At 47.6% G+C, this 72089-nt stretch overlaps 1 protein-coding gene and 2 pseudogenes across 1 annotated transcript; 1 reads left to right on the top strand and 2 right to left on the bottom strand.

The window, feature by feature from the left end:
- Positions 1–1280: 1280 nt before the first annotated feature.
- LOC100070707 (cytochrome P450 4F3) lies at positions 1281–17301 on the bottom strand. Its single transcript, XM_070246534.1, is given in 13 exon segments — positions 1281–1536; positions 1924–2006; positions 2186–2250; positions 2349–2482; positions 6570–6699; positions 6868–6934; positions 7938–8208; positions 9014–9135; positions 10963–11090; positions 11181–11234; positions 12578–12722; positions 16587–16785; positions 17243–17301. Coding segments are annotated over 12 exon segments (1575 nt in total). The 5' UTR covers position 16785; positions 17243–17301; the 3' UTR covers positions 1281–1358.
- OR2Z13P (olfactory receptor family 2 subfamily Z member 13, pseudogene) lies at positions 38215–39157 on the top strand (annotated as a pseudogene).
- Positions 54468–65348, bottom strand: LOC138919902 (cytochrome P450 4F11-like; annotated as a pseudogene).
- Between the last annotated feature and the right edge of the window lie 6741 nt (positions 65349–72089).

Here is a 72089-nt window from a genome sequence, read left to right as displayed (position 1 = left end):
TCGAGATGAGCTGGAGAGGAGGTTCGAGGGCCCAGCAGGGGCTCAGCAGTGCAGAGTCTCCTTGGTTGTGGAAGGAGATAACATTCCTTCATAGCAGGACATCGCTTCAAGATGCTGACTGAGGTTCCTCTCGTTCTCCTGCCTCCTTGCACTCCCAGGTGCCCCACGACCTCAGAAGCAGTTGTTCCTATAGGTGTGGTCCACATGGGGGGAACTGATGCAGTGAGCACAAATGCTAGAATTCTCGCCTTTGAGCCCCACACACACTCTTCAAACTCAACACAGAAACTGCAGTCTTGAAAGACAACATGCTTTAAGAGCCAGGCTTTCTGAGAGGAACGGTAGTAATGGCCACACTTATTGAGCACTTATTGTGCACCAGGCACAGCTCTAAGTCCTTCACGTGGAGTCCTTGAGACAACCCTGAGGTAGGCACTGTGGTTGTCTCCTTTATATAGTTGAGGAAACTGAGGCACAGAGAGAGGAGTTGATGTGCCCAAGTCACACAGCAGAGCCCAGCAACCTTCCCCACAGCACGAGATCTTGGGAGATGATTTTGGTTTCCAGTGGTCCAGCTTTGAATTTCAAGTCATGGGATGGCTCAAGCTGGGCCAGAGTGGCCTGTGATGGGAATGAAGGAGGAACCTGGGGGAAAAGGGTGAGGATGAGCCCTCCCCTGACACTGTGAGAGTGCCAGGCATATGGTGGGGACTCAGCCAGTATCAGCTGGCCAGGCTGCCTGGGCAGCAACAGGGGTCCCAGAGAGGGAAAGAGAAGGGTCTTCCTCAAGGCGGAACAGGGGGTCACCATTGGGCCCGACTGGGAGGAGCAGACAGAGGACTGGCGCTGTTAGCAAGAACAGAAAGGGACCTCAGAGACCTGGGGAGGCTGCCGGGGTGTGGCCTGCGGGCCCCCCTCCCCTGTGTCCTAGGTTGGCTGCAGATCTCTGTCCTGAGAGGCACTTGCAGCCCGGAGGAATGAATCTGCCATGATGGGGTCTCCTCCCTGGCTCAGAGACTCAAATGTGCCCCTTACGTCCATCCACCACCCTTGCCCCCTCCTGCTCAGACACCTCCCACAGCTCCCTACTGCCCACAGGATGAAGTCCCTCGTTGGTTTCTAGAAGAACCCTCGAGTGGCGTGGGGCCCTGTGGTCAGCGGGAGAGGCAGGCAGGGTTTTGGACTCAGAGACGCCTGCCCGCCTCCACCCACCACGTCCCCTCCCCATCCTCCGCAGCCACCACTGCCCCCTGCTGACTCCCGATAGGCTGGGGCAGAGGTGACAGCACAGATTTATTCCTGGGAATCTGCACAGTGAGGTGTGGGGTCGGGGTGGTCCCGGGCCAGGAGGCCGCGGGTCACTGGGGGCCCGCGCTCAGCAGCTCCACCCGCAGCCACAGTCCGCCCTCGGCACGCAAGATCAGCTCCGGCTTCCGGCGCGGCTCCTCCCCGGCCGGCAGGACGCGGAAGCGCAGCAGCGTGAGCGCCAGGACCACCTTCATCTCCGTCATGGCGAACGTCTGCCCGATGCAGTTCCTGCGGGCAAGAGGGGCTCGATGGCTCCCGGACCCTCAACCCCGCACCATCGCACCGGAACCTGTCCCGGGACCCGCATCCCCGCCTGCAGGCAGAGAGAAGCCTGGACCCCCACGAGGTCTTGCACATCCCCCGAGCCTGGCTCACACTGCAGCCCGAGCTCAGACCAACAGACAGGGGGCAGGGGCTCTGAGCACACCGCGGACCCCAGGCCCCAGACCATTACCCATAACCTCTGGGGCGGGGGTGGGGGGGAGTGGAGGAGACATGGAACTCTGACCATCTTCACTTTTCCCGTTTTCCTGCCGTCACAGTCATGTTTGGATCACAATCCCAGACCCCCGCCCCCATCAACACATCCCCACCTCAGATGCCTTCCGTCCTCACCTGGGCCCCGCTGAGAAGGGAATAAAAGCCAGAGGTGACCTCTCCATGGTGTCTTCTGGGTCAAAGCGAAAGGGATCATAGACCTGGGGGCGAGGCCAAGTCAGGGCTGCTGGGTGGGGTCTCCCAGGACCTCCAGCCTTGGAGAGCCAGACGTGTGTCTGATGTGGGGAGGTGATGTCTGATTTGCCAGGTGAGAACCCTGCGCCCTCCCCTGGGTCCCCTTAGGCTAGCGGACAAGGATGAGGGTGGGGGGAGGCAGCACCTCAGCATCTGGCCACACGGATGGGTTGTGGTGGGTCCCGAAAATACTGATGACGCAGGTAACACCTGTGGGAGAGGAGGGGCCGGTTAGGAAGAGGTCCCCCCCCTGGCATACGGGCCCCTCTTCTTGCCCAGGATGCTCCTCCCCTTGACGTTGAGGGCACCTTTGGGGATGACCCGGCCATCTGGGAGCACAATGTCCTGGGTGCAGCATCAGGAAATGCCCACGGCGGGGGGGTGCAACCGCAGACTCTCCTTGATGCACATGGTCAGGAAGGGCAACTGGGCCAGGTCGTCCCTAAGGAAACCCCCCAACAATTATCCAGAGAGCCAAGACAGAGACCCCCCAGCCCTCCTCCTGCCCAGGTGGACCCTCTCTCCCTACAACAAAATGTATTCCAGATGGATCACACATCTCCAAACTCATTAAGTTGTGCACATTAAATGTGTACAGCTTTTTGTATATTACCCATACCTCAGTACAGTGGTTTGAAAATAAAAGAAAGAAAAGCAATATTACACAGTGCCAGACAGAGAAAATTTAGTCAGATATTTTTAAAAGCTTTTCTGAGCAAAACACAACACCCAAATGCCAACCATAAAAAGGTTTACCAATTGGCATAAAAAAATATATTCTCTACAGCAAGAGATCAAAATCAAAGGTAGATAAGTGAGAAAACAAGCAAAAGAAACAGAGCTAATGTTTTCCTCTTATTTATCATCATACTAGAGATACGAGCTAATGCAATTAGACAAGGGAAGAAACGGATGTAATGCGGTTTAAAATGTGGGGGTAATTGTGTCATTTTTGGCAGAGAGTGATTTTATGCTTAGAAAACAGAAGAGAATCCACTGGAAAATTTTATAAACAGTGAAAATCCAGAAAGGGGGCTGAATTCTATTTCTTTAGCCCCTTTTTTGTTGGATAGTGATTTGAATTTTTAATAGCTGATACAGTTAACCGGTTCTCCATTTGGAAAACTACAAAACACCATCGCTATGGCCCAACACCACTCATTGCCCTCCTCACAGTTTCCTGAGGTTGTTATTTTTTTATGTATCCTTCCAGAGTTACGATTTTTCCATCTTAAAAAATTATATAGTCAGGTTGTAAACTATCATAATCTCAATAAATAGTTAAAGATAATTATATAGTAGCATGCTATATATGATACACTGCTCTGTATCTTTTTCATTTAACAATATATCAATCTCTTCCTGTCTATTTCCTGGGATTTGTGTCAAAAATACGGCCTTCCTGGGCCAGCCCCGGGGCATAGCGGTTAAGTCCAGCCTCCTCTACTTTGGCAGCCCCAGGACGGAGGCCAGGATCCCTGGCGGGGACCTACACTACTTGTCAAGCCATGCTGTGACAGCACACCACATACAAAATAGATGAAGACTGGCACAGAGGTTATCTCAGGGCTAATCTTCCTCAAGCAAAAAAAGAGGAAGATTGGCAAGAGATGTTAGCTCAGAGCGAATCTTACTCACCAGAAATAAAAAATAGCACCTGCCCCACCCTGGAACTATAAAATAATTTTCCATGGTTTCCTCTGGAGCTTTTAGACTCTTTTAGTATTTATTTTAAACCTTTGATTCATCTGTATTTTATCTTGTTATGAGATGTGAGAAGCAGGTTGAATTAACTGTTTTCCGGGTAGCTTCCCTGTTGTTGCAAGAGCTTTAATTAAAAGATCTTGATTTTCCCTATTGATACACGACTCCCTCTTTGGCATTTACTCTGGTCAGTAGGCACAAAATTTGTACGCATAAATGATTGGCTTTTCTATGTAGAAATAACAACCAGTTGGAAAAGATAATAAAAGAAAAGATGATAATAACAATAATATAAAATCTGGATTAGACTTAGTGAGAAAAGTGAAATCTGTATATTCCAAATGAACTTATGAACTTCTCTCAATCCAAATAGAAGATATGATTCAATGTAGCAACAAAAGATTCTAAGGGTTAAATTAACAAAGTATGCAAAAAATCTCTATGCAAAAATGTCAGACTCTATTAAGGGACTAAAGATATTCTGAATATCCAGAAATGGTTATCCATTCCACACTCTGGGGTAGTGTGTGTTAATATTGTGCAATAATCCGTTTTCCACAGGTCAATCATACGTTCAAGTCAACCACTAGAATATATCCAATTGAAATGAAAATCCACCTGACCTTTTCAGAAACTTGGTAAACTTACTCTAAAGAAGAATAAAAGGTCATGAAGAGCTGGGTCAATTTAAAATTGAAAGATTAAAGAGGAGGAACTCTACCAGATATTAAGGTCTATCACAAACAGGCAGTACTGAAAAAAAACAGTGTGGCACCTCCTCAAGGACGGGAAAATAGACCCATGGAACAGAATAGAGAGCTCAGAGACAGACACGTGAATAAGTGAAAACTTAACGTGTGGTAAAGGAAGCCCACAGAACCCTAGGGTATGGATGGAGGGAACGGCCGCAAAAGAAAGTTCTGACAAATTTGACTTTATGAAAATTAGCCAAAAGTAATCAAACAGATGTAAGGTACAGCATGGTGAGTTTAGGTAACAATAATGTATTATGTACTTGAAAGCTGCTAAGAGGGTAGATCTTAAAAGTTCTCATCACAAGAAACAAAAGTTTGTAACTGTGTGTGGTGATGGATGTTAACCAAACTTAACGGTTTTGAGGATAACCCTATCTTCTCTGTAATGTCTCATTTAGTGCAATAAGAACTTGTTCTCATCGTGGTTTATGTCGTTCAAAACTACTTTTCCAAAACTCATTCTTCAAGAAAAATAAAGAGCTCAAAGGTGTATTTTTAATGTGCAGACCTGAACTCCCACCTGGACAGAGACAGAAAGAGAGGAGGAATATAAATGTGGGCATAAGGATAGATGTCTTCTAAAAGGAGGAACAGGAAATCATTGACAGGAGTTGTTGCTAGGGTGCAGATTAAGAAGGAAGTTCATTTTTATTATAAACTCTTTTGCACTCTTCTTTTTTACCAAGTGCATAATTTTGGTTAAGTCTTGGATTAAAAAGAATAAAAGTATTTCTCCACCTCACAGGACCGCCGTGCTGAGCAAGACTTGGAGTGAACACTTCCTCCGAAACGCCTGTCCAGTCCAACATCTCCTCACCATCCACCAGCCCCTGGCCTGGCTCAGGCCTCGGATCTCCTCCCTGGGCCCGATCCTACAGCTTGTCCTCTCCAGTAGGCCCCCCTAGCCCTAGAAATCTCTCTCTGCTACCCAGATCTCACCTGTCCTCCTCCTGCTCAAACACTTTCCTTGGTTCCCTGTTGCCTTTGAGTTAAAACTGGAGCCCTTAACATTTCACTAAAGTCTTCCACAACCAGCCTCTCCTGCCATCTCCCAGCCTCATCATTTCACCATGAGTCAGTCTCTCTCGCTCTTTCTCCCTCCCTTCCCATCTCCTTCCCTTCCTTTGTCCCTCCATCCCCCACTCTCTCTCTCCCTCTCTTTCTCCCTCCTTCCCTCTCCTTTCTCTCTCTCTCCTTCCCCCTCCTCCCTTCCCTCCCTCTCTCCTCCTCTTTGTCTCTCTTTATCTTTCCCTCTCTGCTACCTTCCCTCCCACTCTCCCTCTGCCTGTGCCCTTCTCCTTCCCATCACTTTTGCCCACGCTATCTTCTTGAGAGAACCGCACACAACTACACCCAAATGTCTACTGATCAGCATTCAAGGTCTCAGCTGAGAACTCTCTCCACCCTCAGTCTTGCCTGTCCTGCTCTGAACACAGGCCCTGCCCATGTGGACTGGGAGTGTCCTGACCTGGGACGATCCCCCTCCAGGCTGGGAGCTCCTGGAAGGCACAGGCCAGGTCTGGGTGCTTCCCGGGTCTCCAGGACACAGGATAGGGCTGGGAAGAGTTGGGGATGGCACAGAATGGGGGATGGGCAGGCAGTGTGGCAGTGTTTGCTGAATGGGGACTGGAGGGATGAAGGTGCAGGTGTTCGTGGGCAAGAGTTGAGTGACGTCAATCCTCAGGTGTCCCCTGTGAACCCTGGACTGAAAAATATGATAGGAGTTAGGACCCCAGCAAGCATCCAGGCGGTGCAGATGTTTGAAAGAATGTGATTTCAGAGAGAAAAGTAAGGGAGAAGAAGGGAGGTTCACTCTCTGAACAGGTCCTAAGGGGCATGATCTGCCCTCACACATTGTCACTAATTCTCTCAACCACCCAGATCTTCTACTCAGAAGGCTTTTCCCTGTCCTTAACGACCCAGCATGGGTACCAGACCCCACCTCTTGGCTCTGCTCCTATTTCCACTAAGCAAAAATCACAGAATGGACGATAAGACCTTCCCACTGCCAGCTGGGGAGCAGAGCCAAGGAGAGGGTTTCAGGAACAGACCATGTGCACCTGCACTCACCACTCAATCTCTTTAGGCTCGCGGTCCCTCAGGAGCTCTCGCACCTCCTGCCGGCAGCGCTCCTGGTGCTCTGGGTGCCTCGCGAGGTTGTACAGGACCCAGGAGAGGCCGCTGGCTGTGGTGTCATGTCCTGAGAGGCAGCCAGACAGGTTTGGGTCTCTGGACGGCTTCAGCACCAGAAGGTGGACAGCGCCCTGACACTAAGGCCCTCAGGGAGGATGGGGGACTATGGGGTGGTCCAGGGCCCACCAACCAAATCCCTGGGATAGAGAGACCCCTGCCCCTTCTGTATTCTCACCCGCAAACATAAAGGTGTCAACTTCAGCTCGGATGTCCTCATCTGACAGTTCCTTCCCATCTTCATCCTGGAGAGCAAGCAAGACCCCCAAAATCACCAGTTCCTAGGGGCCCTGAGACAATCTCTGAAGCTCCATCATCATCCCAGGAACCCAAGCCAACCCTGCACTCCTGGACCTTCCTTGGTGCCTATCGCCAGAGGCCCCAACCCACAGGCCTCCTCCTTGGCATCCTTGCCTCCTCTCTTGTCCCTGGTGGGAGGAATCAATGATCCATGAACATTTCCATGGTTCTACATGATGAGGACTTTCTGAGAAAAATTTATTGGCAACCTGGGCTGCAGGATTATTGACTGGCAACTTGCCTTGGAAGTTAGTGGTTGAGCATCACTCCAGAGCCATTTGCTCACATCTAGGACGGTAGATCCAGAGATTCCTTATCTCCCCTAGAGATAACCCTACAGAATCTACAGAATTTGCCTTCTCACTGAAGATCTGCTTCTATTCCAGAAAATTCTCCTTCTCCTCCTCTCCTTGTCTCTCTCACCATAAGGAAGAAAGGACAGATGAGTCAGCTGTCCTAAGTTCCAAGGTTCATACTGTGGGGACACCTCTCTCATGATGCAAGCATGGCTGCATGCACAGGCAAAAGCATCATGTCACCCTCAGAGGAACTTGGGAATGGGGAACCAGAGCCACACTTCTGCTCTGGCTACTGTTACTGCTGTGAGCAATAAGTGGGCCACTCTGATCCAGGGTTCTGAGGTATATATAGATGTAGTCTAATATATATATATTAGACTCAATAAGTTAGTCATATGTATATCTATACATGATTAACTTATTAAGTAAAGTCCCAGGCCCTGCCCAGCATCAGTTTCAGACTTAGCAGTCCCCCGGAGCCTGCATTCCACACAGTCATCTCTAAAACATACCCCTGACCCATCCCTCCCTTCCTCAAGCACCTTCCATGGCTCTCCACTGCCCTCTGGATCAGGTCCAAGTTCTCCCATCTGACATTTGAAATCAAGGTGCATCGTCCCTCTCAAATTCAGATCCCAGAGAAGCCCACCTTGGCCAGCAGGAGCACATCGATGAAGTCCAAAGTCTTGACCTTAGCCTTGGCCTTGAGGAGGTCATCAAGACCCTGGTCGGGGAGGGTGCGGCGCCGCTCCTGGATGATGGAATCTGTGAAGTCGTGCACCAGGCGGCAGACCCTACGGAAGCGCTGTCCCTCAGAGGTGAGGTGGTACAGGGAGTCCATGTACAGGAAGATCTGCTCATCCCGCTTTCTCACAAGGGCACTGAGCTCCAAGACACCAGAAATGTATTCACTAGGCTTCCTGCAGGATGCACGCATGAAGGGAGGCAACAACTTAGCTCACCTGAAGCCCCGGAAGCACCTCCCACTAGAAGGCAGGTCCAACCTCCCATGGGGAAACTGAGTCTCCAGGAACAGATGGACCCACAGATGGATGGTGGGGAGGATCCAGGAGACATGACCCTCCAGAGTTTCTTCTCTCCCTTCTTCCTATCCTGTCTCTGTGAGCTGCCTCCATGTGCCAGGTGCCCAGGGCACAGCTGAGACATCACGCTTCTTTCCTCTCTCTCCTACCAGTATCTGCCCTTCTCCTTCCAAAGCTGTCCACACAGCTCAGACTTTGTCCTCTCCCAACTGACAGTGGACCTAGCCCCTCCTGAGTCTCCATGCAACAATGTCAACACCACCTGTATCTACATGACAGTCAGTCTTCTCTAGAGTCAGACATCCAAGCTCAGCTTTGACCACAACCCTCATCTGCTCAAACACCTTCCATGGTTCCCTGGAAAGCTCAGTATCAAGTTCATATTCCCCTGCTTGGCTTTTGAATGTCAGTAAGACCTACCCCTGCATACACCTCCAACCTAACTACCCAGGTGTCTCCTCATTGTTGCAAACTCTCTGCTCTTCCTAGCCTCCTGGCCTGTATCAAACATTTCTACCTACCCAAAAGGATTGCTCTGTCTCTTTCCCCTTCCCTGAACTTTGGTGTCCAGCTCAGACCCTTCTCCTCCAGGAAGGCCCTTCTGATTGTCGTGGTCAGTCCTCCCTCCATCTATTCCCTTGCATCTATGGCCCATGTTCCCAGGCCCTGGGTAAGGACTCACTCCTGGCAGTTGCTGTCGAAACTGAAGAATCATTTCTGCAGACTGTCGAGGGTCATGAGGCTGATGTGCTCAAACATGTCCAGATGGGCACTGCCCTCCAAGGCCAGGCGCTTCCACTTGGCCTGGACAGAGAAGCAGCAGATCCTGGGCTGGGACTGGCCTCCCCTGAGCCCCACCCCAACCCAACACCAGGATGGGCTCCCCAGACCCAGCCTCTTGGTCCCAGGCACCTGTCCTATGGAGGACCAGGCATGAGCAGGAGTGGACGCTGTTACTGTGAGGGCATGAAGACCTCACGGCTGGGAGTCAGGAGACCTGCATTCCAGTCCTGGCTCTGCCTGCTACACTCTGTGCGCCCTAGGCCAGCTCACTGCCTTCCTCTGGGCTCCACTTGTCAAATCCTCAGTGACAGGTCTGATAACCTGCTTTGTTGTCAGACAAACCAGGTTGGAATCCCAGCTCCACTTGTTAGCTCACTTGCCGTCTGTGTGAACTCGAGCAACTCCCTAACCTCTCTCAGCGTCAGTTTCACCATCTGCAATGGGGAAAAAGAATCTCCACCTCACAGGGACGTGAAAATTAAATTAGACAACACGTCATGGAATTTCCATGTACCTTCTGGCATATAGAAAGTGTTCAATAAATGCTAGCTTTCATCATCCTACTGTTATAAATCTGCTATGAGACTGTCCCCTATGTTGGTAGCGGTAGTCCTCCATGGGCTCTGAGCACCCTGCACATTCTTGCTGGGTATGCCAAAAACATGTTCTTTACCTGGGCCAGTTCTCAGAGCTGTGTTTGCAGCAAACAACATGGAGGGAAGAGGAAATGTCTCCCCCTGGGCACATATCAGGCTTTCTTCCAATTGCTATGAAACTCATGCAGTCCCTAAACCTAGTGCTCCTCCTGTCCATTGCAACATACTGCATGAGCAGGCATCCGTGGAAGCCCACCTGTGTTGTCCTCATGGGATTTGGGGACTTGGATAAAGAATGCAAACCAAAAATAGGCACGTGCCACTCGCCGAGCCATGAGTAATAAACTGTCCTTTGTCTCTGGTTCAGGAGTCTCATGTCTTCTGGCAGGATCCACAAAACACTAATGAGCTTACTTGTTAGCTTGCAAGTGTGGAAAAGTCCCAGGCACTTCACAAAACCCCCACCTCCAATGCTTCACCTCCCTACATCCACCCTTTGCAATGTGCCTGTGAACTTCCGTGAGGAGAAGCCGCACATTTCACCACCCTTTCATTCTGTGCTGGTCTTTTAACTTGCTTTGGCCAATGTGGTAAAAATGACGAGTGATCTTCCAAAACCTAGAGCTCAAGAGGCATTGAAGCTTCCTCTCAGCCTCTTGGAACCCGGCCTCTGCCATGTGAACAGCCTGAAATGACTTCTGGAGGGAGGGAACCACACGAGAGGATTGTCCCAACTGAGAGCATCGTAGACCAGCCTGCAGCCAACCAAGCCCCAAACACGTGAGAGGACTCAGCTCAGAACAGCAAAGCACCTGACCCACAGCTGATCACAGATACGTGAGTGACCCCATCCACGTCCAGAAGAACCAGCTCACTGAATCGTAGACTTATTAGCAATAATAAAACTTTATATATTGAAAAGTGGCTTGTTACTCCATATTCAGTACTCAACATGCAATATTCATCACTATCATCAACAGTGTCTCAGGATTCCAAGGCTTCTGAGAGGGAAACATAGAAACTAGCACATGAGCACCTACTATGTGCCAGGGATGTGGGTCTATTACGTCATCTTGATCACCCTGCCAAGTGAGGCTTATTATCCCCAGTTTACAGCTGAGGAAACTGAGGCTCACAAAGGAGAAGCAATGGCCCCAAAGCTACCCAGAAGAGCCAGAATTCCAGACAAGATGTCTCTGAGCGCCCATTGCCCCCGAGGCTCCAGGTAGGACCTTGGGTTCAAGAGACTCACATGCATGATGTTCACACTGTCATTGAAAATCCTCACGTAGGACTTCAGGATGTTGAAGTGGAAGGCGGGTGTCAGCATGCGGCGGTGCCTGCTCCAATTGTCACCGCCACTCAGCAGGAGCCCATCCCCTGGTAGGGGCAGCCACAGAGAGTGAGCAAGGGAGGGCCTTCCCCTGCCCCCCAAGGTTGTCCCCAATCCCCTCACACGCAATTACTTACCCAGCCAGGGCTTCAGGAAACTGTAGAAGACCATGTCCTTAGGCGCCATGGCAGCTGACAGGAGAGATAAGCCATCAGGTGCCATGGAGCGGGGGAGGGGAGGGACTCATGAGGCACGGTGGGGCCCCAGCCAGGGGTCTGCACTCCCCCTCCATGCCCAACATAGCAGGAGTTGGGGCAAGGGCAGAGGAATCTAGGAGAAGGGGCGAGGTCAAGGGGGCAAAGACCAGGCAACAGCACAGACTATAGCAAAGGCAGAGCCCACAGACACACCCCTACGTGCTTAGATGCATCCCAACATGGCACAACATGCCCCAGCATGGCTCAGCGTGGCTTCTACAGGGTCCAACATGTTCTAAACACCCGAGCACAGCCAAGAACTCTACAAAATGCCTTCACAGGGACCTGGGACACCATGTCTGCCCAGCTGTCACATCTCCTGGGACATCTGACATGGGCTCACCATGCACTAACATGTCCTGACATGAAACAACATGCATGACATACCCTGACATCACACAACGTGCTCTAAAATGGACCGAAAGATAACCTCAGCATATCCTACAGACAGGACTTACATGTAGTCCCATCAATGTCACAGACGTGGACCAGACATGACCCAGAAATATGCTAAGACCTGCCTCAGACAAGACTCGCATAAGGTCTCAGGCATTTCTCAGAAGGACCCAGGTCCCAGAGCTCAGACAAACCCCAAATTTGGCCCAGAAATGACCAGCAGGAGAACCAGACGCACTCAAGAGGCATCAGACAAAACCCAGAGAGATTCCAACACGCCTCGAATGTCCTTGGCCACAGGCGAGCCCCAGTCATGACTGAGACCATCCCCATTTGATCCGAGGAGCAAACATATACCAGCTGTAACCAAATATAATATATACCAGGTGTAGCCAAGTGTAACTTACACCACTGTTACCAAAGGTATCATATACCAGCCTAACTAAGTGTAACATATGCCAGCTATAACCAAATGTAACATATGCCATCTGTAACCAAGTGTAACATATGTCAGTTGTAACCAAAGGTATCATACACCAGTTGTAACCAAGTGTAACATACGAGCTGTAACCAAATATAACACATGCGAGCTATAACCAAGTGTAAAATGTATCAGCTGTAATAAGTGAAACATATACAAGCTGTAACTAGGATCCAGGTAGAAACACAACTGTGACCAGACGTGGCCATACAGCAGACAGCACACAGATACAGCCTCAGCGTGAGCAGACATGACCACGTGTCCGGCAGGTGGGGATCCAGGTAAGACAAAAGCAGTCATCTCCAGAACAGGCCCTCCTGTCTGCACCGGGTCACCTGCCCAGCTGGGGGCGGCTCAGAGACCTCAGCAGCAGGCAAGCTGTGGCCAGCGGGGTGTCTACCTGGAGCAAAGAGCACTGGCTTGATGAAGGTGGGGTGAAAGATGCAGATGACTGCATGCCAGGGCCCCACCCACCAGCAGCACACGTCCCCATAGGTCCTCGCCATGTCCTGTGTGTACAGAAGACCTTCCTCTGAGCTCCGAATCTGGAGAGGAACAAAGAGGAACTGAACCACCCTTCCAGGTGGCCAGAGGGAAGGACCTGCAGAGCAGAGACCCAGACCTGAGCCCCGTGAATCCCACCCAGGAGCTCATCCTCCTCCGGGGGTCCCTCCCCATACCTTCCATACACGACAACTGAGGTCCCTCAGTTACAGGGACACAAAAACGGTCCTTCCCCATTTGAATCCCGAGTCCATGTTCACCTGACTTCTCTCCTATCCCCATTTTCCGGATAAGGAGACTGAGGCTCTGAATGATATGAACTCACTTGCACACAGACTTCCAGGTCGTAAGTTGTGTGCCTGAGACCTGAGCCCAGGTCTGTCTGAATCCAGGGCCTGAGTTCTTACCCATCGAACTGCCTTGAACCCCAGAACAATAGCTCTGAGAACCCTATGCCTGCCGATCCAGGCAATCGGAGTCACAGTGACTGGATGAGGAACTGGTCCTGTGACCTAAGCAGGCAAACTAAAGCAAGTCCTACAGCTCTTCCTGGAACTGTTGGGAACGATCTCGTGTTTCCATGGGAGCTGAGCTTCTGGGACTCATCTTGACCAGCGTGAGACTGAAGCCATCACAGAGGGACACAGAACCAACAAACGAAGACCGACTCCCAATGACACTGTCTGAGACCTGGATCCAGGCACGCCTGAAGACAAGATCCCTGGCCTGAACAGTCAGTTGATTCCCTTTCTTTGCTTAGACCATACAGGGTAGACGTTCCACCACTCACAGCTGAAAGAGACCCTGGCAGCCAGAGAGAGCCAGGGACCTGCCTAGAGTCGCCCAGCATTTTGGTGTTGGAGCCACGGTCCCTGTCGGCTGCTGCCTGTTCCCCACTTCAGCCTGGTCCGTCTGGAAGTCAGAATGGCAGAGGGACAACAGAAGGGAGCCTGGCTGAGATGGGGTCTGCTTGGGGCGATTCCTGGGTCCTAGAGCAGGAGGGTCATGAGCTTGAAGAGGACTAGCCACGGGAGGGAGTAGAAGGAATCAACCCATCAGAGTTGGACGTCATGAAAATAGCAGCCCAGATCCTGCACCAGCCTCAAGCCCTCATGCTCTGGCCTGGGGGTGAGCAGGGCTGAGGCCAGGCCTAACAGGGGGCCTCAAATCCCAGCTTGCCCACTGCAGCCCTCTGCTTTAAAAAATTTCTGCTCATTGTTTCAGACCCAGTTCCAGCAGCCCCTCCTCCAGGAAGCCTTCCAGCCTGGCCCAGCAGAGACCTTGCTTCTCTTCTGGGCTGCCTCATTCATCTCCCTCCAGCCCATTCCTCACCACTCGAGATCGGGGATCACTCTGTCTAGATCTGTCTTCTAAGAGTGAAGATCCCCCAGGACAGTGACTTGCATTGAAGCCTCCTGGGGCCCCAGGGGTGCCCAGGACAGCAGGGCAGGGGGCAAACAGCAGTGGAGGGAGGATTGGTAAGATGGGGGTTGGTGAAAACAGGAAGGAAAGAGAAAGACGACTGAGAGGAGAGGGGAAGAGGGCCGAGGGCCGGGGTCCTGCAGGGGATGCACAGAAGCTTGCAGGGAGCAGCTAGAAGCCCTCGGTTGTGCCACGGCACCACCACCACAAGCTCTGCATGGGTACCTGAGGCGCTGAGGACAGTCCGGACCATGTCGGGGTGACAAAGAGTGACAAGGGGTATGACTGGGCCCAGCCAGGTCACAAATCCCTTGGGGTAGTTGGCCACCAGCTGAGTAACGACTCTCATGCCTTGCTCAGTGGGGGTGACCTGCAAGCAAGGAGGGGCCGTCACTTCCCAGAAACAGCCATGGCATGTCCCCCCTGCAGCCTCTGCTGTAGATGCTCTGTCCAGATTCTGCAGGGATGGGGGAATCTATGCTTCCTCCTGCTCCTTTCCTCTTAGGGCAGGAGGGTCCCTGAGGCCTCTCCAAGTCCCAAGGGAGCAACCAGGGCACAGGGAGAAGACACGCTCTGCACACAGATGCCAACCTTGGCTCCAGAAGATGGATTTCCCTCATCCTGGGAGGGGTTGCAGCCCTGGGGCGCCCACAGGGGGAGGCACTCAAGAGGGAGGTTTGTGAGCAGGAGGGTGGACTCAGGACTAGACCCAGGTGCTCATTCTCACATCCTTTTCAAGTCCTGACATGTCCAGGGGGTCTCTGGTTCCCCCAATGGTGATGGGTTTGCAGACAAAGGATGTACCAGGCCAGGCAGACCCCAGGGAATACACGTGAACTCTGAATATCAATCAGAGGGCAGCTCCCACCCCTTCTGATGGCAAGGCTCTGTGCATACAGCCTCCTGTCTGTCTCTCCATCTCTCACACTGCATCCTGTCTGTCTCTCTGTCTCTCCCAGTGGTTCCTGTCTGTCTCTTTATCTCTCACAGTGGGTCCTGTCTGTCTCTCTGTCTCTCACACTGCGTCCTGTCTGTCTCTATCTCTCACAGTGCGTCCTGTCTGTCTCTTTTGAACAGTGGACAGACACATAAATAGTGTCCTTTACAAGTGAAAAAACTGAGACTATATACTCTAAAATGGGAACAAGTGGAGGGTTGGCTCCTGGTAAAGTATCCTCTCCAGTCCTTTGGAATTTCCAAGCCTGACAACTACCCCTGGTGCTCCAGGCAGTTGAACTTTTCACCTCTGACCCCTCCCTGCTCCCAAGGATGCTGAGAAAAACACTCAAAGCACTTCAACGAATTGACTCAGAGAGGAATAATCACTCAGCCAAGGTAACACAGTGAGAGGGGCTGGAGGTGGGAAGAGTGTCCATGACCAGCCCCGACAGCTTAGCCCTCAGAGAAGGAGCCAGACTTGCAGGAACCACAGCATTCCCGCTGCCCCCAGGGCCCTCTGAGAACATCCCAAGACACAGAATCCCAGGAATGCCTCACGATGAGCTTCGGAACATCGCCGTTCTGAACTTTGTCACTAGAACAGTAAAATCACAGGAAGTGCTCCCCTGAGCTGTGGCTCTTGCCCCGGGAAGGGAAGGAAAGCTGTGCTCATCCCTCGCTGGTCTGGAGGACAGGAGGAGTAGGCGGTCAGCTCTGTGGCCGTGACGGAGAGGGGCGAAGGCACGTTCTCCACCCAGGTCATCAACACTTCCTGTGAGTGCCCGCTGTCCACCCGCCCCTGGGCTGACCCTGTCATGTCTTCTGCCAGAGCTGCCATCAAGGTGGAGAGATAGATAATAAGTAGTTGGATGATTAATGTTTAATTAAGCATGAGCAGGACCAAGTGAAAGGTCAAGGCCTGGGTGTGGGCAGACAGTGGAACAGGCCTCTGAAAGGGAAGTGAGTGGCCTAGTTCCTCCAGGTTGGACAACGGGGCCCATTGGGACATCTTGGGGGGAAGAGTCAGATGAGAGGAAGGGGTCCCAGGAAGCGGTGGGGAGCTGTGCCCGGTGGGTGGGGTGGGGAGGCCATAGCTAATTCCTGTGGGGAAACTGCAGCCCAGCATGAGCAGACTCAAGGAATTGGGCCAGGCAAAGCCGACCCTGGACAGTGCCCCCAAGGCCATCTTAAGCTCAGCGGTGGAGACTAGGAATGCCAGGGGGTCTCGCTCTGTGCAGCCTGCGCTGTGAGCCCCTCAGAGCTGTGGCAATGGATCCAGAGCAGGCTTGGGGTGGGGACAAGGATGTGGGAGCCACTCAGAGCTGTGGCAAAGGATCCAGAGCAGGCTTGGGGTGGGGACAAGGACGTGGGAAAAGCCTGGGATGGCAGAGCAGAGGAACGAGTGAGTGAGCAAGGAGGGGCTGCCTGAGCCTCCCTCTCACTTCCGCTCTCCTAGATCCCAGCCCAACCCCGAGCCCCATTCCTGACCCCTCGGGAAGTCCACCCACCCTGATGCCCCAGACCCCTCCTGCTGCCACACTCACAAGGCCCAAGTGACTCCAAAACCAGTTCCGTTTGGGGGGCAGCGGGAAGCATCGCAGGCGGCAGCAGTTGTCATAGAAGGTGTAGGTCCATGCCAGGACGCGGGCCAGGAGCCAGGAGGCCCCGGCGAGCAGGAGGAGCAGCCACGGGGAGGCTGCCAAAGGCCCGAGTCCCAGCCAGGACAGGCTCAGCTGTGGCATCCTGCAGGGCACACAGGGTGGAGGATGAGCTCCTGGGGCCCAGGAAAAGTGAGTATTGGTGAGCTCTAGGCAGAGACAGACAGCTGACAAAGAGGGCAAGGACCAAGGGTGTGAGGGACAGGACAGGGAGGGGCAGGAATAGTGAGGGCTGGGGCCAGGGCAGGGAGGGCTCAGAGAAGGGGTCAGACAGGGGAGGGGGTCCATGGAAATCCAGAGGGAGAGAGAGAGACAAACAGAAAGACAGACAGAGACACAGAGACAGAGAGACGGAGAGAAGAGATAAAGAGAAGAGAGACGAAGGAGGAAAGGCACAAACTGAATCAGTGGCAGGTTGCCAGAGGCTCCAATTACAGGAAACCACCATCCCAGGCCTGCTTGCTCCCTGGAGCCACCCCTGCAGTGGGCAGCGCCCTCCCCACCCCAGGCCAGCACCTCCAGCCCTGGACCCCAGACCGCACCTCCTGTCTGCAGCTGCACACAGCCTTCTCTCCGCTGCTCCTGGGAAGTCTCGGCCCCTGGGCCCGGACCTGTGGAGGCTGGCAGGGCCAGGCTGGGCCAGCCAATCCCCATGCGTCTGCTTACCTCCTCCCCACATGGCTGCCAGCCCAGATGGAGGTGGGGGAGGGGAGCCAGTGTTGTCAAGAGAGGCCTATGAACCAGCTCAGGGTCACACAGTGTGGATGCTGGCTCCTCAGGATTCAGCACCTTTCTTGTGGTGTGGAGGGAGAAAGTTGGGGGGCGGGCAAAGGTGACTCTGGACCCCAAGTTTCCAGCTGCCCCTGGCCTTCCCAGTGCAGGGTGTGGGAGGTGAAAAGTTTCAATTGGGAGTTCAGGTGCCAGGTGAGCAAGGCCAGGCCAAGCCTTGTCCTCACACATCTCCTGGGCTCTTGTCCACGTGACGGGCCAGGAGGGCATCATGCACTGTTTCTTGGTGCAGAAGCAGGAAGCTCAGAGACAGGAAGCCTCTGGCCCCAGGACAGCACAGCCTGGCAGGAGTTCAAGACCTGCCTCCAGGCAGCCCAGGGCCTGGGTTGAGACATGAGTGCTGGGAGCAGGAACAAAGACACCAGCCTCGTGGGGATCACCCACACCAGACTCTTGGGTAAGGAGTCCCATCAGGCGAGGGCATGTGGAGGAGTGGGAGGTGAGGCTGCAGGGGGCCATGAAAGCACTGGGTGCAGACAGCGGAGGGCAGAGCTGAGAGAGCCTGGGTGGAGTCCTGCCCGTCCTCACTCTGACCATGGGCTGTGCCGGCCCTCTCTGGGCTCAGGGTTCCATCCAGGAAACGGGATGTCAGATGAGGGCCTGAGGGGGGCAGAGGAGGGTTCCACAGGAAGGTGAGAAGGATCAGGACCCCCAAAAAGACAGAATGAAGGGAAAGGGCCGCTAACTAGTCCTTGTGCTGCTGTGTGCCAATACTCCACATAAAGTAGACCTATTCTGTGCAGAGGATGGTATGTAAAGAGTGCCTACTATGTGCTGGGTACCTCACAAAACATCCCTACAGCAAGTCAGGATCTCTACATAAAGCACGCCTACTGTATGGCAGGGATGCTATATAAAGGGCATGTACTGTGTGCCAAGTACTCTCTACAAAGTGTGCCTACTGTGTGCCAAGTGCTCTACATAAATCCTGTCAACAGTATTCCAGGTGTTCAAGATAAAGCATGCCTACTGTGTGCCCAAGACTCTCCATAGGGCATGCCTACTAAGTGCCAGGTGCTCTAGATAAAGCACATCCATTACATGCTGGGCATTCTACATAAGCATGCCTACTGTGTGTTGGGTGCTCTGTGTAAAGTATGCCTACTGTATGTGTCAGGTACTCTACATACAGTAAACGTATTCTGCCCAAACCACTTTACATAAAACATGGCTACTGTGTGCCGGGTACTCTAAAACATGTGTACACACTATGAGCCCATCACTCTACATAAATCCTGTCTACTGCATGCCAGGTGTTCTACATAAAGCATGCCTACTGAGTACCAGGTATATTACATTAAGTGTGCCTACTGTGTGCTGGGTACTCTACATAAAGCATCCCTACTGTGTACAGGGTACCATATGTGAAATGCCCCTCCTGTGTGTCAGGTGATCTACATAAGGTAAACCTACTGTGTGCCAGATGTCCTGCCAGCAGGATAAAGCATCACCCTCCCCTCAATCTCTGGGCCAGCACCCTGGGATCAGGCAGAGAGACACAGGCAATGCATCTCCAGGAGGAAAGATGCCTATTTAACTGAAGAGTGAATGGAGGCACAGGGGGGCAAGCCTCGAGCCCAAGTTGCAGGGCTGGTCATGCTCCCAAGCCCAAGCCTTTCCCTCTGCCGTGCTGCTCCACTCCCACTCATAAGGGACAATGCCCTATTAACCCACGGACATTTGTGATGGTGGAATCTCAGGCAATGTGTTGACCCCAGAGGGGACATCTTGAGGCCCTTGTGTCACTTGGCAGATCATCCTCCCACATCCAGGAGGTGCCACCCAAAGGATCTAGTTCTCCCCTCCTGGGCTTCCCCTGATCCTGTCCAGAATGGCCCTGTGGGATGGTCTCAGGTGAGGAGCTCGAAGGATGGGGCTCCTGGCAGACTTACTGAGCAGGATGGTGGGGCAAAGACAGTTCTCCTGATACTGGTGGGATGTTGGGGAGACTCCAAACCTCCCTCTCCCCCTCCCACTGGCTGGGGGATTCATGTCTTAGAGCCCTCAGTGCAGTGGGGTGCACCATGCCCCCCAGAAGCTCCCCCCCTCACTGGGGCAGAGCACCTACTGGCAGGTCCATCCATGTCAGGATCAGGGGGGCAAGGTCAGACAATGATAAACCAGGCAGAGTCCTGGGACACACAGGAGAAAGGGCCCTCAGTGTCCAGAGGTGCTCAACTCACTGTGGACCTACTGTGTGCCAGGAATATGCAGGCAGCCGAGAGCAGGAATGGTGGCCACCACCAGCATTTGGCAACAAGCCACTGAAGCTGTTTTAAGCCCTTTAGACATATTACCCATTTTTTTTCATTTTATGGATGAGTAAACTGAGGACAAAACTATTTGAGTGACTTGTCCAAAGTCGCAGAGCTGGTAGAGCCAGGCTGTGCACCAGGTTTCACACTGGGTGTCCTGAGCCACTAAGCTGTGCTCCTTCGTGTCTGTAAATGGGCGTTTAGTTAGTGCCACCTCCCCCCATGTGGGAATAATCAAAAGAGACAATGCACATAAAACACACAGGGCAGAGGAAGGGCCTAACAAATGCTCCTCATTGTCATTGTCATTGCTACTGTTGTGTCATGTAATCATCCCACCTCTGCAATATCGCACTCATGAGCCCATTTTTAGAGAAGAGGCACCAGAGGTCCAGAGAGGTAAAGCAACTTGCTCCAGCCACACAGCAAATTAGGTAAAGATGACATTGCAGGTGACAGCGCAACTTGGCACATAGGTGCTCATTAAATATCCGGGGAAGGAAGAAAGCTTTGCAGCCATGAGCTCTAAGGCTCGGCTCCTCAAAGTGTGGTCCTTGGACCTCCACCATTGTGTCACCTGAGAGCTTGCAGGAAATGCAGAATCTCGTGCCCCCGCCTGGAATGCTGACTCAGAATTACATCTAAGTAGATCCAGAGGAGAATTGTGCACACTCCTTCAAGTTTTAAGAAGTGTTGCTTTAAGACCCTTGAATCCGGGTGCTGTGAGGGATGAGGGAGGGCAGCACCTTCACCCCTCTGGTTCTCAGAGTTTTTTTCAGTTATGAAATGAGAAATACCTACACCTCACAGGACTGTTCACATATATGGTTGTATGTCTATTGAACACTCATTGTGTGTCAGACCCTGAGGGCACAGCTGTGAGCATATCAGACACCGTCCCTGCTGCTGAGGAGCTCACATCCACTGGAGAGACGGGCACCAGTCAAATAAATGACCGAGGATGTATCAGGCAGTGATAAGCGATGGGCCTGGTGGAGGGGCCATACCTTAGGCCAGGGGTCAGGGTGAGCAGAGGTCTGAGTGTACAGGAAGCCTCCAAAGGCAGGCGTGAGGTGGGACACCCAGGCTGTGTGAGAGGGCAAGTGGAGTCTTGTCCCTTTGACACTGGAGCTGAGAGCAATAACACACGAGCTTGTGCCATTGATCCTTGGGAAGACCAATGTGGAGAGCAAAATCCAATCCCACATTAAAGCTATAAGTGAGTGTGGACCTTTCACTGGCCATAGCAAAGACTCAAACCCGGGCAGGCCTCTGCAGCCATCAGGATGGAAGGGTCTGGTGTCCTGGGGCTCCCCCATTCCTGAGACAGGTGACAGCAGGGGAAAGGAGGCCAGCGTGGCAGGCAGGGAGCCTCATGTGGGGATTTCTGTTCTGAGCCTGAAGAGGCTGGAGCATCCCCAATGATTTCTCATCCAACACAGGATCTGTAAGCTGCAGATCACAGCAGCCTGGCTTATGGAATGTCCCCCAGCCAGTGGTGGAGCAGGGAGCCATGCACAGGAAGACAGAGACTGGTCCTTCTCCAGGGTCCCTCCACTTCACCCAGAGCCAGGCAGGGGGCATTCATGTGTCACACCAGCAGTGGTCACTCTGTGAGTCTCCAGCTTCAGGCACTGCCTGTCACCCCTCTGAGCCTCAATCTCCACATCTGTAAAATGGGCCTGAGAAAAGCTCAGTGTTGAGTGACGTCAGCATCTAGGTGGGGTGAGTCATTCTCTTTGTCTCTCCCTTCTAAGTTACAACTGGCCAGACATCCAGTGACCCACAAAGGATTCCCTGCACAGTACTCCAGAACAGCTAAGTGATCCATGCATCTATGCATCTGAAAGGTGGCTGACTGGGTCTCCTGGAGGAAGTGGACCAAGGAGGGCAGCTCCTTCCCTTTCTCCAGGAACAGCGAGCCAAAACTGGATGCTCACATCAGTGGGCACACCAGCGCCCACAGGCTTCAAGGGCAAACACAGCACTTGTGGCTTGGCCCATGCCCCCCAGTGGTGACAGGTGGTGCATACATCCTGAGGCTCCAGGACTCAGCAGAGCTGGAAACCCGGCCTCTCCACCTTTCTCTGCAGTGATGAGGTCTTCCCAGCAGGAGGGATGCAGAGACATCAAAAGCAACAAGACATCAGCAACCTCAGAGGCACAAGCAGCACAAAGAGGGCACTGATGTTGCTTCTAGTAGAGAGAGTGGAGGGTGGAAAGTGCAGGTTCTAAAATACAGCCAGAACAGCTCAGAACCAAAGCAACCACAGCCATGCTCAAATAAGAAAGATGGTTACTGACAAATGCACAGGCAGAGGACCAATTCATCAACACCATGAAGAAAATACAGTAAAACGGCAGAACAGAAAGAGAACAACAGCTCCTCAGGAAACAAAATTGAAGTCAAAGAAGATGATAATCTACCTCAAGAGAATTCAAAATAGCTCTCTTAAAGAAACTCAGTGAGTTACAAGAAAAGTGAGAAAGACAGTTCAATGAGCTTAGGAATAAAGTTAATGACCAGAAGGCATACTTCACCAAAGAGTTTGAAGATCCAAAAACAACCAAACAGAAATTCTGGATATGAAGAACACAATTATGAAAAAAGAATGATATAGAAAGCATAAAAAGTGGAGCAGAACTTATGGAGGCGAGAATCAGTGAGATCAAAGATAGAAACCTAGAAACGATCCAGGTGGAAAGGGAAAGAGAACTAAGATTTCTAAAAAATGAAGAAATACTTTCAGAAATACTGACTCAAATTGGAAAAGTAAAATCAGGATTATAGGTATCCTAGAGGAATAAGAGAAGGAGAAGAGAGCAGAGAGCATATTCAAAGAAATAATCACTGAGAACTTCCCACACCTGGGGAAACAACTGGACATACAAGCACATGAAGCCCATAGAACTCTTAATTTACATCAGCGCACAAAGACGTTCTCCAAGGCATTTCATATTAAAACTGGCAAAAGTCAATGACAAAGAGAAAATATTAAGGGCAGCAAGAGAGAAGAAAATAACCTACCAAGGAACGCCCATCAGGCTTTCAGCAGATTTCTCAGCAGAAACCTTACAGGCAAGAGCAAAGTGGAATGATATATTCAAAATACAGAAAGACAGAAACTATCAGCCAAGAACACTCTATCCAGTGTAATTATGCTTCAGATATTATAGAGAAATAAAAGCTTCCCCAGACAAACAAAAACTGAGGGAGTTCATTGCCATGAGACCTGCCTTACAAGAAGTGAGGTAGGGAACCCTCCTACCTGAAGCAAAAAGGCAAAGGTTTACAAAGTTTGGAGCAAGGAGGTAAATAGACACAAAAAAATCAAAAAATTGCAGCTCTCTGTCGGAAGAGGTTAGACAATACTTAATTATAACATAAAGGATAAAGGGAAAGAAAGTATCAAAAATAAATATAACCACCTCATTTTGGTCACAAACTCGTAACACAAAAAGAATAATTTCTAACAACAAAATCTAGTAGTGAAGAGGAACAAGATGGAACCAGCTAGGCTGATGGAGATAAGAGGTGATCAGAAAATGGACTATCTCACCTATGAGGTCATTTATACGATCTTCATGGTAACCAGAAAACAGAAAATCAGAGCAGATTCACAAATCATAAATAAAGAGGAAACTGAGAAAAACATCACAGAAAACCACCAAACTGAAATGTCTGACAGGAATACAAGGGAAAATAAACAACGGAAATATAGAACAACCAGAAAAGAGATAAAATAGCAATATCAAGCCCTCATAATTCAAGAATCATTCTAAATGTAAATGGATTTCATACAATCAATCAAAAGACACAGAGTGGCTGGATGGATTAAAAAACAAGATCCAACAATATGATATCGTGAGGAAACAAATCTCAAATCTAAACACAAACATAGGCTCAGAGTGAAAGGATAGAAGATGCTGCTTGGGGTAAATGGCAAGCAAAAGAAAGCAACTGTTGCCATACTTACATCAGACAAAGCAGACTTCAAGATAAAAAAATAACAAGAGACAAAGATGGGCATTATATAATGATAAAAGGGAGATTTAACCAAGAAAATATAACACATTAATATATATACACCTAACACAGGAGCACCAAATTATACAGAAAATATTAACAGACCTAAAGGGAGAAATTCACAGCAACACAATAGTAGTAGGGATCCATTAACATCCCACTTATGTCAACGGATAGGTCACCCAGACAGAAAGTCAACAAGGAAACGGTGGCCTTAAGTGAAACACTAGACCAGAAAGACTTAATAGGTATGTACAGAACATTCCATCCCAAAACAGGAAAATATACGCTTTTCTCTAGTGTACACAGAACATTCCCAAGATAGATCTTACATTGGGAAATAAGGTGTGCCTCAATAAATTCAAGAAGATTGAAATCATAAAGTGTCTTTTCCAAACACAATGCTATGAAACTAGAAATCAACTACAAGAAGAATGCTGGAAAAGTCACAAATACGTAGAGACTAAGCAAGATGCTGCTGAACAAATGTTGGATCAATGAAGAAATCAAAAAAATTAAAAATACCTAGAGACAAGTGAAAATGAAAACACAACATACCAAAACTTAGGTGATGCAGCAAAAGTGGTACAAAGAGAGAAGTTTATAGCAATACAGGCCACCGTCAAGAAACAAGAAAAATCTCAAACATACCTAGAAGAACTAGAAAAAGAACAACAAATGAAGCCCAAAGTCAGTAGATGGAAGGAAATAATAAAAATCAGAGCAGACACAGATGAAATACAGACTGAAAACAACAATATAAAGGATTGATGAAACTAAGAGCTGGTTCTTTGAGATGACAAAAAAAAAAAATTGGAGAAGCCTTAGCAAGACTCCCTAATAAACAAAGAGAGAAGACTCAAATAAATAAAATCAGAAGCAAAGAGCAGAAATTACAATGGATACAACCGAAATACAAAGGATTATAAGAGAAAATATTATGAAAAGCTACATGCCAGCAAACTGGAAAAATGAAATGAATTGGGTAAATTCTTAGTGACATACAAACTCCCAAAGTTGAACCAAGAAGAAATAGACAACCTGAATAGACCAATCACCAGGAAAGAGATTGAAACAGTGATCAAAAGCCTCCAAAAAAATAAAAGTCCAGGACCAGACAGCTTCTCCAGTGAATTCCACCAAAACATTCAAACAAGATTTAACACCTATCCTACTCAAACAATTCCAAAAACGGAAGAAGAGAAGATACTTCCTAATTCATTTTATGAGACCAACATAACCCTTATACTAAACCAGACAAGGACAACACAAAAAAAGGAAAATTACAGGCCAATATAGCTGAGGAAAATAGTTGCAAAAATCCTCAATAAAATATTACTAAATTGAATACAATAATACGTTAAAGGGATCATACACCAAAATCAAGTGGGACTTTTTCCAGGGATGCAGGGATGGCTCCACATCCACAAATCATTCGATGTGATACACCACATCAACAAAAAGAAGAAGAAAAGTCATGTGATCATCTCAATAGATGTGGAGAAAGCATTTGACAAGATCAATCATCATTTATGATAAAAACTATCGATAAACTGGTACATTCTTCTCCAGTGAAGAAGGAACGTGCCTCAACATAATAAAGGCCATATATTAAAAACTCACAGCCAACATCATACTCAGTAGTGAAAAACTGAAAGCTGTTCTTCTAAGAGGAGGAACAAGGTAAGGATGCCCACTCTTGCCATTCTTTTTTTTTTTTAATTTAACTTTTATTGAGTTAATGATAAGTTACAATCTTGTGAAATTTCAGTTGTACATTATTGTTTTTCAGTCGTGTTTTGAGTGCACCACTTCACCCTTTGTGCCCACCCCCACCCCACCTTTCCCCCGGTAGCCACTAATCTGTTCTCTTTGTCTGCATTTTTAAATTCTTCATATGAGTGGAGTCATACAGATTTTCCTTTTCTATCTGGCTTATTTCACTTAACATAATTCCCTCAAGGGCCATCCATGTTGTTACAAATGGGACGATTTTGTTCTTTTTTGTGGCTGAGTAGTATTCCATTGTATACATATACCACAGCTTCTTTATCCAATCATCTGTTGATGGGCACTTCTGTTGCTTCCACGTCTTGGCTATTGTAAATAATGCTGCGATGAACATAGGGGTGCATAGGACTTTTGGAATTGCTGATTTCAAGTTCTTTGGATATATACCCAGTAGTGGGATAGCTGGGTCATAGGGTATTTCTATTTTTAACTTTTTGAGAAATCTCCATACTGTTTTCCCTTGTGGCTGCAGCAGTTTGCATTCCCACCAGCAGTGTATGAGGGTTCCTTTTTCTCCACAACCTCTACAACATTTGTCACTTTTTGTTTTGGATATTTTTACCATTCTAACAGGTGTAAGGTGTAATCTTAGTGTAGTGTTGCTTTGCACTTCATTGATGATCAGCGATGATGAGCATCTTTTCACGTGTCTATTGGCCATCCACATATCTTCTGTGGAGAAATGTCTGTTCATGTCTCCAGCCCATTTTTTGATCGGGTTGTTTGATTTTTTGTTGTTGAATTGTGTGAGTTCTTTATATATCATGGATATTAAGCCTTTGTCGGATGTATGACTTGCAAATATTTTTTCCCAGTTAGTGGTTTTTTTTTTTTTTGGTTTCAATCCTGTTTTCCTTTGTCTTGAAGAAGCTCTTTAATCTGATGAAGTCCCATTTGTTTATTCTTTCTATTGTTTCCCTTGTCTGAGAAGACATGGTGTTCAAAAGGATCCTTTTAATACTGATGTCAAAGAGTGTACTGCCTACATTTTCTCCTAGAAACCTTATGGTTTCAGGTCTCAGATTTAGGTCTTTGATCCATTTTGAGTTTATTTTGGTGAATGGTGAAAAAGAATGGTCAATTTTCATTCTTTTACATGTGGCTTTCCAGTTTTCCCAGCACAATTTGTTGAAGAGACTTTCTTTTCTCCATTGTATGCCCTCAGCTCCTTTGTCGAAGATTAGCTGTCCATAGATGTGTGCTTTTATTCCTGGGCTTTCAATTCTGTTGCATTGATCTGTGCACGTGTTTTTGTACCAGTACCATGCTGTTTTGCTTACTGTAGCTTTGTAGTATGTTTTGAAGTTAAGGATTGTGATGCCACCAGCTTTGTTCTTTTTTCTCAGGATTGCTTTAGCAATTCGGGATCTTTTGTTGCCCCATATGAATTTCAGGATTCTTTGTTCTATTTCTGTAAAGAATATCATTGGGATTCTGATTGGGACAGCATTGAATCTGTACATTGCTTTAGGTAGAACGGACATTTTAACTATGTTTATTCTTCCAATCGATGTGCATGGAATGTCTTTCCATCTCTTTATGTCCTCATCTATTTGTTGCAGAAAAGCCTAGTAATTTTCATTGTATAGGTCTTTCACTTCCTTAGTTAAATTCACCCAAAGGTATTTTATACTTTTTGCTGCAATTGTGAATGGTATTGTGTTCTTGAGTTCTTTTTTTGTTAGTTAAATACTATGTTAAATAAGAGTGTACTCTTGTTAAACAGTGTGCTATGTTAAATAAGAGTGGGTGATAGAGGGCATCCTTGTCTCGTTCATGTTTTCAGGGGGATGGCACTCAGTTTTTGCCCATTGAGTATGATGTTGGCTGTGGGTTTGCCATATATGGCATTTATTATATTGAGGTAGTTTCCTTCTATGCCCATTTTGTTCAGAGTGTTTTCATAAATGGCTGTTGGATCTTGTCAAATGCTTTCTCTGCATCTATTGAGATGATAATGTGGTTTTTATTGCTCAGTTTGTTAATGTGGTGTATCACGTTGATTGATTTGCGGATGTTGAACCATCCCTGTGTCCCTGGTATGAATCGCACTTGATCATGATGTATGATCCTTTGATTAATTGCTGAATCCAGGTTGCCAAAATTTTGTTGAGAATTTTTGCATCTATGTTCATCAGCGATATTGGCCTGTAGTTCTCCTTTTTCGTGCTGTCCTTGTCAGGTTTTGGTATCAGCGTGATGTTGGCCTCATAGAATGTGTTAGGAAGTGTTCCATCCTCCCTAATTTTTTGGAATAGCTTGAAAAGGATAGGTATTAAGTCCTCTCTGAAAGTTTGGTATAATTCGCCAGGAAAGCCATCTGGTCCTGGGGTTTTATTCTTTGGTATGCTTTTGATTGCTGTTTCAATCTCTTTCCTTGTGATTGGTCTGTTCAAATGGTCTGCTTCTTCTTGACTGAGCTTTGGGAGATTGTAGGAGTCCAAGAATTTATCCATTTCCTCTAGGTTATCCATTTTGTTGGCATATAGTTTTTTGTAGTATTCTCTTATGATCTGTTGTATTTCTGAGGAGTCTGTTGTTATTTCTCCTCTTTCATTTCTGTTTTTGTTTATTTGAGCTTTCTCTCTTTTTTCTTTTGTAAGTCTGGCTAGGGGTTTGTCAATTTTGTTTATCTTCTCAAAGAACCAGCTCTTTGTTTCATTCATCCTTTCTACTGCCTTTTTTGTTTCAATAACATTTATTTCTGCTCTGATTTTTATTATTTCTCTTCTTCTGCTGACTTTGGGCTTTGTTTGTTGTCCTTTGTCTAATTCAGTTAGGTGTAATTTGAGATTGCTTATTTGGGATTTTTCTTGTTTGTTAAGATGTGTCTGTATTGTGATGAATTTTCCTCTTAATACTGCTTTTGCTGTATTTGTATCCCATATGAGTTGGTATGGCATGTTATCATTTTCATTTGTCTCCTGGTATTTTTTTTTCTTTAATTTCTTCAATGGTCCATTGCTTGTTCAATAGCATATTGTTTAGTGTCCACATCCTTGTGCCTTTCTCAACTTTTCTCTTGTAACTAATTTCTAGCTTTGTAGCAATATGATCAGAGAAGATGCCTGTTATTATTTCATTTTTTTTTAAATTTGTAGAGGCTTGCCTTGTTTCCCAACATATGATCTATCCTTGAAAATGTTCCATGCACACTTGAGAAGAACGTGTATTCTGCTGTTTTTGGATGAAGAGTTCTATATAAGTCTATTAAGTCCAATAGTTTTAGCTTTTCGTTTGGCTCCACTGTTTCCTTGTTGATTTTCTGTCTGGATGATCTGTCCATTGATGTGAGTGGGGTGTTGAGGTCCCCTACTATTTTTGTGTTGTTTTTAACATCTTTCTTTAGGTCTTTTAATAGTTGCTTTATGAAATTTGGTGCTCCTGTGTTGGGTGCATGGATATTTATAAGCGTTATCACTTCTTGATGAAGTGTCCCTTTGATCATTATATATTGGCCCTGTATGTCTCTCTTGACCTGTACAGGAGTACCATTTTTATCTTTTATATTGTATTTTTAATGTACCTCTTCTATGTTTAGCTGCACAAATACATACCATTAAGTTACAGCTGCCTAAAGTATTCCGAAAAGTGACATACTGTACAGGATTGTAGCCTAGGAGCAATACGTTATACCATATAATCTAGGTGTGTAGTAGGCAGTACCATATAGGTTTGTGTAAGTACCCTCTGTGATGTTCACACAATGATGAGATCGCCTAATGATGCATTTCTCAGAATGTATCCTCTGAGACATATTCATATGCTCTCTTATAATTATACAATTAAGTTGACCTGAATTTTGTGGTGTTTTTTCACTGTGGGTTTAAATTACCATCTGGGGTCAATTGCTTCCAGCATAAAGGACTTCCTTTAGTGTTTCTTGTAGGACGACTCTGCTAGCAACATATTCTCCCGGTTTTTAATCTTGGAATGTCTTTCATTTTCATTTTTGAAAGATAGCTTTGCAGGATATGAGTCTTTGTCTCTTTCTCTGACCTGACAGATTCTCCTAAGGGGCATGAGCAGGTTCATGAAGCCATAAAAACAAATACTTACAAAGGAATTACTTCTCCTGGGATTCTCAGATCCTTGGCTTCTTTTTGGGCTGAGCTTGTTCTTTGTGGCTGACTACTCGCTTATTATCATCTCTGACTCTCACCTCCATGCACCCTTGGAATTCATCTTGTCTGACTTCTCCCTCGTGACATCTTTTCACCTCCACGGGGGTCCCCAAAATGTCAGAGAACATCCAGAAGGGTACAAATCAATCACTCTTACAGATTGCCTCACCTGGATATCCTTTGCCATGGTTTCAGTGGGATGAGCAATTGACTCCTTCACTATGATTCATGTGTAGCCATCAATCTTGCCTCCGTTTATGACTTTATCAGCTTACAGTTCTGGATCCAGCTACTTTTATATCTTGGTTCATTACTCCTGTTTACTCTCTGCCTCATCACCTGATTTTAGTCTAGGTATCACTGCATACATACTAAGACCTTTCCCATTTCTTCAGCAACCTTGCCAAGGTCCCCATGGAAGCCAAGACCTCCAGTGTTTACTGATTGCCCTTGTGTCTGTGAGTTCTGTGAATACTCTCAGAGAATACGGATTTGACAAGAGAATTACTCTAGGATAGGCAGAATAAGAAAGCTGGGCTACTTCCTGGCTGTCCTTCAACATCACAGCTTCATTATTTCATTCATAAGAGGTTCTCTGAAGATCAGAAAGGTTATTTTGTGTGCGTACATGTGTTTTGATGCTAAGGAAAAAGAGATTCTCACATCCCCTTCTCCCAAAGGAGGAAAAATAAAAATTCTTGAATTGCCTGAGACAATAGTTTGGATTTGGAATCTCTGGAAATTTCAATCACCCATCACACCGCTTCCCACCTTCCTGGAATAAGACTCCCACATTCCTCAAGGGATAATTCCAGTCTCCAGAGCTCTAGCTCTCATGGCTGTTAATTTCCCCTCTGACAAAAAAGGGACTTTCTGATGCAACCCTGTCCCCCAGAGCCTCTACCCTGACACAGTTTTGTCAGTCATCCCAAAGGCCAAGGCAACATTCATTAGCTAAACATGCTGGATTTCAGGGAGGTTTTACTGAGAAGGCGTCCCAGGAGGAGGAGAATGGAAGTGTGTGTAAAGGCCACGAGGGAGTCTCTCAGACCCTGACAAGTAGGGGTGAGAGTCTGGAACCCCCCTGCTTGTGGGGTTTTCTTGGGTCTAGGCATGATTAGAGGGGAGACACTGAAGGCAAGAAAGAGCCCCCAGACTTGATGATTTTACATTCATTTTCAAGATTCTGTGCAGTTTGAGTCTATGAAGGCATTTGGAGGGAAAGACAGATTGTGTATGCCTCTTAATCTTCCCCAGCTCTGAGGCGGACATCTGACCATTTGTTTTATCTCACTCGGTCAGCCCCTCACGAGCCGGAGCATGCCTGACCCTCAGGGGACGTCATCTATTTTGAAGTCCACGCTTGAACCTCCATAGCAGCTGCTGAGCTTGGAAGACCTGGAGCTCTGGCTGCTGCTGAGAGATTGGATTTAGGACCTGCTCCCTGGTACAGCCCAGAGACACCTTTGGCTCTCCTTCCGGGGCAGACTAAATATCGGATGCTCCGAAGCAGTTTTCAGAGATCAAATCAGACTGGCCTGGAGAGCCAGAGCAGAAGCAGCCAACCCTCCATTCACTTGGCAGAACAGAGAGGACACATGACTAGGAATCAGTCAGGGTGTGTTTGAGTCCCAGCTCTGCCAGTCAATCATGCTGTCACCTTAGACATGTCATCACACTAAGTATTTCTCTCTCAGATTTTATTCATACAGAAGGTGCTTATGAAGCCCTTGCTATGCACCTGGTGCTCTGTGGTTGCGAATGAGGGCAGAATAGACAATAAAAGAGCAAGAGCTCTGAGAACTGGGTCTCAAGGACTCATTATTTGATTACCAAACTAGCAAAGAGATGAAAAGGAAGAATTGCAGGGTAACTTGGATGGGCCAGAGGAACTTTTGCCTCTATGGCTCTTTCTTCTATAAAATATATATATATATATATTATATATATATATAATATATATATATATATATATATATATCCCACTTCTGAGATGCTAGAAAGATTTTATTGGCTATGGAGAGTCAGATAACCCCAATGCCTCTTCTCTCATCTCTCGTTTCAGCAAAAGGCATCAGATCTGAAAGCAAAGAGCAACAGGAGAATATGAAAAGGAAGAGTTTTAAAAGTCAACTCTAAAAACTGGTTGTAGAGACTCTTCATCCTGAGGTGTAAAGGAGGTGATTTAAGACAAGGCGGTAACCCACCTGAAGCCAAGCCTTATCTGTGTCCAGCCCTGCTCGCCTGACTGGGGAAGGTGGGTTTAGTGCAGGGAACAGCCTTTTTCCTAAAATGTCCTGAAGGAAGAATGTGTGTGAAGCCCAAGGCCAACCATGACATAGGAATCCATTCCTACTGGAGAAGCTGCTTGCAGGAGATTCCAAAAGCCATTGAGGGAAATGTTCTGCTCGGTGGATGCATGAGTAGAAAGGGGACCACCTGGTAATTCTGGAAGAGAAGAGAAAGTCAGATAAAAGCAGTGCTGAGTGCCCAATAGAAGGAAGGAGGCCTTCAATGGCTAAGACATTAGGGAGATACCATATATTCTTCAGTGGTGGAAGATCTAAAGGTCCCGGGCCAGTGGCTTTGAGTTCACTTTGTGTTCCATACCAATCGACAGCTCTTGGAGGTAAACCAGAGTTGACCTGCATGGTATCTTCTCGAGGTGGAGACGGGGTGCTGTTGACCAACCAGCTGAAAGGACCAGCATGCCAGAGCCAGGTGAGTGACTGGGGGTACGCCAGGGCAAGGACATCCAAGGGGACCCTGGATCTGTGGCCGGTGAGGTGGCTTCTGCCCCAGGCCAGGCAGTAAGACAGTCATCAGACAGAGGAGATAAACACACCATGATTGAGGCAGAAGAGCCAATGGTTTCCTTAGGGAAGCAGGACCTGAACAATCCATTACTCTTTGTTGCAAAGTAGGATGTGAAGAGAAAAGCAGGGATTCTGGAGTTACACCAGCTGTGGTTTTGAAATGCTTCAGGTTTGAGTCTTCTATCTTTTTTTCTTATGGAGTCTGGCTGAGGTTTCATTTATTTGTGCTCTAATTTTTATTATTTCCCTCCTTCTGCTGACTTTGAGCTTTGTTTGTTCTACTTTTATGAGTTCTACTAGGTGTAGTTTAAAATTACTTATTTGAAACTGTTCTTGTTTGTTGAGGTTGGCCTGTGTTGCTATGAATTTCCCTCTTACTACCAGTTTTGGCACTTCTCATAAGAGTTGAGATGTTGTGTTTTCATTTTCATTTGTCTCCAGGCTTTTTTTGATTTCTCCTTTGATCTCCTCATTGATCCAATGGCTGTTCGGTACTATGTTGTTTAGCCTCCACATACTTGTGACTTTCTCAGATTTTTTCTTGTAGTTAATCTCTAGTTTCATAGCATTGTGGTCAGAAAAGATGCTTGATATGTATTCAATCTTCTTAAATTTATTGAGGCCTGCTTTGTTTCCTAACATATGATCTATGCTTAAGAATGTTCCATGCGCACTTGAGAAGAATTTGTATTCTGTTTTAGGGTGGAATGTTCTACATATATCTACTAAATCATTTAATTTAAATCCACTATATCCTTGTTGACTTTCTGTCTGGATGATCTATCCATTCACGTAAGTGAGGTGTTGAGGTGCTGTGACTATTTTTATATTGCTATTAATTTCTCCCTTTAGGTCTGTTATTAATTGCTGTACATGCTTTGGTGCTCCAGAGTTATGTGGATATATATTCATAAGTTTTATGTACTTTTGGTGGAATGTCCCTTTTATTATTATAAAATGCCCTCTTTGCTTCTGTCTTTTTTTATCTTGAAGCTGGCTTTGTCTGATGTAAGTATGGCTACACCTGCTTTCTTTTGTTTGTCATTTGCTTGGAGCACCATCTTCCATCCCTTCACTCTGAGCCTCTGTTTGTCTTTAGAGCTGAGATGTGTTTCCTGGAGGCAGCATATTGTTGAGTCTTGTTGTTTAATCCATACAACCACTCTGTATCTTTTGATTGGAGAATTCAATCTATCTAAGTTTAGTGTGATTATTGACATATAAGTGCTTAATACTGCCATTATATCTCTTGTTTTCTGGTGGTTCTATATTTCCATTGTTTCTCTTGCCTTGTATTTCTGGCTACCATTTCAGTTTGGTGGTTTTCTATGATTATTTTCTCAGTTTTCTCTTTATGAATTGTGGCTATGCTCTGATTTGTTGTTTAGCTGTTACTGTGAGGTTTGTATAAAAGATCTCATAGATAGTCCATTTTCTGATAACCTCTTCTCTCTATTAGCCTAAGCAGATTCCGTGTCATTCCTCTTCCCTTTCAGAGTTTTTATTGTCGCAAATTATCATTTGTTGTGCTGTGAGTTTGTGACTAAATTGAAGTGTTTATAGTTATTTTTGATGCTTTCCTTCTCTTTATCTTTTATGTTATAATTTAGAGTTGTCTAACATGTTCTGCTGGAAAGCTGCAATTTTCTGATTTTGTCTGTCTGTTTATCTCCCTGCTCAAATTTTTGTAGATCTTTGGCTTTTGTTTCAGGTAGGAAGGCTTCCTTCATTATTTCTTGCAAAGGAAGATTTAGTGGCAATGAACTCCCTCAGCTTTTGTTTATCTGGGAAAGCTTTTGTTTCTTCATTGTATCTGAAGGATAGTTTGCTGGATAGAGTATTCTTGGCTGATAGTTTTTGTCCTTCAGTATTTTTAATTTATCATTCCATTCTCTCCTAGACTGAAAGTTTTCTGTCAAGAAATCTGCTGAAAGCCTGATAGTGATTCCTTTGTAGATTATTTTCTTCTGCCCTGCTGTCCTTAATATTTTTTCTTTCTCATTGACTTCTGCCAGTTTTAATAGGATATGCCTTGGAGAAGGCCTTTTTGCATTGATGTAATTAGGAGTTCTATTGGCTTCATGTATTTGTAAGTCCAGTTCCTTCCCCAGGTTTGGGAATTTCTTGGCTATTATTTCTTTGAACAATCTTTCTGCTCTCTTCTCCCTCTCTTCATCTTCTGGAATACCTATAATCCTTATGCTGCTTCTCCTAATTGAGTCAGATATTTCTCAAAGAGCTCCTTCATTTTTTTGAAAATCTTGGTTCTCACTCCTTCTCCACCTGAAGCATTTCTACATTTCTGTGCTCTAAACCACTAGTTCTGTCCTCAATAAAATCAGCTCTATTTTTTCAAGGAGTCTAGATTATTTTTTATCTCTAATTTGATTCTTCCTATCCAGAATCTCTCTTTGGGTTTTTTTACTTCCAATCTCTTTGGTGAAGTATTTCTACTGCTCATTAATTTTATTCCTGAGTTCATTGAACTGTCTTTCTTATTTTTCTTATAACTCATTGAATTTCTTTATGAAACTATTTTAAATTCTCTGTCATTTATATTGTATATTTCTGTGACTTCAGGATTGGTTTCTGGAGACTTGTAATTTTCCTTCTGCTGTGGATTGTTACAGTACTTTTTCACGTTTGATGAACCAATCCTTTCCTGGCACATTTGTGATAGTATCAGGTTGCAGATTCCAACTGCTACCACTGAGGGGAAGCAGGAGCTATGTTTTCTGATCCCACACCATCTGCTGAAAGTAGTGCAGGTACAGTTTGTGCTCCTGCAGGCCAGGATGTTGTTCACATGGGTGTACAGGTCTGCACTCACCTACTCTTGCAGTCGCAATGGGTCACATTCCCACTGGCAGGGCTGCAATGACACAGTGGCTGCTCCCCGAGGCCAGGATGATGTTCATGCATGTTCACAGGGCTGCCACCACTTCTTCTTACAGTCATGCTGGGGCGCATGCCCACTGGCAGGTGGTACAGCACAGTGTACCCTCCTGTAGGTGAGGATAGTGTTCATGTGCAGTCTGGGCTGTCCCAACCTCCTGTTAGAGTAGCAACACCTGCTATGTGAGATCCTGAAACCTGGCTTGCTTCTGCTATCCTGGGGATCCAGTCCATCCACCTTCAGAAGTATAACTGTGTAGGTCTCTCAGGCATCCTGTTGTGCTGTGTGGGTATCCCCGATCAGTCATTGAATGTTCATTTAGTTTAATTCAGAGGGGCAGAGACAAAGGGAACAGCTCACTCTGCCATGTTGCTGATGTCACTCCTCTGGAAGGGGTTTTAGAAGTCATCCAGTCTGTCATTTTTAATGTTTACCCTTCCTCTACCATAGGACCACTAGTTGTGAACTTAAATCAAGAAATTACCATGTGGTTGTCATTGTGCTAAGCTCTTGAATTCATTATCTCATTTAATGCTCATAGCTACTCCTATGAAGAAGGTGTTATTTATCCCCATAGACACATGAGAAACTGAGTCCCAGGAAGATTGAATAATGCACCTGAAGTCACAAAGTTAGGATGCAGCTGAGTTGGCATTCAAATCTTGCTCTAAGCCCAGAGTGTATTCTCTTAACTATATGCCAAACAATCCACACACACCATATTGCTTCTCCTTGAAATGACCTTTTTCTCTACCTGCCTAAAAAATGACCATAGCTGACTTTCAACACAGCACAAATGTCTCCTCTTCTGAAAATCATTTCCTACTGTCCTACCCCTACAGACAGACTTGGGCACTAGACCACATTGGAACCCCCAGCTCAATACACATGTCTTTGTTGCATCCCTTTTCATGCTGTCGTAAAGTGATTTGCTTATCTACTTGCACCCCAACCAAACTCTAAGTTCTTTGAGGGCAGCACTAAGAGCTCTTTGTGTTTCCACCCCACACATCATTGAATGAATACAACAAACACTACCTCATGAAGCTCTCATTCCATTTGGGGTAGATTTCACTCTTAAAGAATTCCATGTCAGCCAGAACCATAATTGGCCTGTCTGACTCCTTCCCACAGGTGAAATGAGATAGTTACAGCTTCCCTCTCCTTCTTATAACAGTTTGATTCTGAGAGCAGCTCTCACCGGTGCAGAGAGGCCTCCCTCAACCACTTCATCCAAAGATGGTTTCTCTAGTGACTTCCTATAGGATCTCCCTGCTTATTTCTTTGTATTTATTTCTAGTAAAAACTATTTGTTTTACTTGTTTCCTTGTTTCTTATATCTCTCATGAGAGCAGTGACCTTGTCCATCTTTTCCACCACTGTGTCCCTTATGCCTCCTTCAGTGACTGGCACTTAAGAGGAACTTAATTTTCTTTGAATGAATGAATAAATGAATAGTTGTGGACAGGATAATGAAGGACCTTGATGTGATGGGAAATCTGGATAGGCAGTCATTTAAGAAAGCCTTCAATGTCAGCTTTAGTGTGACATTGAAATGGGCAATACAGAGAGAGAGAGATGGAGAGAAGGCAGCAGTCAGCAGTTAGGTAAGGGGAAAACACTTGGCCAAGTTTCATGATTACAGGAAATCAAGTCAGAGAAGCTGAAAGACATGCAGGGTAAGTGTGATCAATGATTTGGGCATCAGAAGGTCTTGAGTAGACACCCGCTCAACACTGACCCTTCTTGGTCTCTAAGTAGCTCACTTCCTTTGCACATCCGATAAAGCAGACCTCTTCTGGATCTTTCCAAGGTAGAACCCTCCTGGTCTCAAAAGGCTGGCTCCTCTATAATTCTCTATACACTTCTTTGTGCTTCCCCACTGATGATGGTGACAGATGCCACTTTGGCCCAGAAGTTCTCAGTGTTTCAGGTGATGTGTGTGAATAGTATTCCAGGGCAATTTGAGTTTCCCTGGAGGTCACATTGAAGGTAGGAAGGTCAAGTATCAGTATTTTTGGTTAGGTGGGGGCAGTCCCTCCAATCCTTCAGACATCTTCCTTGTCCACTAATTGATACTGCAGATTTAATACTTAATACACATTAAGAAAAATATTCTCCACTCCCACCCTATGAAATCAAACCTCAGAAAGAGGTCTGATATTCTGAATAACTTGTCCCCCATGCCACACCCTTTTGTTTCCAACCTCATATGTCTCTTTATGGTATAGACACCTTGGGTCCACATCCTAAATGTCATCCCACCTCTGACTCTTACCATACATTAGCCCTTCCTTTCTCTCATTCCAGAATTTGGAAATGATAATTTCCTCATGGTTTGGGACTTAATTTTTGATCCAGCCTCATCATCCCCTATCATCTTTGGCAATTCTCCAACTTCATATTCTAGTCTCTTCAGAATCCCACTTCTGATTTCACCTCAAGGCCTCTAGCATGAGGTGTAGTCCAATATACCACTGGGGCTGACTTGCACTGTCTATCTTGGGGACAGGTGGTTTAACTGCAAGTGGTGGTGGATGGTGTTCGCCCAAAGGGTGAAAACATGACTTTTATTAATAAATGACAAATGCAGACATCAGTTTGCTGTTCCTCATCTCCCGACCAGAGCAGACATAATGAATCAATCATGGTACGTTTTCCCTACTGAACCTGAATGTGCTCAGCATGGTTCTCAAGAGACTCCAGGCAGCCATTATCAAACGACTGCAGTTCTCATTTGAGATGAACCTAACCCCCAGTGAGATTCCTTTCCAAATATCCAGTTCTTCTTGCAGATGAATGACACTTCCTAGAGGATGAAGGAATCAAATCAGTCTGTGACCTCGACTTCACTCTCATGGGACTCTTCAACCACTCTGGACCACATCTGGTCCTATTCTCCCTTGTGGTCACCATATTCACCGTGGGCCTTCTGGGTAATGCCATCCTGCTCTTCCTGGTCTGCACAGACTCCAGGCTCCACACCCCCATGTACTTCCTGCTCAGCCAACTCTCCCTGTTGGATGTTGGCTTTCCACTGGTCACCATCCCCAAGATGGCAGTCAACTTCCTGCAGGGAGAGAGTTCCATCTCCTTCAAAGGTTGTGGAGCTCAGATGTTCTTTCTGATGCTGATGGGTGTCTCTGAGGGTGTCGTGCTATCCCTCACGTCTTATGACCACTATTTTGCCGTGTGCCACCCCCTGCATTATCCCTTACTCATGAGATGTCAGGTCTGCCTGCTCATGATGGGCACCTCCTGGTTGTCAGGTGTGCTTGTGGCGTGCATCCAGACTTCCATCATCCTGCATTTCCCCTACTGTGCCTCACGCACTGTGGACCACTTCTGTGAACTGCCTGCCCTGCTGAAGCTCTCTTGCACTGACACCTCAACTTATGAGTTGACACTGTCCATCTCTGGGGTGCTGATCTTGCTGCAGCCCCTGTCACTCATGGCCACCTCCTACAGCCAAGTGCTGGGGGCTATTCTGCAAATGCACTCAGATGAGGCCCGACACAAGGCCTTCACCCCACCTGCTCCTCGCACATCGCTGTGGTGGGGCTCTTTTATGGGGCAGCTGTGTTCATGTAGATGGTGCCAGGTACCTACCAGAGCCCACAGCAAGACAATGTGATCTACCTCTTCTACAGTCTTGTCACTCCAACACTCAAGCCCCTCATCTATGGCCTAAGATACCGAGAAATTTGAATGGCTCTGGTCAAGGTTCCTGGCAGAACTGGCTTCAGATCAAAGAGATGACCTCAAGGGGGATGCTGGGTTGTTGCAGGGACCCTCTCTTACAGTAGAAACCTCTTTTATTCACAGTACAGGTGAAAGATGTACTATAACCAGCTCCCTTTCTCTTCCCAGGTTCACTTCTTATCTTGTGGATTTATAGAAAGCGAACATAATGACCCCAATCACTTAAACAAAGCGAGGGGTGTTTTTTAGTCTTAAACAGAAGGAATTTTTTACTAGAAGAAGGCCAACCCAAAAGCAGAGATGAACCCCAGCTTCTAGATATTTTGGCCACCTATTAGAGCCCTTCCTTACACTCCATTCTTATACATTTCATCACAGTGAGCAATGAGTCTGGGATCCAAATCTTGAAATAAAGCAAGAAAAAGGATCCAGAGGCTGTTACTCTGACAGTGATGCTCAGAGAGTCCCTGACCGTGATGGTTCTTAGCTGTGTCTTTGTTTGAGTCATAGTTTTAGATTTTACAGAAGTGGAAGTCTGTCACTCAAGATGACCCTAACTGGTCAGTCCAAGTATGTGTTACTTTTGCTGCCTCAATTATTATAGAGCAGAGATGTAAGATGTTGAAACCCACTCTTAACTGAACGTCAGGGCTGTCTAAGATTAGATACTGCCATTTTTAAACTTCTATAATCATCACCAAATGGCACAAGAGTTAAGATTACTCAATTAATGATTTCCAGGGAATGATGTATCCTAATTCTTTATCTTTCAGAGATAGTTCTAATGTTTCTTTGGATTAAGAATTAGAGCCATTTCTATCCATATGAAGGTTGAGTTTACATGTCATCCTAAGCATTTTGAATGTCAAGTGCCAATCTTTGCTTGGGAGTATTGTGTGTGTTGAAGAAAGGGGTTGTTGAGTGGGGAGTTTTATTTTTTTATTATTTTATTGAGGTCACATTGGTTTATGCCATTGTGTAATTTCAGTTGCACATTATTATATATCAGTTTCTGTATAGACTGCATTGTGCTCAACACCAATGGTCTAGATTTTATCTGTCACCATACATATGTGTTTTTTTACTCCTTTCTCCCATCCCCCCCCCCACCCTCCTTCCTCTCTGGTAACCACTAATCTTGTCTCTTTATACAAGTGTTTGTTTATCTTCCACATATGAGTGCAATCATGCAATATTTGTCATTCTCTGTCTAGCTTATTTCAGTTATAATACCCTCAAGTTCCATCCATGTTGTTGGAAATGGGATGATTTTGACTTTTCTATGGCTCAGTAGTATTCCATTGTTTGTGTGTGTACATATATATGTGTGTGTGGTATATCTTTATCTTCTTTATCCATTCATCAGTTGGTGGGCACTTGTGTTGCTTCCACGACCTGGCTATTGTAAATAAAGTTGCAGTGAACATAGGGATGCATAAAACACTTGGTATTATTGATTTCATGTACCCAGTAGTGGGACAGCTGGATCATAAGATATTTCTATCTTTAATTTTTTGATACATCTCCATTCTGTTTTCCACAGTGGTTGCATCAGTTTGCATTTCCACCTGCAGTGTACGAGCGCTCCCTTTTCTCCACATCCTCTCTAATACTTGTTATTTCTCACCTTGTTAATTATAACCATTCTGACGGGGGTGAGGTGATATCTCACTGTTGTTTTGATTTGCATTTCCCTAATAATTAGTGATGTTTAACATCTTTTCATGTGCCTGTTGGCCATCTGTATATCTTCTTTGGAAAAATGTCTGATCAGATCCTAAGCCCACTTTTTGATCGGGCTGTTTGTTTTTGTTGTTGAGTTGTATGAGTTCTTTTTTTCATTGAGGAAAATTGGCCCTGAGCTAACATCTGTGCCAATCTTCCCCTATTTTGTATGTGTCCTGATGAGCAGTATGTAGGTCTGTGCCCAGGATCTTAACCCGTGAACCCCAGGCCACTGAAGCACAGTGCATGAACTTAATCACTGTGCCCCCAGAATAACCCCTGTATGGGTTCTTTATATATTTTGGAAATTAACCCTAGTCAGACATATGATATGCAAATAATTTATCCCAGTTGGTGGGTTGTCTTATCGTTTTGGTCGTGGCTTCCTTTGCCTTGCAGGAGATTTTTAGTCTGATGTAGTCCCATTTGTTCATTTTTTTCTTTTGTTTCCCTTGCCTGAGTAGACACAATACTCAAAATGGTGCTGCTAAAATCCATGTCAAAGAGTGCACTACCTGTAGTTTCCTCCAAGAGTTTTATGGTTTCAGGTCTTACATTCAAGTCTTTAATCTATTTTGAAGTAATTTCTCTGCATGGTGTAAGGTAATGGTCTACTTTCACTCTTTTGCATGTGGCTGTTCAGTTTTCCCAAGACGATTTATTCAAGAGACTTTCCTTTCTCCATTGCATGTTCCTAGCTCCTTTGTCTAAGATTAGCTGTTCATAGATGTGTGGTTTTATTTCTGGACTTTCAATTCTGTTCTTTAGATCTGTGTGTCTGCTTTTCTGCCAGTATCATGCTGTTTTGATTACACAGCTTTGTAGTATATTCTGAAGTCAGGAATTGTGATGCCTCCAGCTTTGCTCCTTTTTTCTCAGGATTGCTTTGGCTATTTGTGATCTTTTGTTGTTCCATACAACTTTGGGCTCAGTTTGTTCTTCAAGCTCTGCTAGCTGTAGTTTAAGACTACTTATTTGAGATTTTTCTTGTTTGTTGAGGTAAGTCTGTATTGCCATAAATTTTCTCTTAGGACTCCCTTGCACATCCCATAGGAGTTGATATGTAATGCTTTCATTTTCATCTGTCTCCAGGATTTTTTTATTTCTCCTTTGATTTTGTCATTTATCAAATGTTTCTTCAGTAGTATGTTGTTTCTTCTCCACACATTTGTGACTTTCCTAGCTTTTTGCTTGTAGTTGATTTCTACTTTCACAGCATAGTAGTCATAAAAGAGGCTTGGTGTGATTTCAATCTTCTTAATTTTATTGACTTGCGTTGTTTCCCAACATACGGTCCACCTTTGACAATGTCCCACATGCACTTTAGAAGAATGTATATTCTGCTGTTATGGGATGGAGGGTTCAATAAATCTATTAAGTCCATCTGGTCTAGTATTTCATTTGAGGCCACTTTCCTTGACTTTTTGTCTGGATGATCTATCCATTCATGTAAGTGGAGTGTTGAGGTCTCCTACTACTATTGTGTTGCTATCAATTTCTCCCTTTAGGTCTGTTAATAGTTACTTTATATGCTTTGCTGCTCCTGTGTTAGGAGCATATGCATTAATAAGTTTTATGTATTCTTGCTAGAATATTCCTTTTATCATTATATAATGCCAATCTTTTTCTGTCACTGTCTTTTTTCTCTTGAAGTCTGCTTTGTGTGATATGAGCACAGCTACACTGCTTTCTTATGCTTGCCATTTGCTTGGAATATCATCTTCCATCCCTTCACTCTGGGGCTCTGTTTGTCTTTATAGCTGAGATGTGTTTCCTGGAGGCAGCATATGGTTGGGCCTTTTTCTTTGTGTCTTTGGATTGGTAAATTCAGTCCATTTACGCTTAGAGTGATTACTAATATATGAGGGCTTAATCCTGCCATTTTATCTCTTGTTTTCCAATTGTTCTGTATTTCCATTGTTTCTTTTCCTTTGTATTTCTGAATACCATTTCAGTTTGGTGGTTTTCTGTGATGGTTTTCTCAATTTTCTGTTTCTTTATGACTTGTTGCTCTGCTCTAAAATACTTTATGGCATTCACCATGAGGTTTGTATAAAAGATCTCGTAGACAAGATAGTCCACTTTCTGATAGCCTCATCTCTCCATTAGCCTATGCAGGTTCTATGCCTTCCCTCCTGCCCATCTATGTTTTTGTTGTAACAAGTTATTCTATTTTGTGTTGTGAGTTTGTGACTCACTTGACGTGTTTAAAGGGTTTTTGTTTGTCTGTTTGGCTTTTTTGTTGAGGAAGATTTGCTCTGAGCTAACATGTGTACCAATCTTCCTCTATTTTGTATGTGGGATGTCGCCACAGCATGGCTCGATGAGTGGTGTGCAGGTCCATGCCCAGGATCCAAATCCACAAACCTGGGCCGACAAAGCACAGTGTGTTAACTTAACCACTATGCCACTAGGCCAGCACCATGAAGTGTTTACAGTTATTTTCCATGCTTTCTTTCCCTTTATCTTTTATGTTATAATTAATTACTTGCTCTCCTGAAAGAGAGCTACAGTTTTCTGATTTTGTCTATTTATCTCCTTGCTTAAACGTTGTAGACCTTTGCCTTTTTGTTTCAGGTATCATAGCATCCTTGATCATTTCTTGTAAGGGAGGTCTAGTGGCGATGAACTCCCTCAGCTTTTGTTTATCTGAGAAAGCTTTTATTTCTCCACTGTATCTGAAGGGTAGTTTCACTGGATAGGATATTCTTGGCTGAAAGTTTTTGTCTTTCCCTCTTTTGAACATATCATTTCATTCTCTCCTACCCTCTAAGTTTTCTTATGAGATATCGACTGAAAGCCGGATAGGGGTTTCTTTGTGGGTTATTTTCTTCTGCCTTGATGCCCTTAATATTTTTCATTTCTCATTGACTTTTGACAGTTTAATAGTATATGCCTTGGAGAAGGTCTTTTTGCACTGATGTAATTAGGAGTTCTATTGATTTCATGTACATGTATGTCCAGTTTTCCCCAGGTTTGGGAAGTTCTCACGTATTATTTCTTTAAACAAGCTCTCTGCTCTTTTCTCCCACTCTTCTCCCTCCAGGATATCTATCATCTTTATGTTGCTTTTCCTAATTCTGTCTGATATTTCTCAAAGATATTCTTCATTTTTTTTAAATCTTACTTCTCTCTCATCCTCCACCTGAAACATTTCTAGATTTCAGTCTTCAAGGTCACTAATTCTCTCCTCCATATGATCTACTTATTTTTTGTGCTTTCTACATTATTTTTATCTCATTAATTGTATCCTTCATCTCCAGAATTTCTGTTTGTATTTTTTGTAGAGCTTCAATCTCTTTGGTGAGGTACTCCTTCTGCTCATTAATTTAATTCCAGAGCTCACTGAACTGTCCTTCTGAGTTTTCTTGTAATTTGCTGAGTTTCTTTATGACCGCTATTTTGAATTCTCCATCAGTCAGGTTGTAATCTTCTGTGACTTCAGGTTCTGTTTCTAGAGAGCTGTCATTCTCATTCTGTTCTGCCATGTTACTGTAGTTCTTCATGATTTTTGATGATCTAAGTTCTGATGATGGTTTTTGATCCTCTGCTGGTGCATTTCTGGTAGTAACCACCTTTTCTTATTTGAGTACAGTTTTGGTTACTTTGGTTCTGGTCACCTGGGTCCCATGGTCCTCCACTGGGTCTCTGCAGGCTCACACACTGCAGTCCCGTGCTCCACCTGTGTTGCTGTTCCTAGGATGTCTTGGGGTGCTGGTTGCACTTCTCCCAGAGGTGCTGCATTCACTGGTGTCACTGTTCTTGGCAGGGGCCTGGGGACTCAGGAACTTGTGTACAGCTGCTGCTGGTGGTGAAGGTGGTGCCAGGGATGCCACCACTGGGGACAGGGTCACTGGTTCTGCTGTGCTTCTTGTTACTTCTGGTCAGACTCCCCCTGCCATTGTTGGGCTGCATTTGCTGTTCCTGCCTCATCTACTCATGGTTGTGTCAGTAGGATGCTCTGCATTTGCACCAGCCAGGCCACAGCCACTCAGCAGAGTGCCTTCACTGAGGCAGGCTAGGCAACCACAGTTGGGTGGCAGGTCCTGCTTGCAGAGGTGGGGCTTCACACGGGCTGAGCCACCACCACTCAGCAGAAAGCACTCCACAGGCTGGGCCACCATGGCACAGTGAGCACGCATGCAAAATTTTACTTTTTGTAAATTTTGTATATTTACAAACAATGTTAAGATCAGGCCAAATGTAACTAAGCACATATGTTACTTTACATAAATATACTATGAAACAATATAAAAAAAGAAAAGTGTTTACCTAAAGAAGAAGAAACTGGGCAAAGGACATATGGAGGACCAATAATTTTCACTGTGCATATTATGTTTTTATGTGAGTGAATGTATTCCATGTGAAAACTATTATATTTAAGAATTTAGGCACCACTGTCAGAGTCTCATCTAGGAATCCTGGAGTCCTTCCCCAGTTGATCTGATGCACTGAGGGCTGACACACACCTTGGAGATCACTTCCTTTGTAGGTTAAGGCATGCCTCTTATGCCAAGCTGACCAAATTCACCCCCACTCCACCACTCACTGAGTGACCTTGAGCAAGTGAGTTAATTGCTATCAGCATTTGTGGTGGGGAGCTGAACTATTGCCTTCTCCCTTCTCAGTGGTCTACCTCTGTTGATAGGACCAAAAACATCAGTATCTGCAGAGTCCATACACGTTCTGTGAAAGGTCTTTGACACACCCACATCTTACATAAATATCTGGGTATCTAGTGCTCTAAAAATGAAATTTGTACACGAAAAGTTATTTGATTAAGAACACCACAATCTATAATCCATAGCATATCTCAAGCCATCAATGTACACGATGGCATGATGAGAGTTCTTGCAAAGTGAGGCAAACTTTTGCTATTTTCAAACATGATTCCATTTTAAAAAGTAGAGAGTGGCTTCACACTTAACACTTAAACATTTTAAATACCAAGATGATCATTTTTATGTCACGGTAAGATAATGTAATGTCATAGAAAGATGTTCACAATATATTATTATATGGAAAACCCAGATTAACAAATATATATGTGTATATCAAATGTATATAACGAATATATATCATATAAATGAGAAAATATCATTTTTTGGTGGAGGTAAAATTCACGTAACATGGAATTCACCATTTTAGCCACTGTAAAGCACACAATTCCGTGCATTTAGTACATTCATGATGCTGTGCAACCACCTCCTCTATCGAGCTCCAAAACATTTTCATCACCAAAAACCAGGCCTCATCCCTATCAGCAGGCACTCCCCATTGCCCCACCCTCCAGCCCCTGAGAAACACCAATCTGCTTGCTGTCTCTGTGGATTTGCCTATTCTGGACATTTCACGTAAATGAAATTGTACAATATGTGAGCTTTCATGTCTGGCTCATTTCACTTAACATCATGCTTTCAATGTTCATCCAAGTTGTCGGTTGTGTTGGTGCTTCATTCCTTTTTATGACCAAATAATATTCCTTCCTGTGGATGAACCACATTTTGCTTCCCATTCATCTGTTAATGGATATTTGGATTATCTCCCAAACATCCAACTTTTGGTAATTGTGAATAGTGTCACTGTGGACTTTCATGTGCAAATTTTGGTTTGAACACCTGTTTTCAATACTTTGGGGAATATACCTGGGCGTGGGTCATACGGTAATTCTAGGTTAAATTTATAGAGGAACCACCAAACGGTTTTTCCTCATGGCTGCACCATTTTACGTTCTCACCAGCAGTGTCTGAGGGTCCCAATCACTCCACATCCTCATCCACACTTGTTATTTTCCCTTTTTTATTTTCTTGCCATCCTAGTGGTTGTGAAGTGGTATCAATTGTGGCATTGATTGGCATTTCCCTAGTGGCTGTGATGCTGAGCAACTTTTCATGTGCTTGTTACTCAACCAGTCCAGGCCCTCGATCTGTGGGCTCCTGACAGCCTCTGAGACTTGTACCCTGTACCCCCGGACCCGCTACAGCCTGACAGGAGCCAGTCCTGGGGCGGCCGCTGTCCCAGGTGCTGAAGGAAACAGCCTCACTGCCACCCCCTCCACATTCCTCTCGGTATTGCAGACCAGCGTGACCCCCACTTGCTGGAATGTCCAGACTAAAATGAAGTCCGGGTCATGCTTCTCTGAGTAAAAAAAACATTTTCACTTCCTAGCTTCAGGCCAGCTTCGCATCGAACGCCCTTGTAATTTCTCAGGCATAACTATGGATATTTTGGACTCACTGAATCTTCTAATCATACTTCTCTTCTACAGCCGTTCGCCACATTCCTCAAAACTTAAATGTAACCTTCAAGACTTTAAAACATTTTAAATTTTAGGATGGGATACAAAAAGAGGGTCGAAAGGGAGGAAAGTAACCCTCACTGAGTACTGATGCCCACCAGATATTGACCCAGTCATGCTGCACATGCTTGCTTATTCAATCTCCACAGCAGTGCGGTAAAGTGCCTACACTTCACAGGAAAGCAATTGAGGCTCAGAGAGAGAAACAATTCTCCACAAGCCACACAGCTGGTAAAGAGCAGACTGAGATTGTGACGTTGGTAGTACAACTCCAGGGTGTGGTTGATCCAGGGTCATTTGACCCTGATGGCATCGAGGTGTCTGCTCCACCCGCCCCAAAGAGTAGTCTGGTCCTTGTGACCCAAGATGGAGCTCCAGTCACCACCTCAATGGTCCACGCAACAGGAAGGAGGAGAGGGGAAGACTGGACAGGGAGAGCATCTCAGCTGTCTCTTCAAGAAGGTTCCCGGAATTACCATGTAGTCTTTGACTTCTCCATATGGGACACGGTACAGTTCTTTCACCAGTCTACCTTCAAGAAAAGCCTTCAGGTATGATTTGTGTTACAGCCTGCCATGCGCATACCTAAAAACTAAGGATTCTAAGAGAGCAAAATGCGTATCCTGATACACAATTAGCAGTCCCCGAACAGGCCATCCTGTTGACTACCAAAACATCCCGTGTGTACCCTTCTTCCTATACAAGGAACACACTCACAACATCCCAAGGGAGTCAAACCCAAAGTCCGCCTGCTGCCTCCGTTCAGCCCAGAGTCCAGAGTCTGGGTGATGTGCAGGCCTCCCCTTAACCTGCTGCGGGCTCTTATGGCCTGGAAATCTATACGCTTAAAGGCAACCACCATTCCTACTACATGCAAGAGTGGAGTCATAACTGGACCAGGGCCACTTAAAATCCCAATTGAGACTTCTGTTTTCCATGAATGGAAAGCCAGGCTACTTGGATTAAACTTTCAGGTTTCTAAAAACAACTCTCAAAGCTGGATACCTTCCCAGTTTCTTAAATGAATGACGACCTGAAAAGACAGTAAAGAATTAGGAAGACACTACTCAAATGAGAACAGAAACCCAGAGATAAAATGAACATTATTCATTTTATCACCCTGGAGGCATTTCTCCAGGCAAGAAAATGTGAATCCCTGTTTGGATGTGCTCACAGTGGGGAGAGAAAAGGCAGAGCCCAGGGAGAGGCCAGGAGGGGAACGCTCCTCACGTTGGTGGAGACCTCACAAAGCTCCACCCTCAGTGTGACAGCAAATGGAAGAGGAGGAGCCTGCAAGTGTCACTTCACCTTGACTTTAATCTACCTGGTGGCCTTGGGCACCACGAGCCTTGAACTTCATTTAACTTCATCCTCACCCAGTAGGCCTCCTAGGATTCCTCCTACAGAAAGCTGCCTTCTTCAAATTTGATGGATATTATTTCAAATATGGCAGCCACTACCCAGGCAGTGGTAACCAGGCACACAACAACACTGACCCTATGAGTGAAAACCAGCAAAAACAGCAGACACTGCAACAGGGACAGACAACACAACACACTATAAAGCATCCGGCTTGTCATGTTCAAGTCAACACTGTAACCAGAGATACATAGTGAAGGATTCTGAGGTGAGGAAAGATTTGGTATATTAGGAGATGGAACCGAGGTCAGAGTGCTCAGAGAACAGGTTCTCCTCCCTGGCTCAGAGCCTCAAATGTGCCCCTTACGTCCCTCCACCACCCTGGCCCCATCCTGCTCAGACACCTCCCACAGCTCCCTACTGCCCACAGGATGAAGTCCCTCGTTGGTTTCTAGAAGAACCCTCGAGCGGCGTGGGGCCCTGTGGTCAGCGGGAGAGGCAGGCAGGGTGTCGGACTCAGAGACACCGCCCCGCCTCCACCCACCACGGCCCCTCCCCATCCTCCGCAGCCACCACTGCCCCCTGCTGGCTCCCGATAGGCTGGGGCAGAGGTGACAGCACAGATTTATTCCTGGGAATCTGCACAGTGAGGTGTGGGGTCGGGGTGGATCCTGGGTCGGGAGGCCGTGGGTCACTGGGGGCCCGTGCTCAGTGGCTCCATCCACAGCCACAGTCCGCCCTCGGCACGCAGGATCAGCTCCGGCTTCCGGCATGGCTCCTCCCCGGCCGGCAGGACGCGGAAGCGCAGCAGCGTGAGCGCGAGGACCACCTTCATCTCCGTCATGGCGAACGTCTGCCTGATGCAGTTCCTACGGGCAGGAGTCAGGGCCCTACGGCGCCCGGACCCTCATCCCCGAACCATCGCGCCGGAACCTGTCCTGGGAACCCCATCCCCACCAGAAGGCAGAGAGAAGCCTGGACCCCCCACGAGGGCTTGCACATCCCCTGGGCCTGGCTCACACTTCAGCCCGAGCTCAGACCAACAGACAGGGGACAGGGGCTCTGAGCACACCGCGGACCCCAGGCCCCAGACCATTACCCATAACCTCCTGGGCGGCAGGGAACGAGAGTTGGAACTCTGACCATCTTCAGTTTTCCCCTTTTCCCGCCCTCACAGTCATGTTGGGATCTCAGTCCCAGACCCCCGCCCCCATCAACACATCCCCACCTCAGATGCCTGCCGCCCTCACCTGGGCCCTGCTGAGGAGGGAATAAAGGCCAGAGGTGACCTCTCCTTGGTGTTTTCTGGATCGAAGCTAAAGGGATCATAGACCTGGGGGCGAGGCCAAAACAGGGCTGCTGCTTGGGGTCTCCCGGGACCGCCAGACTTGGAGAGTCAGACGTATGTATGATGGGGGGAGGTGATGTCTGATTTGCCAGGTCAGAACCCTGCGCCCTGCCCTGGGTCCCCTTAGAGGAGCAGACAAGGATGAGTGTTGGGGGAGGCAGCACCTCAGGGTCTGGCCACACAGATGGGTTCTGGTGGATCCCGAAAATATTGATGAGGCAGATAATACCTGTGGGAGAGGAAGGGCCGGTCAGGAAGAGGTCCCCTCCTGGCAGACCGGCCCCTCTTCCTGCCCAGATGCTCATCCCCTTGACGTTGAGGGCACCTTTGGGGATGACCCGGCCATCTGGGAGCACAATGTCCTGGGTGCAGCATCGGGAAATGCTCACGGCAGGGGGATGTAACCACAGACTCTCCTTGATGCTCATGGTCAGGAAGGGCAACTGGGCCAGGTCGTCCCTAAGGAAACCCCCCAACAATTACCCAGGAAGCCAAAACAGAGACCCCTCAGCCCTCCTCCTGCCCAGTTAGACCCTCTGTCCCTACAACAACAAAAAATTCCAGATGGATCACACATCTCCAAACTCACTAAGTTGTGCACATTAAATGTGTACAGCTTTTTGTATATTACCCATACCTCAATACAGTGGTTTGAAATTAAAAGAAAGAAAAGCAATATTACACAGTGCCAGACAGAGAAAATTTAGTCAGATATTTTTAAAAGCTTTTCTGAGCAAAACACAGCATCCAAATGTCAACCATGAAAAGGTTTACAAATTGGCATAAAAATAAAATATTCTCTACGGCAAGAGACCAAAATCAAAGGCAGATAAGTAAGAAAGAAGCAACAGAAGCAGATCCAATGTTTTCCTCTTATTTATCATCGTACTAGAGATACGAGCTAATGCAATTAGACAAGGGAAAAAAGGATGTAATGCAGTTTGAAATGTGGGGGTAATTGTGTCATTTTTGTCAAAGAGTGATTTTATGCTTAGAAAACAGAAGAGAATCCACTGGAAAATTTTATAAACAGTGAAAATTCGGTAAGGGGGCTGAATTCTTTTTCTTCAACCCCTTTCTTGTTGTGCTGTGATTTGAATTTTTAATAGCTGATACAGTTAACTGGTTCTACATTGGAAAACTACAACATACCGTCCCTATGGCCCAACACCACTCATTACACTCCTCACAGTTTGCTGAGATTATTTTTTTATGTATCCTTCTAGAGTTGCGATTTTTGCATCTTAAAAATTTACATAGTCGAGGGGCTGGCCCCGTGGCCGAGTGGTTAAGTTCGCACGCTCCGCTGCAGGCGGCCCAGTGTTTCGTTGGTTCGAATCCTGGGCGCGGACATGGCACTGCTCGTCAGACCACGCTGAGGCAGTGTCCCACATACCACAACTAGAAGAACACACAACGAGAAATATACAACTATGTACTGGGGGGCTTTGAGGAGAAAAAAGGAAAAAATAAAAAATCTTTAAAAAAAAATTACATAGTCAGGTTGTAAACTATCATAATCTCAATAAAAAGTTAAAGATAATTATATAGTAGCATACTATATATTATACACTGCTCTGTATGTTTTTCATTTAACAATATATCAATCTCTTCGTGTCTGTCTCCTGGGATTTGTGTCAAAAATACGGCCTTCCTGGGCCAGCCCCAGGGCATAGTGGTTAAGTCCAGCCTCCTCTACTTTGGCAGCCCCAGGACAGAGGCCAGGATCCCTGGCGGGGACCTACACTACTTGTCAAGCCATGCTGTGGCAGCACGCCACATACAAAATAGATGAAGACTGGCACAGAGGTTATCTCAGGGCTAATCTTCCTCAAGCAAAAAAAGAGGAAGATTGGCAAGAGATGCTAGCTCAGAGCGGATCTCACTCACCAGAAATAAAAAATAGCACCTGCCCCACCCTGGAACTATAAAATAATTTTCCATGGTTTCCTCTAGAGCTTTTAGACTCTTTTATTGTTTATTTTCAATCTTTGATTCATCTGTATCTTATCTTGTTATGAGATGTGAGAAGCAGGTTGAATTAACTGTTTTCCAGGTAGCTTCCCAGTTGTTCCAAGAGCTTTAATTAAATGATCGTGATTTTTCCTACTGACACAAGACTCGCTATTTGGCATTTACTCTGTTCAGTAGGCACAAAATTTATATACATAAATGATTGGCTTTTCTATGTAGAAATAACAACCAGTTAGAAAAGATAAAAGAAAAGATGATAATAATAATAATATAAAATCTGAATTAAACAGCGATGAAAGTGAAATCTGTATATTCCAAATGAATTTATAAACTTCTCTCAGTCCAAATAGAAGATATGATTCACAGTAGCAACAAAAGATTCTAAGGGTTATGGTAGCAAAATATGCAAAAAATCTCTATGCAAAAACTTTAGACTCTATTAGGTGACTAAAGATATTTTGAATATCCAGAAATGGATATCCATTCCACACTCTGGGATAGTGTGTGTTAATATTGTGCAATAATCCGTTTTCCACAGGCCAATCATACATTCACGTCAACCAGCAGAGTATATCCAATTCAAATGAAAATCCACCTGACCTTTTCAGAAACTTGGTAAACTTACTCTAAAAGTTTTCTTCTGGAAGAATAAAAGGTCATGAAGAGCTGGGTCAATTTAAAATTGAAAGATGAAAGAGAAGGAACTCTACCAGATATTAAGACCTATCACAAACAGGCAGTACTGAAAAAAAACAGTGTGGCACCTCTTCAATGACGGGAAAATAGACCCATGGAACAGAATAGAGAGCTCAGAGACAGACACGTGAATAAGTGAAAACTTCACCTCTGGTAAAGGAAGCCCACAGAACCCTAGGGTACGCATGGAGGGAATGTCTGCAAAAGAAAATTCTGACAAATTTGACTTTATGAAAATTAGCCAAAAGTACCCAAACAGATGTAAGGTGCAACACGTGAGTTTAGTTAACAATACTGTATTACATATTTGAAAGCTACTGAGAGAGTAGATCTTGAAAGTTCTCATCACAAGAAAGAAAAGTTTGTAACTGTGTGTGGTGATGGATGTTAACCAAACTTACGGTGTCAAGGATAACACTAGTCTTCTCTGTAATGTCTCGTTTAGTGCCATAAGAACTTGTTCTCATCATCGTTTATCTCATTCAAAACTACTTTTCCAAAACTCATTTTTTGTAAAAACGTAGAGAGTTCAAAGTTACACTTTCAATGTGCAGTCCTGAACTCCCACCTGGACAGAGACAGAAAGAGAGGAATCATATAAACGTGGATATAAGGATAGATGTCTTCTAAAAGGAGGTACAGGAAATCCTTGACAGGAGTTGTTGCTAGGGTGTGGATTAAGAAGGAAGTTAATTTCTATTATAAACTCTTTTGCACTCTTCGTTTTTACCAAGTGCATAATTTTGGTTAAGTCTTGGATTAAAAAGAATAAAAGTATTTCCCTACCTCACAGGACCGCTGTGCTGAGCAGGACTTGGAGTGAACACTTCCTCCAAAACGCCTGTCCAGTCCAACGTCTCCTCACCATCCCCCAGCCCCTGGCCTGGCTCAGGCCTCAGATCTCCTCCATCGGCCGGATCCTACAGCTTGTCCTATCCAGTAGGCCCCCCTAGCCCTAGAAATCTCTCTCTGCTACACAGATCTCACCTGTCCTCCTCCTGCTCAAACACTTTCCTTGGTTCCCCATTGCCTTTGAGTTAAAAATTGAGCCCTTAACATTTCACTAAAGTCTTCCACAACCAGCCTCTCCTGCCATCTCCCAGCCTCATCATCTCACCATGAGTTAGTCTCTCTCGCTCTTTCTCCCACCCTTCCCGTCTCCTTCCCTTCCTTTGTCCCTCCATCCCCCACTCTCTCTCTCCCTCTCTTGCTCCCTCCTTCCCTCTCCTTTCTCTCTCTCTCCTTCCCCCTCCTCCCTTCTATCCCTCTCTCCTCCTCTTTGTCTCTCTTTATCTTTCCCTCTCTGCTACCTTCCCTCCCCCTCTCCCTGTGCCCTTCCCCTCCCCTTCAATTTTCCCCACTCTATCTTCTTGACAGAACCGCACACAACTACACCCAAATGTCTACTGATCAGCATTCAAGGTCTCAGCTGAGAACTCTCTCCACCCTCAGTCTTGCCTGTCCTGCTCTGAACACAGGCCCTGCCCATGTGGACTGGGAGTGTCCTGACCTGAGACGATCCCCCACCAGGCTGGGAGCTCCTGGAAGGCACAGGCCAGGCCTGGGTGCTTCCCAGGTCTCCAGGACACAGGATACGGCTGGGAAGAGTTGGGGACGGCAAGAATTGGGGATGGGCAGGCAATGTGGCAGTGTTTGCCAAAAGGGGACTGGATGGATGAAGGTGGAGGTGTTCGTGGGAAAAAGTTGAGTGACTTCAATCCTCAGGTGTCCCCTGTGAACCCTGGACTGAAAAATATGATAGGAGTTAGGAGCCCAGCAAACATCCAGGTGGTGCAGATGTTTGAAAGAATGTGATTTCAGAGAGAAAAGTAACGGAGCAGAAGGGAGGTTCACTCTCTGAACGTGTCCTGAGGGGCATGATCTGTACTCACACATTGCACTAGTTCACTCACCCACCCAGATCTTCTACTCAGAAGGCTTTTCCCTGTCCTTAACGACCCGTGTTGGGTACCTGACCCCACCTCTGGGCTCTGCTCCTATTCCCACTAAGCAAAAATCACAGAATGGACGATAAGACCTTCCCACTCCCAGCTGGGGAGCAGAGCCAAGGAGAGGGTTTCAGGAACAGACCATGTGCACCTGCACTCACCACTCAATCTCTTTAGGCTCGCGGTCCCTCAGGAGCTCTCACACCTCATGCCGGCAGCACTCCTGGTGCTCTGGGTGCCTCGCAAGGTTGTACAGGACCCAGGATAAGCCACTGGCTGTGGTGTCATGTCCTGAGAGGCAGCCAGACAGCTTTGGGTCTCTGGGCGGCTTCAGCACCCTGATTAATGCCCTCATGGAGGATGGGGGACTATGGGCTGGTCCCGGGTCCACCAACCAAATCCCTGGAATAGAGAGACCCCTTCCCCTTCTGTATTCTCACCCGCAAACATAAAGCTTTCAGCTTCAGCTCGGATGTCCTCATCTGACAGTTCCTTCCCGTCTTCATCCTGGAGAGAAAGCAAGACCCCCCACATCACCGGCTCCTAGGGGCCCTGAGGCAATCTCTGAAGCTCCATCATCCACCCAGGACCCCAAGCCAACCCTGCACTCCGGGACCTCCCTTGGTCCCTATCCCCAGAGGCCCCACCCTGCAGGCCTCCTCCTTGGCATCCTCGCCTCCTCTCTTGTCCCTGGTGGGGCAAATCGATGATCCATGAACATTTCCATTGTCCTACGTGATGAGGGCTTTCTGAGAAAAATTTATTGGCAACCCAGGCTGCAGGATGATTGACTGGCAACTTGCCTTGGAAGTTAGAGATTGACCATTGCTCCAGAGCCATTTGCTCACATTCTGGGAGATTCCTTATCTCCCCTGGAGATAACTCTACAGAACCTACAAAATTTGCCTTCTCACTGAAGATCTGCTTCTATTCCAGAACATCCCGTTTCTCCTCCTCTCCTTGTCTCTCTCACCATAAGGAAGAAAGGACAGATGAGTCAGCCCTCGTAAGTTCCAAGGTTCATACTGTGGGGACACCTCTCTCATGATGCAAGCATGGTGGCACGCACAGGCAAAAGCATCATGCCACCCTCAGAGGAACTTGGGAATGGGGAACCAGAGCCACACTTCTTCTCTGGCTACTGTTACTGCTGTGGGCAATTCGTGGGCTGCTCTGACCCAGGCTTCTGAGGTATATATATGTGTAGTCTAATATATATATATATTAGACTTAATAAGTTAGTTATATGTCTATCTATATATGACTAATGTATTAAGTAAAGTCCCAGGCCCTGCCCAGCATCAGTTTCAGACTCAGCAGTCCCCCGGAGCCTGCATTCCACACAGTCATCTCTAAAACATACTCCTGACCCATCCCTCCCTTCCTCAAGCACCTTCCATGCCTCCTCACTGCCCTCTGGATCAAGTCCAAGTTCGCCTATCTGACATTTGAAATCAAGGTCCATCGTCCCTCTTGAATTCAGGTCCCAGAGAAGCCCACCTTGGCCAGCAGGAGCACATCGATGAAGTCCAAAGTCTTGACCTTAGCTTTGGTCTTGAGGAGGACATCAAGACCCTGATCGGGGAGGGTGCAGTGCCACTCCTGGATGATGGCATCTGTGAAGTCGTGCACCAGGCGACAGGCCCTACGGAAGCACCGTCCGTCAGGGGTGAGGTGGTACAGGGAGTCCATACAGGAAGATCTGCACATTCCGCTTTGTCACAAGGGCACTGAGCTCCAAGATGGAAGAAATATATTCACTAGACTTCCTGCAGGATGCGGGCATGAAGAGAGGCAACGACTTAGCTCACCTGAAGCCCAGGAAGCACCTCTCACCAGAAACCAGGCCCTACCAGCCATGGGGAAACTGAGTCTCCTGGAACAGATGGCCCCACAGATGGATGGTGGGGATGATCCAGGAGACATGGCTCTCCAGTCTTTCTTCTCTCCCTGCTTCCTAGTCTCTGTGAGCTGCCTCCATGTGCCAGGTGCCCAGGGCACAGCTGAGACATCATGCTTCTCTCCTCTCTCTCCTACCAATATCTGCCCCTTCTCCTTCCAAAACCGTCCACACAGCTCAGACCTTGTCCTCTCCCAACTGACAATGGACCTAGACCCTCCTGAGTGTCCATGCATCCAGTGTCAACACCACATGTGTCTACATGACAGTCTGTCTTCTCTAGAGTCAGACGTCCAAGCTCAGCTTTGACCATGACCCTCATCAGCTTAAACACCTTCCATGGCTCCCTGGAAACCTCAGGATCAAGTTCATAGCCGTTTGCTTGGCTTTTGAATGTCATTAAGATCTACCCCAGCCTACACCTCCAACCTCGCTTCCCAGGCATCTCCTCATTGTTGCACACGCTCTGCTCATCCTAGCCTCCATTCCCGTATCAAACATTTCTACCTACCCGAAAGGATTGCTCTCTGTTTTTTCCCTTTCCTGCACTTTGGTGTCCAGCTTGAACCCTTCTCACCCAGGAAGGCCCTTCTGATTGTCGGGGTCAGTCCTCCCTCCATCTATTCTCTTGCCTCTATGGCCCATGTTCCCAGGCCCTGGGCAAGGACTCACTCCTCGCAGTTGCTGTCGAAACTGAAGACACATTTCTGCAGACTGTCAAGGGTCATGAGGCTGATGTGCTCAAACATGTCCAGATGGGCACTTCCCTCTGAGGCCAGGCGCTTCCACTTGGCCTGGACACAGAAGGGGCCGAGGTGGGGCTGGGATGGGCCTCCCCTGAGCCCCGCCCCAACCCAACACCAGGATGGGCTCCCCTGACCCGGCCTCTTGGCCCCAGGAACCTGTCCCCTGGAGGACCAGGCATGAGTGCTAGTAGCCACTGTTACTGTGAGGACATGAAGACCCCACAGCTGGGGGTCAGGAGACCTGCGTTCCAGTCCTGGCTCTGCCTGCTACACTCTGTGTGCCCTTGGCCAGCTCACTGCCTTCCTCTGGGCTCCACTTGTCAAATCCTCAGTGACAGGTCTGATAACATGCTTTGTTGTCAGACAAACCAGGTTGGAATCCCAGCTCCACTTGTTAGCTCACTTGCCATGTGTGTGAACTCGAGCAACTCCCTAACCTCTCTCAGCCTCAGTTTCACCATCTGCAATGGGGAAAAAGAATCTCCACCTCACAGGGACATGAAAATTAAATTAGACAGCACACATCATGGAATTGCCATGTAACCTCTGGCATATAGAATGTGCTCAATAAATGCTAGCTTTCATCATCTTATTGTTATAAATTGTCTAGGAGACTGTCCCCTATGTTGGTAGTGGTAGTCCTCCATGGGCCCTGAGCACCCTGCACATTCTTGCTGGGTATGCCAAAAACACAAGGCCCTGATGTTCTTTACCTGGGCCATTTCTCAGAGTTGTGTGTGCAGCAAACAATGTGGAGGGAAGAGGAAATGTCTCCCCCTGGGCAAATATCAGGCTTGCTTCCACTTGCTATGAAACTCACACTGTCCCTAAATCTAGTACTCCTCTTGTGCATTAAAACCTACTGCATGAGCAGGCATCCATGGAAGCCCACCTGTGCCATCCTCATGGGATTTGGTGATTTGGAGAAAGAGTGCAAACTAACAATAGGCACACGCCACTTGCTGAGCCATGAGTTGTAAAGTAAGAGTAACCTGTCCTTTGTCTGTGATTCAGGAGTCTCGTGTCTTCTGGCAGGATCCACAAAACAGTAATGAGCTTACTTGTCAGCTTGCAAGTATGGAAAAGTCCCAGGCACTTCACAAAACCCCCACCTCCAATGCTTCACCTCCCTACAACCACCCTTTGCAACGTGCCTAGAAACTTCCATGAGCAGGAGGAGCCCATTTCACCACCCTTTCATTCTGGGCTGGCCTTTGGACTTGCTTTGGCCAATGTGGTAAAAATGACGAGTGATCATCCTAAACCTAGAGCTCAAGAGGCATTGCAGCTTCCTCTCAGCCTCTCGGAACCCGGCCTTTGCCGTGTGAACAGCCTGAAATGACTTCTGGAGGGAGGGAACCACATGAGAGGATTGTCCCAGCTGAGAGCATCCTAGACCAGCCTGCAGCCAACCAAGCCCCAAACACGTGAGAGGACTGAGCCCAGAACAGCAAAGTACCTGACCCACAGCTGATCACAGATACGTGAGTGACCCCATCCACATCCAGAAGAACAAGCTCACTGACTCGTAGACTTGTTAGCAATAATAAAACTTTATATATTGAAAAGTGGCTTGTTACTCCATATTCAGGACTCAACATGCAACATTCATCACTATCATCAACAGTGTCTCAGGATTCCAAGGCTTCTGAGAGGGAAACATAGAAACTAGCACATGAGCACCTACTATGTGCCAGGGACGTGGGTCCATTACATCATCTTGTCCATCCTGCAAAGTGAGGCTTATTATCCCCAGTTTACAGCTGAGGAAACCAAGGCTCAGAAAGGAGAAGCAATGGCCCCAAAGCTACCCAGAAGAGTCAGAATTCCAGACAAGATGTCTCTGAGCGCCCATTGCCCCCGAGGCTCCAGGTAGGATCTTGGGTTCAAGAGACTCACATGCATGATGTTCACACTGTCATTGAAAATCCTCACGTAGGACTTCAGGATGTTGAAGTGGAAGGCAGGTGTCAGCATGCGGCGGTGCCTGCTCCACTTGTCACCACCACTCAGAAGGAGCCCATCCCCTGGTAGGGGCAGCCACAGAGAGTGAGCAAGGGAGGGCCTTCCCCTGGGCCCCAAGGTTGTCCCCAATCCCCTCACACGCAGTTACTCACCCAGCCAGGGCTTCAGGAAACTGTAGAAGACCATGTCCTTAGGCGCGATGGCAGCTGACATGAGAGATAAGCCATCAGGGCCCATGTAGCGGAGGAGGGGAGGGACTTTTGAGGCAAGGTGGGGCCCCAGCCAGGGGTGTGCACTCCCCCTCCATGCCCAGCATAGCAGGAGTTGGGGCAAGGGCAGAGGAATCTAGGAGAAGGGGCAGGGGAAAGGGGGCCAAGACCAGGCAACAGCACAGACTATAGCAAAGGCAGAGCCCACAGACACACCCCTACGTGCTTAGATGCATCCCAACATGGCATAACATGCCACAGCATGGCTCAGTGTGGCTCCTACAGGGTCCAACATGTTCTAAACACCCAAGCACAGCCAAGAACTCTACAAAACGCCTTCACAGGGACCTGGGACACCGTGTCTGCCCAGCTGTCACATCTCCTGGGACATCTGACATGGCCTCACCATGCACTAACATGTCCTGACATGAAACAACATGCATGACACACCCTGACATCACACAACGTGCTCTAAAATGGACCGAAAGATAACCTCAGCATATCCTACAGACAGGACTTACATGTAGTCCCATTAATGTCACAGACGTGGACCAGACATGACCCAGAAATATGCTAAGACCTGCCTCAGACAAGACTCGCATAAGGTCTCAGGCATTTCTCAGAAGGACCCAGGTCCCAGAGCTCAGACAAACCCCAATTTGGCCCAGAAATGACCAGCAGGAGAACCAGACACACTCAAGGGGCATCAGACAAAACCCAGACAGATTCCAACACACCTCGAATGTCCTTGGCCACAGGCGAGCCCCAGTCATGACTGAGACCATCCCCATTTGATCCGAGGAGCAAACATATACCAGCTGTAACCAAATATAATATATACCAGGTGTAGCCAAGTGTAACTTACACCACTGTTACCAAAGGTATCATATACCAGCTGTAACCAAGTGTAACATATGCCAGCTATAACCAAATGTAACATATGCCATCTGTAACCAAGTGTAACATATGCCAGTTGTAACCAAAGGTATCATACACCAGTTGTAACCAAGCGTAACATACCAGCTGTAACCAAATATAACATATGCGAGCTATAACCAAGTGTAAACATATCAGCTGTAATAAGTGTAACATATACAAGCTGTAACTAGGATCCAGGTAGAAACACAACTGTGACCAGACGTGGCCATACAGCAGACAGCACACAGATACAGCCTCAGCGTGAGCAGACATGACCACGTGTCCGGCAGGTGGGGATCCAGGTAAGACAAAAGCAGTCATCTCCAGAACAGGCCCTCCTGTCTGCACCGGGTCACCTGCCCAGCTGGGGGCGGCTCAGAGACCTCAGCAGCAGGCAAGCTGTGGCCAGCGGGGTGTCTACCTGGAGCAAAGAGCACCGGCTTGATGCAGGTGGGGTGAAAGATGTGGATGACTGCATGCCAGGGCCCCACCCACCAGCAGCACACGTCCCCATAGGTCCTCGCCAGGCTCTGTGTACAGGAGACCTTCCTCTGAGCTCCGAATCTGGAGAGGAGCAAAGAGGAACTGAACCACTCTTCCAGGTGGCCAGAGGGAAGGACCTGCAGGGAAGAGACCTAGACCTGAGCCCCGCGAATCCCACCCAGCAGTTTATCCTTCTCCGGGGGTCCTTCCCCACACCTTCCATACACGACAACTGAGGTCCCTCAGTTACAGGAACACAAAGGGTCCTTCCCCATTTGAATCCCGAGTCCATGTTCACCTGACCTCTCTCCTATCCCCATTTTCCGGATAAGGAGACTGAGGCTCTGAACGATATGAACTCACTTGCACACAGCCTTCCAGGTTGTAAGAGGCATGCCTAAGACCTGATCCCAGATCTGTCTGAATCAGGGCCTGAGTTCTTACCCATCGAACTGCCTTGAACCCCAGAACAATAGCTCTGAGAACCCTATGCCTGCCGATCCGGGCAATCGGAGTCACAGTGACTGGATGAGGAACTGGTCCTGTGACCTAAGCAGGCAAACTAAAGTGAGTCCTGCAGCTCTTCCTGGAACTGTTGGGAACGATCTCGTGTTTCCATGGGAGGTGAGCTTCTGGGACTCATCTTGACCAGCGTGAGACTGATGCCATCACAGAGGGACACAGAACCAACAAACGAAGACTGACTCCCGATGACACTGTCTGAGACCTGGATCCAGCCGCGCCTGAAGACAAGATCCCTGGCCTGAACAGTCAGTCGATTCCCTTTCTTTGCTTAGCCCATACAGGGTAGACGTTCCACCACTCACAGCTGAAAGAGACCCTGGCAGCCAGAGAAAGCCAGGGACCTGCCTAGAGTCGCCCAGCATTTTGCTGTTAGAGCCAAGGTCCCTGTCGGCTTCTGCCTGTTCCCCACTTCAGCCTGGTCCATCTGGAAGTCAGAATGGCAGGGGAACAACAGAAGGGAGCCTGGCTGGGGTGGGGTCTGCTTGGGGTGATTCCTGGGGCCTGGAGCAGGAGGGCCATGAGCTTGAAGAGGACAAGCCACAGGAGGGAGTAGAAGGAATCAACCCATCAGAGTTGGACGTCATGAAAATAGCAGCCCAGATCCTGCACCAGCTCAAGCCCTCAAGCTCTGGCCTGGGGGTGAGCAGGGCTGAGGCCAGACCTAGCAGGGGGCCTCAGATCCCATCTTGCCCACTGCAGCCCTCTGCTTTAAAAAATTTCAGCTCATTGTTTCAGACCCAGTTCCAGCAGCCCCTCCTCCAGGAAGCCTTCCAGCCTGACCCAGCAGAGACCTTGCTTCTCCGCTGGGCTGCCGCATTCATCTCCCTCCAGCCCATTCCTCACCACTCGAGATCGGGGATCACTCTGCCTAGATCTGTCTTCTAAGAGTGAAGATCACCCCGGACAGTGACTTGCATTGAAGCCTCTTGGGGCCCCAGGGGTTCCCAGGACAGCAGGGCAGGGGGCAAACAGCAGTGGAGGGAGGATCGGTGAGATGGGGGTTGGTGAAAACAGGAAGGAAAGAGAAAGACGACTGAGAGGAGAGGGGCAGAGGGCCGAGGGCCGGGGTCCTGCAGGGGATGCACAGAAGCTTGCAGGGAGGAGCTAGAAGCCCTTGGATGCACCGCGGCACCACCGCCACAAGCTCTGCATGGGTACATGAGGCGCTGAGGACAGTCCGGACCATGTCGGGGTGACAGAGATTGACAAGGGGTATGACCGGGCCCAGCCAGGTCACAAATCCCTGGGGGTAGTTGGCCACCAGCTGAGTAACAACTCTCATGCCTTGCTCAGTGGGGGTGACCTGCAAGCAAGGAGGGGCCGTCACTCCCCAGAAACAGCCATGGCATGTCCCCCCTGCAGCCTCTCATGTGGACGCTCTGTCCAGATTCTGCAGGGATGGGAGAATCTATGCTTCCTCCTGCTCCTTTCCTCTCAGGGCAGGAGGGTCCCTGAGGCCTCTCCAAGTCCCAAGGGAGCAACCAGGGCACAGGGAGAAGACACGCTCTGCACACAGAGGCCGACCTTGGCTCCAGAAGATGGATTTCCCTGATCCTGGGAGGGGTTGCAGCCACGGGGCGGCCACAGGGGGAGGCACTCAAGAGGGAGGTTTGTGAGCAGGAGGGTGGACTCAGGACTAGACCCAGGTGCTCATTCTCACATCCTTTTCAAGTCCTGACATGTCCAGGGGGTCTCTGGTTCCCCCAGTGGTGATGGGTTTGCAGACAAAGGACGTACCAGGCCAGGCAGACCACAGGGAATACATGTGAACTCTGAATATCAATCAGAGGGCTGCTCCCACCCCTTCTGATGGCCAGGCTCTGTGCATATGGCCTCCTGTCTGTCTCTCCATCTCTCACACTGCATCCTGTCTGTCTCTCTGTCTCTCCCAGTGGATCCTGTCTGTCTCTTTATCTCTCACAGTGGGTCCTGTCTGTCTCTCTGTCTCTCACACTGCGTCCTGTCTGTCATTATCTCTCACAGTGCGTCCTGTCTGTCTCTTTTGAACAGTGGACACACACATAAATAGTGTCCTTTACAAGTGAAAAAACTGAGACTATATACTCTAAAATGGGAACAAGTGGAGGGTTGGCTCCTGGTAAAGTGTCCTCTCCAGTCCTTCGGAATTCCCAAGCCTGACAACTACCCCCGGTGCTCCAGGCAGTTGAACATTTCACCTCTGACCCCTCCCTGCTCTCAAGGATGCTGAGACAAACACTCAAAGCACTTCAACGAATTGACCCAGAGAGGAATAATCACTCAGCCAAGGTAACACAGCGAGAGGGGCTGGAGGTGGGAAGAGTGTCCATGACGAGCCCCCACATCTGAGCCCTCAGAGCAGGAGGCAGACCTGCGGGAACCAAGGCATTCCCGCTGCCCCCAGGGCCCAGAGAACATCCCAAGACCCAGAATCCCAGGAATGCCTCACAATGAACTTCGGAACATCCCCCTTCTGAACTTTGTCACGAGAAGAGTAAAATCACAGGAAGTGCTCCCCTGAGCTGCGGCTCTCGCCCAGGGAAGGGAAGGAAAGCTGTGCTCATCCCTCAGCTGGCCCGGGGGATGGGAGGAGCGGGTGGTCAGCTCTGTGGCCGTGACGGACAGGGGTGAAGGCACGTTCTCCACCCAGGTCCTCAACACTTGCTGTGAGTGCCCGCTGTCCACCCGCCCCTGGGCTGGCCCTGCCATGTCTGCTCCCAGAGCTGCCATCAAGGTGGAGAGATAGATAATAAGTACTTGGACAATTAATGTTTAATTAAGCATGAGCAGGACCAAGTGAAAGGTCAAGGCCTGGGTGTGGGCAGGCAGTGGAACAGGCCTCTGAAAGGGAAATGAGTGGCCTAGATCCTCCAGGTTGGACAACGGGGCCCACTGGGACATCTTGGGGGGAAGAGCCAGATGAGAGGAAGGGGTCCCAGGAAGGGGTGGGGAGCTGTGCCCAGTGGGTGGGGGTGGAGAGGCCATAGCTAATTCCTGTGGGGAAACTGCAGCCCAGCGTGAGCAGACTCAAGGAAACGGGCCAGGCAGAGCCGACCCTGGACAGTGCCCCCAAGGCCATCTCAAGCTCAGCGGTGGAGACTGGGAATGTCAGGGGGTCTCGCTCTGTGCAGCCTGTGCTGTGAGCCCCTCAGAGCTGTGGCAATGGATCCGGAGCAGGCTTGGGGTGGGGGACAAGTATGTGGGAGCCCCTCAGAGCTGTGGAAATGGATCCAGAGCAGGCTTGGGGTGGGGGACAAGGACGTGGAAAAAGCCTGGGATGGCAGAGCAGAGGAACGAGTGAGTGAGCAAGGAGGGGCCGCATGGGCCTTCGTCTCACTTCCGCTCTCCTAGACCCCAGCCCAACCCTGAGCCCCATTCCTGACCCCTCGGGAAGTCCACCCACCCTGATGCCCCCGACCCCTCCTGCTGCCATACTCACCAGGCCCAGGTGACCCAAGAACCAGTTCCCTTTTGGGGGCTGCAGAAAGCATCGCAGGTGGCAGCAGTTGTCATAGAAGGTGTAGGTCCAGGCCAGGACGCGGGCCAGGAGCCAGGAGGCCCTGACCAGCAGCAGGAGCAGCCACGGGGAGGCTGCCACAGGCCTGAGCCCCAGCCAGGACAGGCTCAGCCACGGCATCCTGCAGGGCACACAGGGTGAAGGGCGAGCTCCTGGGGCCCAGGAAAAGAAAATTATTGGTGAGCTCCAGGCAGAGACAGACAGCTGACAAAGAAGGCGAGGACCAAGGGTGTGAGGGACAGGACAGGGAGGGGCAGGGATGGTGAGGGCTGGGACCAGGGCAGGGAGGGCTCAGAGAAGGGCTCAGAGAGGGGAGGGGGTGCATAGAAATCCAGAGGAAGAGAGAGAGACAAACAGAAAGACAGACAGACAGAGACACAGAGACAGAGAGACGGAGAGAAGAGATAAAGAGAGGAGAGACGAAGGAGGAAAGGCACAAACTGAATCAGTGGCAGGTTGCCAGAGGCGCCAGTTACAGGAAACCACCATCTCAGCCCAACTCACTCCCTGGAGCCACCCCTGCCCTGGGCAGTGCCCTCCCCACCCCAGGCCAGCACCTCCAGCCCTGGACCCCAGCCCGCACCTCCTGTCTGCAGCTGCACACAGCTCCTCTCCCCTGTTCCTGGGAAGTCTCAGCCCCTGGGCCCTGACCCGGGGAGGCTGGCAGGGCCTGGCTGGGGCAGCCAATCCCTATGCATCTACTTACCTCCTCCCCACCTGGCTGCCAGCCCAGAGGGAGGTGGGGGAGGGGAGCCAGTGTTGTCAAGAGAGGCCTATGAACCAGCTCAGGGTCACACAGCATGGATGCTGGCTCCTCAGGACTCAGCACCTTTCTTGTGGTGTGGAGGGGGAAAGTTGGGGGGTGGCCAAAGGTGACTCTGGACCCCAAGTTTACAGCTGCCCCTGCCCTTCCCAGTCCAAGGTGTGGGAGGTGAAAGGTTGCAATTGGGAGTTCAGGTGCCAGGTGAGCAAGGCCAGGCCAAGACTTATCCCCACACATGTCCTGGGCTCTTGTCCACATGAGGGGCCAGGAGGGCGTCATGCACTGTTTCTCAGTGCAGAATCAGGAAGCTCAGAGAGAGGAAGCCTCTGGCCCCAGGACAGCACAGCCTGGCAGGACGTCAAGACCTGCCTCCAGGCAGCCCAGGACCTGGGTTGAGACATGAGTGCTGGGAGTGGGAACGAAGCCGCCAGCCTTGTGAGGATCACCCACACCAGACTCTGAGGTAAGGAGCCCCATCAGGCAAGGGCATGTGGAGGAGTGGGGGGTGAGGCTGTCGGGGGCTGTGAGAGCATGGGGTGCAGACAGCGGAGGGCAGAGCTGAGAGAGCCTGGGTGGAGTCCTGCCTGTCTTCACTCTGACCATGGGCTGTGCCAGCCCTCTCTGGGCTCAGAGTTCCTTCTGGGAAACAGGATGTCAGATGAGGGCCTTAGGGGCGCAGAGGAGGGTTCCACAGGAAGGTGAGAAGGATCAGGAGCCCCAAAAAGACAGAATGAAGGGAAAGGGCCGCTAACTAGTCCTTGTGCTGCTGTGTGCCAATACTCCACATACAGTAGATCTATTCTGTGCAGAGGACGGTATGTAAAGAGTGCCTACTATGTGCTGGGTACCTCACAAAACATCCCTACAGCAAGTCAGGATCTCTACATAAAGCACGCCTACTGTATGGCAGGTATGCTATATAAAGGGCATGTACTGTGTGCCAAGTACTCTCTACAAAGTGTGCCTACTGTGTGCCAAGTGCTCTACATAAATCCTGTCAACAGTATTCCAGGTGTTCAAGATATAGCATGACTACTGTGTGCCCAAGACTCTCCATAGGACATGCCTACTAAGTGCCAGGTGCTCTACATAAAGCACATCCATTACATGCTGGGCATTCTACATAAGCACGCCTACTGTGTGTTGGGTACTCTGTGTAAAGTATGCCTACTGTATGTGTCAGGTACTCTACATACAGTAAACCTATTCTGCCCAAAACATTTTACATGAAGTTGGCTACTGTGTGCCGGGTACTCTAGAACATGTGTACATACTATGAGCCCATTACTCTACATAAATCCTGTCTACTGCATGCCAGGTGTCCTACATAAAGAATGCCTACTGAGTACCAGGTATACTACATTAAGTGTGCCTACTGTGTGCTGGGTACTCTACATAAAGCATTCCTACTGTGTGCAGGGTACCATATGTGAAATGCTCCTCCTGTGTGTCAGGTGATCTACATAAGGTAAACCTACTGATAAAGTGTCATCCTCCCCTCAATCTCTGGGCCAGCACCCTGGGATCAGGCAGAGAGACCCAGGTGTTGCATCTGCAGGAGGAAAAATGCCTATTTAACTGAAGAGTGAATGGAGGCACAGAGGGGGCAAGCCTCGAGCCCAAGTTGGAGGGCTGGTCATGCTCCCAAGCCCAAGCCTTTCCCTCTGCCGTGCTGCTCCACTCCCACTCATAAGGGACAATGACCTATTAACCCAGGGACATTTGTGATGGTGGAATCTCAGGCAATGTGGTGACCCCAGAGGGGACATCTTGAGGACCTTGTGTCACTCCGCAGATCATCCTCCCACATCCAGGAGGCGCCACCCAAAGGATCTAGTTCACCCCTCCTGGGCCTCCCCTGATCCTGTCCAGCAGGGCCCTGTGGGATGGTCTCAGGTGAGGAGCTCAAAGGATGGGCCTCCTGGCAGAACTACTGAGCAGGATGGTGGGGGAAAGACATTCCCCCTGACACTGATGGGATGTTGGGGAGACCCCAAACCTCCTTCTCCCCCTCCCACTGTCTGGGGGAGTCAGGACTTAGAGCCCTCAGTGCAGTGGGGTGCACTGTGCCCCCCAGAATCTCCTCCCCCTCACTGGGGCAGAGCACCTACCTGGTAGGTCCATCCATGTCAGGATCAGGGGGACAAGGTCAGACGATGATAAACCAGGCAGAGTCCTGGGAAACACAGGAGAAAGGGCCCCCAGTGCCCAGAGGTGCTCAACTCGCTGTGGACCTACTGTGTGCCAGGAATATGCAGGCAGCTGAGAGAGGGAATAGTGGCTACCACCAGCATTTGACAACAAGCCACTGAAGCTGTTTTAAGCCCTTTAGACATATTACCCATTTTTTCATTTTATGGATGAGTAAACTGAGGACGAAAACTATTTGAGTGACTTGTCCAAAGTCGCAGAGCTGGTGGAGCCAGGCTGTGCACCAGGCTTCACACTGGGTGCCCTGAGCCACTAAGCTGTGCTCCTTTGTGTCTGTAAATGGGCATTTAGTTAGTGCCATCTCCCCCAATATGGGAATAATCAAAAGAGACAACGCACATAAAACACACAGGGCAGAGGAAGGGCCTAACAAATGCTCCTCATTGTCATTGTCATTGCTACTGTTGTGTCATGTAATCATCCCACCTCTGCAATATCGCACTCATGAGCCCATTTTTAGAGAAGAGGCACCAGAGGTCCAGAGAGGTAAAGCAACTTGCTCCAGCCACACAGCAAATTAGGTAAAGATGACATTGCAGGTGACAGCACAACTTGGCACATAGGTGCTCATTAAATATCCGGGGAAGGAAGAAAGCTTTGCAGCCATGAGCTCTAAGGCTCGGCTCCTCAAAGTGTGGTCCTTGGACCTCCACCATCGTGTCACCTGAGAGCTTGTAGGAAATGCAGAATCTCGTGCCCCCGCCTGGAATGCTGACTCAGAATTGCATCTAAGTAGATCAGAGGAAAATTGTGCACACTCCTTCAAATTTTAAGAAGTGTTGCTTTAAGACCCTTGAGTCCGGGTGCTGTGAGGGATGAGGGAGGGGAGCACCTTCACCCCTCTGGTTCTCCGAGTTTTTTCAGCTATGAAATGAGAAATATCTGTACCTCCCAGAACTGTTCACATATATGGTTGTATGTCTATTGAACACTCATTGTGTGTCAGACCCTGAGGATGCAGCTGTGAGCATATCAGACACCGTCCCTGCTGCTGAGGAGCTCACATCCACTGGAGAGACGGGCACCAGTCAAATAAATGACCAAGGACATATCAGACAGTGATAAGCGATGGGCCTGGTGGAGGGGCCATACCTTAGGCCAGGGGTCAGGGTGAGCAGAGGTCTGAGTGTACAGGAAAAGCCTCCAAAGGCAGGCGTGAGGTGGGACACCCAGGCTGTGTGAGAGGGCAAGTGGAGTCTTGTCCCTTTGACACTGGGGCTGAGAGCAATAACACACGAGCTTGTGCCATTGATCCTTGGGAAGACCAATGTGGAGAGCAAAATCCAATCCCACATTAAAGCTATAAGTGAGTGTGGACCTTTCACTGGCCATAGCAAGAACTCAAACTCAGGCAGGCCTCTGCAGCCATCAGGAGGGAAGGGTCTGGTGTAGTGGGGCTCCCCCATTCCTGAGTCAGGTGACAGCAGGGGAAAGGAGGCCAGCATGGCAGGCAGGGAGCCTCATGTGGGGATTTCTGTTCTGAGCCTGAGGAGGCTGGAGCATCCCCAATGGTTTCTCATCCAACACCGGATGTGTAAGCTGCCAGATCACAGCAGCCTGGCTTATGGAATGTCCCCCAGCCAGTGGTGGAGCAGGGAGCCATGCACAGGTAGACAGAGGCTGGTCCTTCTCCAGGGTCCCTCCACCCCACCCAGAGCCAGGCAGGGGGCATTCATGCATCAGACCAGCAGTGGTCACTCTGTGAGTCTCCAGCTTCAGGCACTGCCCATCACCCCTCTAAGCCTCAGTCTCCACATCTGTAAAATGGGCCTGAGAAATGCTCAGTGTTGAGTGATGTCAGTATCTAGGTGGAGTGAGTCGTTCCCTTCATCTCTCCCTTCTAAGTTACAACTGGCCAGACATCCAGTGACCCACAAAGGACTCCCTGCACAGTACTCCAGAACAGCTAAGTGATCCATGCATCTATACATCTGAAGGGTGGCGGACCGGGTCGTCTGGAGGAAGTGGACCAAGGATGGCAGCTCCTTCCGTTTCTCCAGGAACAGCGAGCCAAAACTGGATGCTCACATCAGTGGGCACACCAGCGCCCACAGGCTTCAAGGGCAAACACAGCACATGTGGCTTGGCCCATGCCCCCCAGTGGTGACAGGTGCTGCACACATCCTGAGGCTCCAGGACTCAGCAGAGCTGGAAACCCGGCCTCTCCACCTTTCCCTGCAGTGACGAGGTCTTCCCAGCAGTGGGGATGCAGAGACATCAAAAGCAACAAGACATCAGCAACCTCAGAGGCACAAGCAGCACAAAGAGGGCACTGATGGTGCTTCTAGTAGAGAAAGTGGAGGGTGGAAAGTGCAGGCTCTGAAATACAACCAGAACAGCTCAGAACCAAAGGAACCACAGCCATGCTCAAATAAGAAAGATGGTTACTGACAAATGCACAGGCAGAGGACCAATTCATCAACACCATGAAGAAAATACAGTAAAATGGCAGAACAGAAGGAGAACAACAGCTCCTCAGAAAACAAAATTGAAGTCAAAGAAGATGATAATCTACCTCAAGAGAATTCAAAATAGCTCTCTTAAAGAAACTCAATGAGTTGCAAGAAAAATGAGAAAGACAGTTCAATAAGCTTAGGAATAAAGTTAATGCCCAGAAAGCATACTTCACCAAAGAGTTTGAAGATCTAAAAACAACCAAACAGAAATTCCAGATATGAAGAACACAATTAGGAAAAAAAAATTATATACAAAGCATAAAAAGTGGAGCAGAATTTATGGAGGCGAGAATCAGTGAGATCAAAGATAGAAACCTAGAAACGATCCAGGTGGAAAGGGAAAGAGAACTAAGATTTCTAAAAAATGAAGAAATACTTTCAGAAATACTGACTCAAATTGGAAAAGTAACATCAGGATTATAGGTATCCTAGAGGAATAAGAGAAGGAGAAAAGAGCAGAGAGCATATTCAAAGAAATAATCACTGAGAACTTCCCACACCTGGGGAAACAACTGGACGTACAAGTACATGAAGCCCATAGAACTCTTAATTTACACCAGCGCAAAAAGACGTTCTCCAAGGCATTTCATATTAAAACTGGCAAAAGTCAATGACAAAGAGAAAATATTAAGGGCAGCAAGAGAGAAGAAAATAACCTACCAAGGAACCCCCATCAGGCTTTCAGCAGATTTCTCAGCAGAAACCTTACAGGCAAGAGGAAAGTGGAATGATATATTCAAAATACGGACAGACAGAAACTATCAGCCAAGAACACTCTATCCAGTGAAATTATCCTTCACATATGACAGAGAAATAAAAGCTTCCCCAGACAAACAAAAGCTGAGGGAGATCATTGCCATGAGACCTGCCTCACAAGAAGTGAGGTAGAGAACCCTCCTACCTGAAGCAAAAAGTCAAAGGTTTACAAAGTTTGAAGCAAGGAGGTAAATAGACACAAAAAATCAAAAAATTGCAGCTCTCTGTCAGAAGAGGTTAGACAACACTTAATTATAACATAAAGGATAAGGGAAAGAAAGTATCAAAAATAAATATAACCACCTCAATTTGGTCACAAACTCATAACACAAAAAGAATAATTTGTAACAACAAAATCATAGAAGTGAAGAGGAACGAGATGGAACCAGCTAGGCTGATGGGGATAAGAGGCTATCAGAAAATGGACTATCTCATCTATGACATCATTTATACAATCTTCATGGTAACCTTAAAACAGAAAATCAGAGCAGAGTCACAAATCATAAATAAAGAGGAAACTGAGAAAAACATCACAGAAAACCAGAAAACTGAAATGTCTGACAGGAATACAAGGGAAAATAAACAACAGAAATATAGAACAACCAGAAAAGAGATAAAATAGCAATATCAAGCCCTCATAATTCAAGAATCATTCTAAATGTAAATGGATTTCATACACCAATCAAAAGACACAGAGTGGCTGGATGGATTAAAAAACAAGATCCAACAATATGATGACTTCAGGAAACAAATCTCAAATCTAAACACAAACATAGGCTCAGAGGGAAGGGATAGAAGATGCTGCTTGGGGTAAATGGCAAGCAAAAGAAAGCAACTGTTGCCATACTTACATCAGACAAAGCAGACTTCAAGATAAAAAAATAACGAGAGACAAAGATGGGCATTATATAATGATAAAAGGGAGATTTAACCAAGAAAATATAATACATTAATATATATACATCTAACACAGGAGCACCGAATTATACAGAAAATATTAACAGACCTAAAGGGAGAAAATTCACAGCAACACAATAGTAGTAGGGATCCATTAACATCCCACTTATGTCAATGGATAGGTCACCCAGACAGAAAGTCAACAAGGAAACAGTGGCCTTAAGTGAAACACTAGACCAAAAAGACTTAATAGGTATGTACAGAACATTCCATCCCAAAACAGGAAAATATACACTTTTCTCTAGTGCACACAGA

This window comes from Equus caballus, chromosome 21, assembly GCF_041296265.1.
Source record: "Equus caballus isolate H_3958 breed thoroughbred chromosome 21, TB-T2T, whole genome shotgun sequence".
Classification (NCBI taxonomy): Eukaryota; Metazoa; Chordata; class Mammalia; order Perissodactyla; family Equidae; genus Equus; species Equus caballus.
The sequence above is the reverse complement of the archived record's forward strand: the minus strand, read 5'-3'. Positions and strand labels throughout refer to the sequence as shown.